Below are 72089 nucleotides of genomic sequence, written 5' to 3'. Positions count from 1 at the left end.
CCCAACCGGACTGGACGACCAGTATTCAACGGTTGCACAGTACTTCGTTTTGTGACTACACTTGGTACGGTGTAGTAAGATTTCATATTAAAGGGAATATGCGACGTGAAAATGTTAAGTATGGTTACCAAGTGCTCAACCACTTAGAATACTTTTATTAAACTGTTTATATACGAAATCTTGTGGTCTATATATATATTGCTACCGGCATTAAACCTATATCTCACCAACTTTATGTTGACCTTTTAAAACATGTCTATTCTCAGGTGATTTCTAAAGCTTCCGCTACATCATGTTGAACCTTAGCAGGATCTTGCGTACTCATATTTGTGTCAAAAATAAAACTGCATATCCGAGGAGTTGTATTGTAACTTATGGTCGAAATCGTGTTGTTATCATTATTTGTAAAGTTTGTAAGTCGAAGATTATCGCTAAACGTTAATCTTCTTTTTATTGTCTAAAGCTTGTAACAAAAATAATGGTTATGGTTTGTAATGTATAATATATGCAGTTTTCTTTCAAAAATGTCTCATATAGAGGTCAATACCTCGCAATGAAATCATACGTTATCTAACGCGTTCTTATGGTTAAGGACGGGTTATGACAATGACTGTCATCACAAATGAGAAAAATGAGCTTATTCCTACTAGGACTGTAACAGGATGGCGTGTATGTATTGATTATAGAAAATTAAATGACGCCACCAGAAAAGATCACTTTCCCTTACCTTTCATAGATCAAATGTTGGAAAGATTAGCCGGAAATAGTTACTATTGTTTTCTAGATGGATTTTCCGGATATTTTCAAATTCCAATAGCACCCGAGGACCAAGAGAAAACCACATTCACGTGCCCTTATGGTACTTTTGCTTACAAACGCATGCCATTTGGACTTTGTAACGCCCCTGCAACCTTTCAAAGGTGTATGATGGCGATTTTTCATGACATGATAGAAGAATGCATGGAAGTATTCATGGATGACTTTTCAGTCTTCGGTGATACATTTAAATCATGTCTAGTTAATCTGGAACGAATGCTAATTAGATGCGAAAAATCAAATCTAGTACTTAATTGGGAGAAATGCCATTTCATGGTTAAAGAAGGCATCGTTCTTGGACATAAAATTTCAAAAGAAGGAATTGAAGTGGATAGAGCTAAAGTAGATGTAATTGCTAAACTTCCACATCCCACCAATGTTAGAGGAGTTAGGAGTTTTCTAGGGCATGCCGGTTTTTACCGACGTTTCATAAAAGATTTTTCTAAAATTGCCACTCCTATGAATAAACTCCTAGAAAAGGATGCGCCATTCATCTTTTCAGATGAGTGTATCAAATCTTTTAATATTCTTAAAGAAAAACTCACTAATGCGCCAATCATGATAACACCAAATTGGAATCTACCATTTGAACTAATGTGCGATGCAAGTGATTTTGCAATGGGAGCCGTTTTAGGACAAAGGATTGAAAAACGATTTCAACCTATATATTATGCTAGTAAGACATTACAAGGAGCACAAACGAACTATACAACTACTGAAAAAGAACTCCTTGCTATTGTCTTTGCTTTTGAAAAATTTCGATCATATCTCGTTCTAGCAAAAACGGTGGTCTATACCGACCATTCTGCTCTTAGATACCTATTTTCAAAACAAGATGCTAAACCAAGATTAATCCGTTGGATCTTACTCTTACAAGAGTTTGATATTGAAATCCGAGATAAAAAAGGAGCAGAAAATCTCGCCGCTGATCATCTTTCTCGTCTTGAAAATCCCGAATTAGAAGTTCTGAATGAATCGGCCATACAAGACAACTTTCCTGATGAATATCTATTGAAGATAGATTTTAAAGAAATCCCATGGTTTGCAGACTATGCAAATTATTTAGTATGTGGATTCCTTGAAAAAGGATTATCATACCAAAGACGAAAGAAATTCTTCAGTGATATAAAACACTATTTCTGGGAAGATCCACATCTGTTTAAAAGTTGTCCCGATGGAATAATACGCCGATGTGTATTTGGAGATGAAGCTAGTAAAATATTAAACCATTGTCACACAGGACCAACAGGAGGGAATTATGGGCCTCAACTAACAGCAAGAAAAGTTTATGAAGCTGGATTCTATTGGCCTACAATTTACAAAGACGCACACCTTCTTTGCAAATCCTGTGATGCATGTCAAAGGGCCGGAAAAATAAGTCAACGTGATGAAATGCCACAAAATGTCATCCAAGTATGTGAAGTATTTGACATTTGGGGTATTGACTTTATGGGTCCATTTCCAAAATCTCATAATAATCTATATATACTCGTAGCCATTGATTATGTATCTAAATGGGCGGAAGCACAAGCTCTCCCAACTAACGATGCACGAGTTGTAGTCAACTTTTTGAAACGTCTTTTTGCAAGGTTTGGAACACCGAAAGCTTTAATAAGTGATCGGGGTACTCATTTCTGTAATAATCAACTTGAGAAAGTTCTTAAAAGATATGGAGTAACTCATAAAATCTCCACCGCATATCATCCACAAACAAGTGGACAAGTTGAAAATACCAACCGAGCTTTAAAACGTATTCTAGAAAAAACCGTAGGATCAAATCCGAAGGAATGGTCCATTAAATTGGAGGATGCACTCTGGGCTTTTAGAACAGCCTACAAAACTCCAATTGGAACCACACCTTTTAGACTTGTTTATGGAAAAGCATGTCATCTTCCAGTAGAAATTGAACACAAAGCATTTTGGGCTTTGAAGACATGTAATCTTGATTTACATGAAGCCGGACGTCTACGATTAAGTCAACTAAACGAATTAGAAGAATTAAGACATGAAGCATACGAAAATTCGTTAATCTATAAAGAAAGAACGAAGAAATGGCATGATAAAAGAATCAGAAGTCCAAAAGAATTCAAAGAAGGAGACAGAGTTCTTCTTTTCAATTCACGATTCAAGCTATTTCCTGGAAAATTGAAATCAAGATGGTCTGGACCATTCATAGTCAAAAGAGTTTTCCCATACGGAACGATAGAATTAATAAATTCAAATGGGATTGAATTTAAAGTTAATGGTCACAGAGTTAAACATTACATACAGGGTCCGATGGAAGTCGACAACGAAGTTAATCACAATTTCGACACCACAGCTAACTAAGTGTGGGGAGAATCAAGTCTTTAAAGGATAATATGTATTTCTGTTAGAGTTAGATTGTCTGTTTTCGTGTAGTTCTCGAAAATGGAACACGTATGGTCTTTCCCTAGCAGACCCTAAAGAACTAGTCTTCTCCCCCCATTCTGAATTTTTATTTTTTTTTAGGTTTTTACGAAATGAAGACTGCCTGTGAATTAAACCATGGTCTAATGCTACACGCTTTGATCACTAAACGTAATAATGACATACTACCGAGCGAAATAGTATCAGTAATCAGAGAAAGAATGGACGGAGTTAGAAAAGGATCCAGATGCGAAGATAATAAGTTACAATTTGGTAAAGGAAAATCAAAATCCGCAGCGAAAAGAAGAGCCGGAACCCCGCGACACTATAGGTTTAAATGTATACCATGGTGCAAAAGTTTTGAAGCGGCGAAATAACGCCGCAGTACGATACAATGGTAGACATCCACAGGTAGAGAGAAACCAGGAACAAGGTAATGTAGGAGGGGGGGAATGAGATGCAAGAAATGCATAGGTTTATAGCTTCTCAGGAATACGAAAATGCTAGACAGAGAGCATTTGAAGATTGGCAAGTTCATCAGAACCAGATCATAGCGCATTGCCAACATATAGGTAGAAACTATATTCCTACACCGAAACCCGTCTTCCCTCCTTGGTCGATAGAGATGCAGCCACCATATCCTACGTATGACCCTGCCGAAGCATTCTATAGCACTTATGGTTATGCGTGGAACCCCTATTGGTACCAATATCATCCTTAGTTTACTTATTATTTTTATTATTTTGTAATTTGTAATTATTGATACATTTAATATTTTTGTTAATATTGTAATCATTTTTATAATTATCTAACTTTTATTCTTAGATTTTAATAATTTTTGAATGTGGGGTAATAAACCAAACTTCAAAAATATGTATATATATTTGCAGTTTATCTTATGTACAAAACAGGGTAAAACAACGCATTTTCAAAGACTGGCATTAAGTTCAGCAAAAGCAACTACTTTTGACGACAAGATGCAAAATATATGTGAAATTACAACAAGACGGAATGAACAAATGATGTGCACCATTTATCATTCAGCAAACAAACGCCAATATATTTGGAAACTTTGGTAAAAATTTAATCATTTTCACACAAATCACCCTCAATAATTTAAATTGTTACTGATTTCTTGCAAATGAGGGCATTGCAAGATCTTAAGTGTGGGAAGGGATTAAATTCTTTCGGATTTTAAAATTTTTTACTTTATACACTTGGTTACCATTAAAAATACTAGTAAAGCAGTAGTTGTATTAGAATCTAGTGCTCTCTGATAAAAAAGAACAGCCCTAGTCTTATATACTGACTACCCAATTCTAGTAAAATTTTTCAATTAAATGAATTCAAATCATGTTTATACATATTTATGAACGATAAAACTAGGTTTTAACACCGAAATTATTGTTACCTCGGAAAGGACATAAATTGAGAAACAAACTAAAATGTTAAAATTCATTTAAAATGGAATAGAGGACGATAAAAAGAAAAAGAAAAAGCCAAGTGTGGGAAAATTTACCAAGTTATTTTAAACATATGTCACATATATTTGTAACAAATAACTGAAAATACTTTTGCTTTGGACTAAACTAAACTGTTTTACCCAATGAAAGAAAAGAAGAGATGGATCTACACGATGAATCAATTCCATCATTAAAAGGAAGTAAAGTCTTCCGAAAAAGAAACGCGCTTCTTGATTTAGGTCATGAAGTTGTCGTTCAGACCAGCTGTAGGTTGACGAAAAATCTAGAAAAGTCATCACTAAAATCAGCAGGAAATCCACGGACCTCAGCATTAAACAGGGTCGCCAAGTGGTCAGATTTATCCTAACCATGAGAAGGATTTATCTCGTACAATGGGGAGGCACCATGCAAATTAGCTGGATAAGACTAATGAATCAGATCCCCAGAAAGGATAATCTCCTTAAAGATTAAAAATCAGCTTTTAAGACTGATATTACTCAATCCTAGAGATTGACCTTAAAGATTGAGAATTACAAACTCATGGAATTCGATGATATCTAAACTCGAGCTTGAACGAGAAAATATTTTGATCAAAATTATAAACCGATTTGTTTTCTGAAAACCCTATTTTCAATGCGTTCATTACCATTGAACGTAAAATCCTAGGAATTCACCTGGAATTCATTAGGTCACCTGAACTAAATCGGGTGTCAACCGTAAGAACGGTGGTTGCATAGCATGGTCAAAGACAGGACCTTGTGCCAGACCGAAAAATTATAAGGGTGAGCTTTACTATTGCTCCTACCAAGGATAGTAATTGCGTCCGACACGTTATAGACCATAATCAAAAGCATGTCACGGGACATTGCCTTAACAGTTGCTTGTTCAACGCTTTCCTTTACAACCGGACGGTAGTTTGCCGAAAGGTAATATACGGAACAAGTAAACTGGACGTGTTGCTTTCCAAATACAAGGTTAGCAAGTGGGTGACACAAAACCGCAAGTTTTGAGCTAAAATTTTCAAATCTGAAACCCACCAAACCCACAAATATTTTGCAAACACCGGTAAAGGGTTATTCCGGAAAACTTATCTAGGGTAAAAACTAGATTTAATTTTCAAAAGATCAAATGTTTTCATAAAGATCCAATTTCCTTAATGGATCTAAATTTTTATAGTCATGTGGGACTGTAAACCATATCGTTACTACCATTGTTTATACCGCCGTATAGAAATCACTGATGTACAAAGTGTGAAGAATAAAGAAGTGATTCTAGTATTTCAAGACAATATTGCTTGAGGACAAGCAACGCTCAAGTGTGGGAATATTTGATAATGCTAAAAACGAACATATATTTCATAGCATTATTCCTCAAGAAAGACAAGCTTTTAGTTGCAATTGTTCTATTTACAAGTGATATTCGTTTAAAGAATAAAAGGTGAAGACAAAAGACAGATTCGACGAATTGAAGACGCAAACGACCAAAAAGCTCAAAAGTACAAAAGACAATCAAAAAGGTTCCAATTATTGATAAGAAACGTCTCGAAATCACAAGAGTACAAGATTCAAAACGCAAAGTACAAGATATTAAATTGTACGCGAGGACGTTCGAAAATCCGGAACCGGGACCAGAGTCAACTCTTAACGCTCGACGCAACGGACTAAAAATTACAAGTTAACTATGTATATAAATATAATATAATATATAATTAATTATATTAATTATATATATATTATATATATATATTAAAAACCGTCGGCAGCAAGAAACTCCAAGGGTGTGAGCTGTAAATATCTCTCCGCGACTCGCGGAGTTTTAAGGCCATTTTGCCGCGAGTCGCGGAGCCCCAATTTTCAAGTCTGGCTATAAAGCCAACCGAATTCTGATCAAATTTAATCATCTTTTTTCTCTTCCTCTTCATACGTAAATATATTTATATTTATAATTTATATTTTAATTTTAATTATAATTCTAATAATAAGGGTATGTTAGCGAATGTTGTAAGGGTGTAAGTCGAAATTCTGTCCGTGTAACGCTACGCTATTTTTAATCATTGTAAGTTATGTTCAACCTTTTTATATTAATGTCTCGTAGCTAAGTAATTATTATGCTTGTTTAAAACGAAGTAATCATGATGTTGGGCTAATTACTAAAATTGGGTAATTGGGCTTTGTACCATAATTAGGGTTTGGATAAAAGAACGACACTTGTGGAAACTAGACTATGGGCTATTAATGGGCTTTATATTTGTTTAACTAAATGAAAGTTTGTTAATGTTAATATAAAGATTTACAATTGGGCGTCCCTATAAATTACCATATACACTCGATCGGACACGATGGGCGGGGTATTTATATGTACGAATAATCGTTCATTTAACCGGACACGGGAATGGATTAATAGCCACTAGAATAATTAAAACAGGGGTGAAATTACATTCAAGGGTAATTGGTGTAATTGTTAACAAAGTAGTAAAACCTTGGTTTACACGCAGTCGATAACCTGGTGTATTCATTAAACAAAGTATTAAAACCTTGTTACAATTCGAATCCCCAATTAGTTGGAATATTTATCTTCGGGTATAATAATAATTTGACAAGGACACTTGCAATTTATATTTATGACTGATGGACTGTTATGGACAAAAACCAGACGGACATATTGAATAATCCAGGACAAAGGACAATTAACCCATGGGCATAAAACTAAAATCAACACGTCAAACATCATGATTACGGAAGTTTAAATAAGCATAATTCTTTTATTTCATATTTTATTTCCTTTATTTTATATTTAATTGCACTTCTAATTATCGCACTTTTAGTGTTATTTAATCGCACTTTTAATTATCGTACTTTTAATTATCGCAATTTAATTTTATCGCATTTTTATTATTCGCAATTTCATTATCGTTATTTACTTTACGCTTTAATTTAAAGTCTTGTATTTATTTTATATTTTACATTAGGTTTTAACTGCGACTAAAGTTTTAAAATCGACAAACCGGTCATTAAACGGTAAAAACCCCCCTTTATAATAATAATATTACTTATATATAAATTTGTATTTTTATAAAAGTAAACTAATATAGCGTTGAGCTTTGTTTAAAGATTTCCCTGTGGAACGAACCGGACTTACTAAAAACTACACTACTGTACGATTAGGTACACTGCCTATAAGTGTTGTAGCAAGGTTTAAGTATATCCATTCTATAAATAAATAAATATCTTGTGTAAAATTGTATCGTATTTAATAGTATTTTCCTAGTAAAATTATAAGCTATTTTATATACACCTCGTTCGACATCAATTTCTTATCTCCAAAAACCATCAGCGGCTCTCCAACCACATTAGTAATACGAATAGCTTTATCATAACACACAATCTCAGCATGATTCGCAGATAACCAATCCATCCCAATAACAATGTCAATACTACCAAGTTCAATCGGTACCAAATCTATCTCAAAATCCCTACCAGCCAAATAAATGTTACATTTACGATGCACAGTCTTAGTAGTAAGCACTTTACCATTAGCTATCTCAACAACATAAGTATTGTCTAAAGGAGTTAACGGTGTTTTGATTTTTGGACTTAATTTACTCGACACAAAACTCAAATCAGCCCCTGAATCAAATAGTACATAAACTGATAAATCGTTGACCGAGAACGTACCAGTAACAAGTTTAGGATCCTCCTCAGCATTCCTGGCGTTAATGTTGAACGCTCTACGACGCGCAGTCTCTGCAGTCTTCTTGTTGGGACAGGCATCACGGAAATGCCCCGGCTTCCCACACTCATAACAAACTCTCGGATTACCACCATTATTCGACTTTCCATTACCATTACCATTACCATTCCCCCCTCTATTACCAGCATTATTACCACTATTACCACCTGCAGCAGGAGTAGTAGAAACCGGCAGAAGCACCGTACAATCCTTAGCAATGTGTCCCTGTTTGGAACACCTCTTGCAAGTCATGGTACAGAAACCATCATGAGCCTTGTAACAACGAGGACACACACGCTGACTGCGGTTATTTGAACCATAAGTATCCTGCTTTTTCTGCTGACTCTGGTTTTGATTGCGGTTATTATCCCACTTTCTCTTCCCATTATCTTCTTTCTTAACAGTCTCTTCACTGGGTTCGGTTACAGCAGCCTTGCTTCTTCTCAAGATCTTATCATTCAACTTATGAGCCATACACATCGCGGCCTCAATTGTCTGGGGCTCACTAAATTCAACCTCATGCTCAATTTTCTCGGATAACCCATCAATGTAAGCTTCAATCTTAAGATTCTCATCGGCATAAACATTAGGACACAACAAAGTCAACTCAAAGAATCTCTGCTCGTAGGCATCTAATTCGGTGCTGTGACGACCCGGAAATTTCCGACCAAATTTAAACTTAACCTTTATATGTTTCTGACACGATAAGCAGAATTTGTAATGTTGAATCTCAAAAAGTTTGGAACTACATTCATGTAATCAATTACCCTTTGACCGTGTTCGACGATTCACGAACAATTATGTGTATATAGATATGTATATATAATATATAATATTAACTGAAAACATTAACAAAGTATTAGATATATGATACTTTACATGAACATATTTGTTTCGATATATTTATCGACAGAATTAAGAGATAATATCAAATAATTGAATTATCAGATACATTATGATATGATTACGGGCCTATGTTATGAGGTCCACTGTGATTTAAGAAATCTTTTCTTTTTGACAACTCAATACTTAACCAGTATGATAAAGATAACGATATTTATATTTTATTTTATTAAATATATAAAACGATTTAAATTAATATTATATATATTTTTTTATACGCGTATTATACGTACATAGTTTTATACTTTTACTATACTTTAACTTTACCTTTACTTTACTTTTACTTTACTTTAACTTTAATAATTCATACTTCACTTTAATAATTCATACTTTAATAATTCACTTTAATAATTCATACTTTAATAATTCACTTTAATAATTCATACTTTAATAATTCACTTTAATAATTCATACTTTAATAATTCACTTTAATAATTCATACTTTAATAATTCACTTTAATAATTCATACTTTAATAATTCAAAAATATATTATAAATAGAATTCAATAGGTTTCATTATTTCATAGAAATTTGAAAATATATTTCTCTAAACTCTCTCAATCGAATTACATATATATATATATATATATATATATATATATATATATATATATTTACTTAGTATTATTTCAAGATATTATTAGTATACATAAAATACTACGACGGAGTTATATTCAGACGATTTCAAAATAAGTTTTCAAATGGGATAGAGCTAAGGAAATTATGGGTTATAGCTATGAAGGTTATGGGTATTGATCGAGGGTATTGCTCGTGAGGTCAACCTAACGTTTATCATTTTCGTTGCGTCTACGTACTTTCCTGCAATATTGAATCACAATATTGATACGTGAGCATTCATATCTTATCTTTTATATATTAATAGTGTATCCCTAACTAGTGCTCGAGTATATATGATTATGCATGTTTGTATGCTTAGTTTCGTCGTTAAATAGTTTATGATAAATCACGAATTTGATACATATGCTACTGAGATAAGTTATATGATATGCATGTCGTTGAAAAGCTGAAGAAAAAAATTAATAACTTTTCATTTAGAAATCGTGTGGTTTCGATGAACGGATTAAAAGATATGGTCAACTGAATTATCATTAATTTTAATATTATTATTAAAACGATTATTATAACTGTTATCAGTTGATGTTATTGCTAAAATTATCTTTATTACTAAAAATTAATATTTTTATTGAAACTATCATTTTATTATTTTTATCATTATCATTATTATCAATATTATTTTATCAAATAAATATGCGTACAAAGATATTTTTACCACACGTAATGTAATTATATTAATAATACATACCACTATATTTTTATGATATTAAGTGAATTTTATAAATTTTATTACTTGAGATATATAAAAGTATATTTTTATCATATATGAATTTTAATATAAATTTTTATTTATTAATAAATGACTTGTATTATTTAGTATAATAAGATCTGATAAATATATTTAAATATATAAAACTACTATATATAAGTTATATAATAAACATGTATAGATTTTGGAAGTCATTTTGGGTCAAGTTGACTTTTGTTGACTTTTGCATGTCGGTCTCGAGCATTAGGATTGTGATACACTACGACTTGACCTAAATTGTTACACAGATATTGACCAACATATAAATATATATACTTAATATAGGTTCGTGAATCCGAGACAAACCCTGCACTTGTTCAGTGCCGTCATATACATAATTGCTACGAAATACAGTATTGTGAGTTTCATTACTCCCTTTTTATATATATTTTTGGGCTGAGAATACATGCGCTGTTTTATAAATGTTTTATGAAATAGGCACAAGTACAAAAACTAATTCTATGTGGGTTTAAACCAGAAATATACCCTTAGCTTGGTAACATTAAACTACTTGTCTATGTACAGTAGGCGCGAATCCTAAAGATAGATCTATTGGGCCTGACAAACCCCATCCTGACTATGGGATGCTTTAGTACTTCGAGGTTATTTTAAACACACCCGATCTGGTGTACTTCAGAGGGTAAAACATGAACGTTAAGGCTTGTTACCGGGTGCCTACAACTTATAGAATACTTTTATACACTTGCGAGTGTACGGATATTTATAGAAACTGAAATCTTGTGGTCTATTACTATTACGGAAATGATGGATTATGATAAACTAATGAACTCACCAACCTTTTGGTTGACACTTTAAAGCATGTTTATTCTCAGGTATTAAAGAAATCTTCCGCTGTGCATTAGCTCATTTTAAGGATATTACTTGGAGTCATTCAAGACATACTTTGAAAGACGTTGCATTCGAGTCGTTGAGTTCATCAAGATTAATATTAAGTCAATTATAGTTGGATGTAATATGAAATGGTATGCATGCCGTCAATTTTTGATGTAAAGAAAGTTTGTCTTTTAAAAACGAATGCAATGTTTGTAAAACGTATCATATAGAGGTCAAATACCTCGCGATGTAATCAACTATTGTGAATCGTTTATAATGTATATGAACGGGTCCTTTCAGTTGGTATCAGAGCGGTGGTCTTAGCGAACCAGGTCTTGCATTAGTGTGTCTAACTGATAGTTGTTAAGATGCATTAGTGAGTCTGGACTTCGACCGTGTCTGCATGTCAAAAGTTTTGCTTATCATTTTTAGTCGGAAATCATCTACTTACCATCCTTAGGAAATTACCTGCTTATCATTCTTAAGTCTAGACGCGTTTTTCTACATTTATTGCATAATAGTGTATAGACGAATTCTTATCTTAGAATATCTGTTACTGTGAACTTTGACTGACATCTTTCAAAGATTCCTCCGTAATTTATGGGATTTTGGTATTATATATACATATGTAAATTATGTATTGAAGAATACCAAATCTAAATTCTACAATCTATTTCATACCAAAAAAAATTTTTTTTCCCTGATCATACAAGATGGATCCCTCAACCAGTTCGAGTTCCTCGGATTCCGACAGCTATGCCGATATGGATTTCCACATGAGCTCCGAAAGCAGTGTGACCGGAATGGATCAACCAATTAGCCATCATCTATTCTGGATGAATTGGGGATGGGTTCGTAATCTACTTAACCATTGGACACAAGAAGAAGGCGATCCCTTTCATCCACCACATTGCCCTCTTGGCAATGAACCTGAAGCACTTACCGGCGAACCTGTCCGAAACACCATTTTCTCTCTCATTTCCAGAGTATCTCGTCATAATTGTATACTACACCAAATTCTAGATCTTATTTATCCGCTCGTCCGAACCGACAATCACCCCGGTGTAATAGAAGAAGTCAATGAGCTTCGCGCTCGGGTAGTGGCTTTTGAGAATATGGTGCAAAGGTTACAAACACCAGCAACAGCACCAGCAGCATAACCAGTACCACCATCAACAACATCAACAGTACCATTACCACCACCAACAACAACCGCATCGCAAACCTCAACTTCACAATCTGTCCCACGAGCATCGACGTCATACGCCATGTAGATACCAAGGAATACCACAACGATGAAGTATTGATTCATAACTTCATTGGGGAAACATTCTACGGCGATTATGTAATTTCTAAAGTTTAGAAATTATCTATCCTAGCCTTAACCATAAATCAAATGAGTTTAATTTAATATTAACTCATTAAATCAATATTACATCTGAAGAAATATACACATATATATTTCCATAAAGACTGTAATAAAATTCTTTTGTACAAAATATTAATTGTGAATTTTTTTTTAACGGGTAGGTAATACCCGAGAGATATATAAATTCACAATTAATATGTTACATTCTTCGAATCTGATTCAGCAAATCATCCATTATACTCCCTACTTTCACAACAATATACATTCTTTTATAGAAATCAAAACAACCATACTCATTCAAAATCTAATTACATATTCTGATTTTGAAATCTCAGAATTCGATTCAAGATATAACCGAAATCATCACTCTTAGATTTCTACATCTTTCAAAACTATACTTTGACTTCAAAACTGTCCTAGAACCTCATTTCTATTCATGGAACTCACAAAATATTTGTATCATTCAAAATCTTAGAACATCATATGTATATTAACAATTACAATATGTGTTCAAACACTTCAAAATTTCTAAATACATGCGAGATGATGATCCAACCACATATTACCCACTGTCATGCACCTGAAAAGCTCTCGAAACCAAAGTTATAGTTTAACACGTATCCTTGTCAGATCCTTTGATATTTATTACTAAATATAATTTTTCAATCTCTTTCCAAAATAGACAGTTTTGTCATAGCTTCAACAAATCACCTTCATTTGTTTATACGAATAAACCTTATTATAACAATTACCCCTTCATCATTGTTACCGGGGAACCTTTCATATCTCGCCACATTAGCAGTAAACTTATCAAAAACTTCATTAACCTTCGACTTAAGCCTCTCCGAAAAGCCACTATACTTATTCATTAAAACCCCATCATGTACTCACCTACATCCTGTAACAATAATTGTCACACCAACTACTGGGAATTAGCAATCAGTATTTTGAATTTCGCGACAATTTTAGGTCAAAAGTTATACATATAACGTCTATCTCCTAGACTTACATACTTCAAATGTGAATTTTCTGAAAAACATCCCAAACTATGAACTAGTTCTCCGAAATTGGAAAAATGTTGATGAAACAGCAAAAACTGTAAACGACTTTAACAGTCAAAAGTTTGATGATAAAGAATAGTATGGTGGTAAAGCTGAGAAAAAGAGAAGGTTTGAAACTGGAAAATGGATTGAGCAGACCATGAAGGAGGCTGTGGACAAATCACAAAGACTAAACCTGCCTTCAAAGGATCCAAATGATTTAGTGTCTACTGAAATCGTTAGCAAACAACTTACTTCTTATTCTAAACCTTCACAGACAAATCTTCTTCATCATCCATATTATCGTATCTTTTATTATAATATCTTCGATATTCCTGAAGATATTTTCACAACTATTCTTATCCAAAATCTTTTATCTCTTCGCAATATCTGCGTTACAACATAAAAAGAAACTTTGTTAGTTTCTAAATTCTAAAAAAAAAAAAAATTGAATTTAAAATAGGAATGTTTTTGAAGTAGTGTTGGGAATTGAAGCATGAGTTAGTATAATATAATGACACTTGATCAACGTGATTATATTACAGTAAGTCATGCTGAGTTTCTAATGGAACGTGATGATTCACAGAACATATCGTCATCATGTACTGTTTACACGACTCTTACATTCTACCCAATTTCCAAACATATTAAGAACATATCATCTTGATAGCTCTATATTTTCGGATATTCTGGTAATTTGCCAAATCAAGATCGTGCCATTAAGATTTTCTTCTTGGAACATTAACTATGTTCATCCAAAAATTCATATCTATGAATTCTGGACCATTATCCGCTTGACTTAAGGTCGGAAAGAGAAAACGAAAGCATGAAGCTCCGAAATATAATGGAGAATATAAAGCCCGATAACAATCCCGAAATTACAAACCGTGTATATCAATGCGTATAGCAATATAAAGACACGGGAGAATAAAAAACACAATAACCCCAAGGTAATGGTAGAAGAAAATAACTTCCTCCGGTGGTAGATGAAAAAGAAGAATGACAGATATGAAAGTTAAGAGTATATAAAGAATCAATACTGGATGAAGCATATTAACGAATGCTTTAAAGTATGAATTGGGGAGAAAGACTAGAAGGTGTGAGCTATGGAAATAAAGAAACGAAGGGGGTGGAATTATAGTAAAATATCAGACAGAGAAATCGAGACAGATTATCGCATTTAATCAAAGAAGATCCTGATTTCCTTAATCGCCGAAGAACCAAATCTTATTGCAAATATTTTCTTTAAATCCCATGAATTCCGAAAATCAATCATAACTACATCATCGGTTAAAACGAATATACGTTTACTCATTTCACTCTCTTGCGATAGCTTCACTTATACTCTTCGCGTAATCAAATTGTTTTATCTATATTACTCAATGATGATAAAACTCTATTTATCAACTCATATTCGTCATGAAAACATTTTTAAAGTTAGCCATGACGACCTCGATCAAATTTCGGGACGAAATTTCTTTAACGGGTAGGTACTGTGACGACCCGGAAATTTCCGACCAAATTTAAACTTAACCTTTATATGTTTCCGACACGATAAGCAGAATTTGTAATGTTGAATCTCAAAAAGTTTGGAACTACATTCATGTAATCAATTACCCTTTGACCGTGTTCGACGATTCACGAACAATTATGTGTATATAGATATGTATATATAATATATAATATTAACTGAAAACATTAACAAAGTATTAGATATATGATACTTTACATGAACATATTTGTTTCGATATATTTATCGACAGAATTAAGAGATAATATCAAATAATTGAATTATCAGATACATTATGATATGATTACGGGCCTATGTTATGAGGTCCACTGTGATTTAAGAAATCTTTTCTTTTTGACAACTCAATACTTAACCAGTATGATAAAGATAACGATATTTATATTTTATTTTATTAAATATATAAAACGATTTAAATTAATATTATATATATTTTTTTATACGCGTATTATACGTACATAGTTTTATACTTTTACTATACTTTAACTTTACCTTTACTTTACTTTTACTTTACTTTAACTTTAATAATTCATACTTCACTTTAATAATTCACACTTTAATAATTCACTTTAATAATTTATACTTTAATAATTCACTTTAATAATTCATACTTTAATAATTCACTTTAATAATTCATACTTTAATAATTCACTTTAATAATTCATACTTTAATAATTCACTTTAACAATTCAAAAATATATTATAAATAGAATTCAATAGGTTTCATTATTTCATAGAAACTTGAAAATATATTTCTCTAAACTCTCTCAATCGAATTACATATATATATATATATATATATATTTACTTAGTATTATTTCAAGATATTATTAGTATACATAAAATACTACGACGGAGTTATATTCAGGTGATTTCAAAATAAGTTTTCAAATGGGATATAGCTAAGGAAATTATGGGTTATAGCTATGAAGGTTATGGGTATTGATCGAGGGTATTGCTCGTGAGGTCAACCTAACGTTTATCATTTTCGTTGCGTCTACGTACTTTCCTGCAATATTGAATCACAATATTGATACGTGAGCATTCATATCTTATCTTTTATATATTAATAGTGTATCCCTAACTAGTGCTCGAGTATATATGATTATGCATGTTTGTATGCTTAGTTTCGTCGTTAAATAGTTTATGATAAATCACGAATTTGATACATATGCTACTGAGATAAGTTATATGATATGCATGTCGTTGAAAAGCTGAAGAAAAAAATTAATAACTTTTCATTTAGAAATCGTGTGGTTTCGATGAACGGATTAAAAGATATGGTCAACTGAATTATCATTAATTTTAATATTATTATTAAAACGATTATTATAACTGTTATCAGTTGATGTTATTGCTAAAATTATCTTTATTACTAAAAATTAATATTTTTATTGAAACTATCATTTTATTATTTTTATCATTATCATTATTATCAATATTATTTTATCAAATAAATATGCGTACAAAGATATTTTTACCACACGTAATGTAATTACAATAGTAATACATACCACTATATTTTTATGATATTAAGTGAATTTTATAAATTTTATTACTTGAGATATATAAAAGTATATTTTTATCATATATGAATTTTAATATAAATTTTTATTTATTAATAAATGACTTGTATTATTTAGTATAATAAGATCTGATAAATATATTTAAATATATAAAACTACTATATATAAGTTATATAATAAACATGTATAGATTTTGGAAGTCATTTTGGGTCAAGTTGACTTTTGTTGACTTTTGCATGTCGGTCTCGAGCATTAGGATTGTGATACACTACGACTTGACCTAAATTGTTACACAGATATTGACCAACATATAAATATATATACTTAATATAGGTTCGTGAATTCGAGACAAACCCTGCACTTGTTCAGTGCCGTCATATACATAATTGCTACGAAATACAGTATTGTGAGTTTCATTACTCCCTTTTTATATATATTTTTGGGCTGAGAATACATGCGCTGTTTTATAAATGTTTTACGAAATAGGCACAAGTATAAAAACTAATTCTATGTGGGTTTAAACCAGAAATATACCCTTAGCTTGGTAACATTAAACTACTTGTCTATGTACAGTAGGCGCGAATCCTAAAGATAGATCTATTGGGCCTGACAAACCACATCCTGACTATGGGATGCTTTAGTACTTCGAGGTTATTTTAAACACACCCGATCTGGTGTACATCAGAGGGTAAAACATGAACGTTAAGGCTTGTTACCGGGTGCCTACAACTTATAAAATACTTTTATACACTTGCGAGTGTACGGATATTTATAGAAACTGAAATCTTGTGGTCTATTACTATTACGGAAATGATGGATTATGATAAACTAATGAACTCACCAACCTTTTGGTTGACACTTTAAAGCATGTTTATTCTCAGGTATTAAAGAAATCTTTCGCTGTGCATTAGCTCATTTTAAGGATATTACTTGGAGTCATTCAAGACATACTTTGAAAGACGTTGCATTCGAGTCGTTGAGTTCATCAAGATTAATATTAAGTCAATTATAGTTGGATGTAATATGAAATGGTATGCATGCCGTCAATTTTTGATGTAAAGAAAGTTTGTCTTTTAAAAACGAATGCAATGTTTGTAAAACGTATCATATAGAGGTCAAATACCTCGCGATGTAATCAACTATTGTGAATCGTTTATAATGTATATGAACGGGTCCTTTCAGGTGCCCTTCATTTTCAAGTTCTTAAGTTTAACCTCTAACTTCTTAAGCTCACCCCTAGGACGATAGCGGGTGATCATTCTTTCCTTGAAATTATTCCAAGTTAAACCATAAGCCACATCATTTCCCAAACTATTAACCAAGTTGTTCCACCAGGTCAATGCACTATCCTTAAGAGTGCAGCTAGCAAAACTAACCTTGTCCTCCTCTCGGACTCGACTAACCCTGAAAATTGACTCGATTTTCTCGAACCAGCGGGTAAGTCCTATGGGTCCTTCTGTACCACTGAATTCCTGTGGGCGACTTGCCATGAACGTTTTGTGGGAGCATCCCACCTGATTTTTATTCGCATTAGCATTAGCATTAGTATTTGCATTTGCTGCCATAGCAGCAGCTATCCCTTCGGTGATAAGACGTTGCATACGGGCTTCGTTGGACTCTCTAGGAGGCATGATCTTTAAAACAGAATAACACAACTGTTAGTACTAAGAATAATACCAGTGTTATAAAGGAATAAATCGAACACGAAAGGATTAACCATTAAAATAATAGTCAGTAACCACTATGAGTAATAACATGACAGTTATGATTATTATAGAAATAACCACCACATGCATACATATTTTATGATAACATCATACAACATACATAGCACCTAACATACATGATCTACATTACGCATAATATAACATGCCAAGAGTTACAACATCAGAAATAAAATGTGATAATAATAATAGATGTCATAAAAATAACCATCCATACATAATGAAAAACATCCCATAACAAAACCTTAATAAAATCCTCGACAAAACGCCGTACATAACCCAAAAATGTATGTATGAAAGGACATTAAGTCTTATGAAATAAATTATCAATCATGAATCATCATATCACATCTGCTTAGAACTGGTGTGATAAGCTGGGCCGGCATGAGTCTCAGCAGGAGGCTCATACTTCCGCAACTTTCCTTTCACTTCTTCCAACTCTGCCTTCAAACCACGAACTGTGCTCTCTAGAGCCTCGAACTTAGCGTCAACTTCACGGTTACGCTTACGATTCTCGAACCCAACATTATTCTTGAAGCTAACAAACGAATCCATACTAGCTCGAATCTGGTCCATCATCTCGTTATGTGGCAAAGTACGCATACAATCACTAAGCGCGTTAATATGTGTCTTGTCGGTGTAAGCTCTGTTCATGTGAGTGAGAATGGAAAAGTAGTAGTGAACTGGGTCATCGATCAGAGGTTGATCAGCACGGCGTTCTTCAGCAGCCGAAGGAGCAGGAGCACGAACGGAGTTGTTGCTCGAAGTCGACATCTGCAAACAGTAAAACCACAAACCATATACCAAATAGGAATAAATGCTTATGATATATCTCATATGAAATGAAATGCATAATAATGCTATAGCAAAAGGGTCGGGCTGTAGACTAGACTCTAATGCACCCTAAGAACTACGGGTTGACCACATTAAGACCGCCTAGTTCTCTACAACCAGAGCTCTGATACCAACTGTGATGGCCCCGTCAATACAATTAACGGCTCCGTCACTTGGTCCCACAGCTTGATCGAACTTAAATGAATTTAGCAAACGACATTGCATTCTTTTATTTTAAAAGTTTCCCAAAAAGGAAAGAATACCAAAAATATGTAGTTTAAAAGTAACACAACATAATAATAATCCAAATTTGACACAAAACATTGTCAACAACCCACAAGTATTAATTATTCAAAAACCAAATGCAAGCCAAGGTTTCATAAATTGTTTCATTAACATCTGCCCAAATGCATGTAGTCTCTTCTAAATACAGCGGAAGCATCACATAAACTCAAGTACCTGTGAAAACATGCGAATAAACTGTCAACACAAAAGTTGAGTGAATTATAGGTTTAGATAATTGAATAAACTTTAGACCACAAGATTTAAAAATGTTAGAAAACATTAAACATTATTCCATTATCAATGAGCCACCTGGTAACAACTTAACCCTTTATTTACCCTTGCCAACACAATAATAATATACACTGGACAGTGTATCTACAACAAAATACGAAGTACTAAACATTCTGATTATAAATTGCTAGCGTGACTAGTGTGACGACCCGGGAATTTCCGACCAAATTTAAACTTAATCTTTATATGTTTCCGACACGATAAGCAAAGTCTGTAATGTTGAATTTCAAAATTTTGGAACTAAGTTCATATATTCGATTACCTTTGACTGTTTCCGACGATTCACGAACCTATAAACGCAAATAGAAATGTACATATACATATACATAATTAGAAATTGTAAAATAAATATATTAGGAAACTGATATGTGATTTAGTTATCAAGAAAGATAAATTAAAATAACTAAAACTTGTTATTAATTGATTTTGAACATAATTTGTCAATGATTAACAAAGTATAAATTGTATAATGTAATACTTTGAATTTAAATTGTTTTGATATATATAATTGATACATCTAACTAAGTAATGAATCTGGATATGTAAAATATAATTATATATAGAAATTTGAATAATATGTAATACATATATATTAAGTTTAATTGGAAGTAAAATATAAATGTTATACTAATATTAACTTCTTTATTATCATTAAATCTTAACGTTAATGTCTGTATTGTTATTATACATTATATATAATATATTGGTATAAAAATCTAAAACATGTAAATTGTTATATCTTTATTATTACTAACGTTATTATTAGATACTATGATTATCACTATTTTTCTTATTATTTATATCAATATCTATAGTATTAATGTCATTATATAAAATGGGAATATGTAACTTGTTGTATCTTAATTGTAAACTGTATTATTATTAGACTTTATTAATACATTAACAATAACAATTATTATTATTATTGTAACTATCCTTATTATTATTATTATTATTATTATTATTATTATTATTATTATTATTATTATTATTATTATTATTATTATTATTATTATATTAAGAATATTATTATAATTATAATTACTAATTAATAAGATTAATTAATAGATGGATAAATAAATATATACAGGTACATAAAAATTAGATTTATATATAATCAGATCAGATTTATATATATCGATACACAGATATATTCATGCATCAATCTCTTTCAACCCTATTTCCTTTTTGTACGATAGATTCAATTGCCTTACATAAAGAAACAAATCAGTAAAGTGGATGTATCTGTTTTAATTTTTTTTATTCCTCTGTTGAATATTGGGCGCACTACTTGTCTGCAAAAAAAGGGTTATAGGTCTATTTCACAAATCAAATAAAGTCTAAATTAACTGTTAAAGCTTGTACTAGATCACACCATATAATCTGTATCACTACAATTTCGAAAATTAAAACCAGAGAATTAAGAAAACAGCCTTCGTCCCTGTTCTTGTTACTTTTTCACAAAAACTCGAATTAGCAAACCATTTCAAAATGTGTAAATGAGGTTATGTTAGGAATCATATACACAAACTATCTGTAAGTTTTCGTTCCTTAATTCCTTCAATTGTGTATGAATTTTTAAGTCAAAGTTTTAAAATAAACAGTCAAGAAATTTGTTCATAAAGAAATTTGAACTAGTGTTTATGTTTCTGGATCAATTGATGGTTCAGGAAGTTTTTAAAAACGATTTTCTATCTAATTCATGAAGAAACATTTGTCTAAAACTTTCTTAAAATCAAGTTTAAATTTCTTTTTTAAGAACCGTAACTGCAGTAGCAGTATTTTTTTTTTATTTGTTATTTTTTTTATTTGTTTACAATCAATAAACACTTGATATTAATTGAGTATTACTATTGTGAAGTAGTTAAATCTCTGTCTTTGATGATTTGTATATTTTTAGTCGATTTAGATATTAATGTGAGAGGAAGAAGATAAACAGAAAGAGATAGATTATATAGAATTAGGATGGGTAATTTAACAGAAAAGATAAGATGGAGGGATGGTTGATCGTGTTTGCCTATAAGCGGGTGGTCATGGGTTCGAGTCCCTAATGTGGCAGTTCTTCCTTTTAAGCCGATTTTTTTGTTGAAGGTAGCTTCACTTTTCAATATTATTATTATTATTATTAGGGAATGTTATTGTTGTTATTAGTATTAATGATTATTGTTATAACTATTATTGTTATTACTAATTATCATTACTTAGTATTATTATTATTATTATTATTAATACTAATATTAATATATGAATTATTATTATTATAATTATGATCGTTATTAGTATTATTATCATTGTTATGAACATAATACAAATTATTATTATGGATATTGTTATTAGTAACATTTTACAAAACGTTAGAATTATTATTGTTAATATCGACAAAAGTATTAGTCATAACATCATTATTATTAGTATGGTTATAATTAAACTTATTATCTTAATTAACAAAAATAAATATTGTTATAACTATAATTATTATTAAATTAAGTATGATTATCAAAAATTAATATTTTCATAACCGTTATTATCAAACTATCCATCTTATTAAAAACTACTAATATTATCATAAGTATCATTACTAGTATTATGATTTAGGTTATTATTATTAGTAATATTATTAAAATCATTATTATTATAAGATTATTAACATATAACATCACTATTATTATCATACGTATTATCATTACTATTATTATCATTATGCAAATAATACAAATTACTATTATTTTCGTAAATATTAGTATTAGTATCTTTTTACAAATAATAGAATTGTTGATATTAACATAAGTATTATTATTTATAATATCACGAGTATTATAACTATGTAATTACTAAAATAAATATCATAACTATCATTAACAGAAAAATTAATATTTTTACAATTATAATTATTAATATCATTATAATTATCATTAATAGAATTAATAACATTATTATCTTATTAGTAATATTAAGTATCATAATTATTATCATTTTTACCACTATTAATACTATTTTGACTACTATTATTAATATACAAATGATATATATATATATATATATATATATATATATATATATATATATATATTAAAAATTTATTTAATACATATAACACGACAAGACTAATATTTTTATATATATTATTAATATAAAAAGGATACAATCAATAAATTTATATATATATATTTGTCCGATTACAATTATGTATATTAATAAGTATACAAATGATATAGGTTCGTGAATCCGAGGACAACCTTGCATTGTTTAATATAGTCGTATGTATTTTTACTACAAAATACATTAGGTGAGTTTCATTTGCTCCCTTTTTAAATGCTTTTGCAATATATATTTTTGGGACTGAGAATACATGCGCTGCTTTTATAACTGTTTTACGAAATAGACACAAGTAATCGAAACTACATTCTATGGATGGATTATTAAACCGAATATGCCCCTTTTTAGTCTGGTAATCTAAGAATTAGGGAATAGACACCCTAATTGACGCGAATCCTAAAGATAGATCTATCAGGCCCAACAAGCCCCATCCAAAGTACCGGATGCTTTAGTACTTCGAAATTTATATCATGTCCGAAGGAGGATCCCGGAATGATGGGGATATTCTTGTATGCATATTGTGAATGTCGGTTACCAGGTGTTCAATCAATATGAATGATATTTTTGTCTCTATGCATGGGACGTATGTTATGAGAAATGGAAATATGAAATCTTGTGGTCTATTAAAATTATGAAATGATTATTTATGTTAAACTAATGAACTCACCAACCTTTTGATTGACACTTGAAAGCATGTTTATTCTCAGGTATGCAATAAATCTTTCGCTGTGCATTTGCTCATTTTAAGAACATTACTTGGAGTCATTCATGGCATATTTCAAAAGACGTTGCATTCGAGTCGTCGAGTTCATCAAGATTATTATTAAGTCAATTATAGTTGGATATATTATAAAATGGTATGCATGTCGTCAACTTTCGTTGTAAAGAAAGATTTTTTTTTAAATCGAATGCAATATTTGTAAAATGTATCATATAGAGGTTAAGTACCTCGCGATGTAACCAACTGTTGTGAATCGTTTATAATCGATATGGACTTCGTCCGGATGGATTATGACGGGTTCTTTCAACTAGCTCGAAATGGGGTTGTCAAACCCGATAGATCTATCCGTAGGATTCGCGTTCACCGGTAGAAACCAATGATTACAGTTACCAGACTAGGAAATATTTTTGTCCAACTCACAATGAATAATTTAAATTTAATTGTCACTTGTGTCTAAATGTAAAATAAAATGCATGTAATCACATCCCAAAAATATACTTTGAAAAGTATGTAAAAACGGGACTATAACTGTAGCGACCCCGACAAATCGTCAAGTGACGGCATCGGCTACGTGGGTCCCATTACCTGATTATAAGTCTTTAAGATAACGTTTAACCAAAATATGTCGCCTTCATTTCAAAATAAAGATTGTTTCAAAGTTTACAAGAATTGTTCAACCAAAAGTTAAGTTACAACGTTATAAGTACGATTGAAATCTAGGCGACACGGTTTAAAGTAAAGTCAAAAGACGCTCCATGAAATGCATGTATACTCGACATCCAATGCAAGTATCAATTAATGAGCGGAAGCATGTATCAAGTAGCCAAGTATGAACCTGAGAAAACATGTAGAAAACTGTCAACGAAAAACGTTGGTGAGATCATAAATGTATTTGTAAAAGTATATTTTGAATCACAAGGTTTAGTATCAAGGCGCATACATCTCTAAAGATGTGTTTGTAAACCATAAGATTTAATATAAAGTGAATTTCAAGCGTATACATCCCAAAAGATGTTATCTGTATCACGAGCACCCAATTACCAAAACTTAACTGAATCTTCCCTCTGAATTTTGAATATAGTGTTAGAACATACACTATGCACGTTGGAATTATATTTCATCCACTAACGGTAGCGAACCGTCTGAATGAGGGTTCGTTAAACCCGTATGGCCACACAACATAATTACTCGCTTACACTTACACCCTGCAAGTGGAACTAATGATAATTGGATTGAGGACTTTTGTTCTAACTCGTCTGTATCTTTGTATTCGTATTTGTGTTCAAAGTATAAAAGTATGAAAAGTATATATACATGTGAAATGTATATAAATATGTAATGTATATGTTTCTCAGCCCACGATTTAAAAGAATAAAAGTTTTTGAAAAGGTGGGACTATGATCTCACCTTGAATGCACGGGTAGTAAAGTACTTCAACAAGTAAATGTGTGCAAGAACAATGCTAGTCTTGACCTAAACAAATAGGTTGTATCAATAACGGTAAACACGATAGGTCAAAGATGTTCAATTAGTCCTATGGCTCGATACGACTCGATTAATATAGCATGTGAAGCAAATTGTCAAGTTTCATGCAAGATACAAGTATAAAAGCATGTTAGGAAGATTGCATAATTAATTGGTTAAGTTTGACAAAAAGTCAAACTTTGGTCGGTCAAAGTCAACGAAAGTCAACACGTTCGGGTCGGGTTCCGAACTATTTTTCTAATCTTAGAAATCATATATGAGCATGTTGGCCAAGTTACATGTTAATCGGAGGTGCGTAGCATGCCAAACATTATTCAAAAATTGACCAAGTTGGACAGAATTCTGGCCAGGCCATTTGGCGCGCCGCGCGGGGTAGGGGCGCGCCGCGCCACCCTCTGTGCAGGGATTTCTGGTCAGTTTTCAAAGTATGCACGAACCAAAACACAAACAATCACATTTTATGATCCGCAAACAATTAGAACATGTATTTTATATCATCGGAAAGCTATTTCGACAAGGAATACAACTAACCACATTTCATCAATCAAAAACATCATTTACAATAAACGAAAAACTCGTCAATTGATCGAGAAAGGTTTATTTTCAAGTTTCAAGTTCGTAAAACGTATTTTATGATTCGGGAATCCAATTTACACATACGATATGCCGTTTTGAAGGTAATGAAGCATACATTACTACTAGACACTAACAATTAACATTCCATGGCATTTAAGCATCCAAAAGTTCATGTCAAGAACTATCAAACCCTAGTCAAACATCACAAAATCATTAATCGGGTTTTTGAAGTTTCCTTAATCAACCTACACATCCAAATGTGGCTAATGATACTAGTAACACATTTAAAACATGCACTTTAACAATCTAACAACATTAACTCATCCAAAATCAAGGATTAAGCATCCACTTTTCATTTTCAAGCTAGTTACACCAAAACATCAAGATCGAGCATACAAATCATATAATCATGCTAGACACGAGCCATAGACACTAACTAACAACATTTCAAGTCAAAAACACGAATTTAAAGAAATCTAGAGTTTTAGAAATGTTACCCAAAATCGGTGTAGTTAGTATCAAATCGTAGAGGATGAAGAGAGGATCACGAAAATGTAATTTGTTTTGTTGTAAGCCTCATAGATCGAATTTAGATGATGATTTAGTGAAGTTGGGAGAAATGGGGTTCTTGAGCTAGAGAGAAAAGGGAGAGAGATGGAGGGATTGAATGGATGAGAATGGTGGGTTGACTAGTTGACCTAGTCAACTAGTTTGCCCACTTGACAACTTCGGTCCCTCAAGTTTCAAAGCGGGTGCGGGAATTAACCAACGAAATATTTTAAAAACGCTCGAGTAACCGAGTGATGTTATAATTAAATAGCGGAAATATAATGAACGTTACTCACGGAAACTATTACTTTAAATACGAAAGATTATGTTTTTAAAAAAAAAGACGGTGTTAAAATTAAATTTAACGGAAAAACGCGGGATGTTACATTATCCACACCTCAAAAGAAATTTCGTCCCGAAATTTAGTTGGAAGTAGTAGTCGATATCTCTTATTCGAGACTTTACGTTGTCCATGCTATGAATAAGTGAAGGTACGTCCTTGAGTGTTCTCACGAATTTAGATAGTTAGGGTTTTACGTTGCATTAAGGTTTGGTTTTACGATCCCCGGTTTTAACCGGTTTTCCCATGAAGAGAAATTGGTCATTAATAGTTGGTGTATCAGGCAGGATTGCACGTTCCTGTTCCGCAGGACACGTTTCCAAGTTTGTTACACGAAATGTAGGGTAATCGGAAGCTTAATTGAGTCGAAAGTTCTAAGCGGTAGGAAGCGGTTCCAATACGCCCCAAGGTTTCAAAAGGTTTGATATTGCGGCTAGCCTTTCTCGATTTCCCCAAAATGGATTACACCTTTCCAAGGTGCGGTTTCTCAATATTACGCGGTTACACACTGGAATTTATGAGGTTTTCATCTAAGTTTGGTATAACTCCTTTGACGACTACGGGCCGCCTCGAGCCCTTCCCGGACTTGAATGATCTCAATTGTTGTTTCTTGGATGAGTTAAGATTCGGTGTTTTGTTTGCCACATGCTTTGGTCCAACGAATAGGGGTATGACATTAGCGGTCATATAGGGTTTCGGAAAGTGCGTGTGAACACACGAGTGGTAACTACTGTTGTAAGAGGGATCTACTAAAAGCGACCATGCAAGTTTGAAACATGTCTTTTGAAGACGTAAATCGTTCGTTTGTTCGGTTCGTCTGTTTGTGGGTGGTACGCGGTACTCATGTCTAAGCAGGTTCCCAAGGTTTCTTGTAAAACTAGAAGTGAAACAAGTATTTCGATACAGGATAAATGACGAAGATACACCGTGTTGGAATAGAATCTCTTAAGATATGTTTGAACAAGTCAGTTAGGGGTCGAAAATGTTCGTTAGGACTATTCACCCTCGTGGCGAATACTAATGTAATATGAGGAGTTTATCTATCCATGGAGAAATGTTACCAGGAGTTTCCTTAAACGGAAATGCGAGCGATGAGGATGGGAGTGAAATGAGGACTTTGAATAGGGTGAGCTTACATCTCGAGGTTGCCATAACGTGCCTCTAGTTGTCAAAAGTTGAAGTCTGAAAGAGAAACGAGATAGTACACGTAGTTGTATAGTTCGGGGTTGCATAATAGTTGGCCGGTTATCAGAAACACAAGGGCGTTAAGTCAAAGAAGAGTGAAGTATCGTTGGATTGTGTGTTATCTTAAATTCCAGTAATATCAGATGGAAAATGGTGAAATATCAGGGGTATGTAGTGTGGTACGTGATGACGAGAAAATTGATCGGATCCACAATTTAGTATTCGACTTCTCCGTGCAAGATAACGAATTTAACTAGAAATGTTGGTGTGAAGAATCACGCTCAAGATTCGGGCACGTAGAGGTTTATAGTTTTTCCTTAGTGAGTTAACGAGTTTAAAAGTCGTGTAACACAAGAAAAGTCAGAAATGAATCTTCGGTGATAACAGGCGAGATCTAAGATTTTACGAATACAAGTCTGAGTGGGGAGAGTTTCCTGATTACATGTGGCTTGATTTCGAGATTGATTGTAATGCCTTGACCATTAACATTATGGTATAGAAAATTGGACTTCTTTCAACAGAAATTCTCACTTGGAGAATTTGGTATAGAGTTGCTCTTTTCTCAAAAGTTCGAGCGTAAGATGGTGATGTTGTTCGTTTTCCTTCTTTACTTGAATAAGTTAAGATGTCATCTATAAATACGATAACAGATTTGTCTAGATAAGTTTGCATACGTGGTTTAGGAGGTTTATGGATACGGACGAGCTTTGGATAAATCGTATGGTACTAAGAGAGATTTATAACTAACGTTGCGAGTTCGGAAAAGACTCAGGAGACATCGTCTCACTTAACCCCCAATTGATGATAACCGGAACGGAGGTCGTTTTGGAATACACACGGGATTCATGCAAGAAATCATGAGGTCATGGATGCGAGGGAGAGGGTATCGGTTTTCCAACCGAAAATTACTCGGTTCACAATAATCTATACAAGACGATGGGGAAACAAATTTTTTTTTTTTTTTTTTTTTTTTTTTTTTTTTTTTTTTTAAACGAATATGTTCCGAGCTCCCTAGCTCTATAGGTGTCAAGTCAAAAGTCTTAATGTATATCCTCCAATAAAATTTATAGGCACACAATATTTTTCCGTTGGTCACTTAAATCGTCTAAGTAGTATCTAGGGGAAAAAGTGAAATGTAAAGAGCACGAGTCAAAGACTTGTTCATAAAACGTCTAACGGTAACCGAATCGAATAAACATGAAACGTGAGAATTTCGAGAAGAAACATACCCGTGACCAGTCCATCGTCGTCTCGGGCATCCTAGGCGTTGATGTTGAAAGTTTAACGGCGTGCGTTGGGGTTGATTTTCTTATTTGGGCAGGCACTCCTAAAATGACCCGGTTGGCCACACTCAAAACAAACACCCGTCTTGGGTGCATTGGGCTCCTTTTGAGCGACGGGAGCGGTATTCCTACAATCGTGGGCTACATGGCCACTTCTTTGACACTTCAAGCAAAATGGTTTGCCACATTCACCTAAATGATGTTTGTAGCACTCGTTACAATACGGTAGGTGTCCGGTATAACCCCTCTTGCCGTCGGAGGTGTAAGGCTTCTTAGCAAAGTTGTTGTTGCTTGATTGGGAGGGTTCCCACTTTCTTTTGTTGCCGCCCGATTTATCCTCGGCCTTAGGTGCCGGAACTACGATTTCGTCAACCGTTTCAATTAGTTGGCGAGCCATGTTCATAGCGGCTTGATGAGTAGTGGGTTTGGATGACATCACCCCTTGTTTGATGCTTTTTGGAAGACCGAGCATGTAGAGCTCAATCCTTTGAGATTCGGGGTTAACAAGATTAGGACACATCAAGGATAGTTCGGCGAAGCGTTGATTATAAGCTTTAAGATCGTTTCCGACCGCTTTCAAAGCTCTTAGTTCTTCCTCAAGCTTTCGGGTTTCTTCGCGCGGAAAATATTCAACAATCATCTTTTCCTTTAGATCGGCCCAAGAGAGGGCATGAGCTTCATCGGTACCCACCGATTGAACATAGGTGTTCCACCATGTTAGAGCAATTCCGGAGAAAGTGTGAGTGGAGTATTTGACCTTGTCTTGGTCCCGACAACCGCTTATGCTAAAGACGGCTTCCGTTTGCTCAAACCATCGGGTGAGCACGACCGGTCCCCCGGTTCCATCAAAAGTGTGAGGTTTGCACCCCATGAAAGCTTTATAGGAGCATCCCTCGTTTGAGTTTCCGGCTCCATTGTTGTTGTTGTTGTTGTTGTTGTGGTTGTTATTATTATTGTTGTTGGATGAGTGACCGGCCATGGCCGCATCTACGGCGGTAGCTATCATCCGTTCGAGAGCTTGTTCGGGAGTTTCATTGCGGCGTACACGACGAGGAGCCATTGTTCCTTCAAGACACAAGAATATCGTTGGTTAGTATTTTCAACAATACTAACCGGAGTATGGAATAAGGATAGAGAGAAAATTTTCCTTGACTCGCCCTAAATTCTTTATGTCATAATGTCGGAACGTCCATGTGAATCACCGTAATATAATCCCGGAAATTATATTACCCTGATTCTCATGTGCATTTAACATTACTTCATAAAGTCAAGGTGGCGCACCAACAAAATTTATCAACGTAAGATCAAGATCGAATACGAGTTAGATATGATAGAAGAGTTCAAGTATAAATGCACAATTAGTCAAATAATTCCTACTTCAGTCTATATGCCGGTTGTAGTCTAGATTCACCTATGTACCCTATGACTCGGGGTGAACACAAATGAACTCTAAATCCCTACAACCAAGGCTCTGATACCAACTGTAGCGACCCCGACAAATCGTCAAGTGACGGCATCGGCTACGTGGGTCCCATTACCTGATTATAAGTCTTTAAGATAACGTTTAACCAAAATATGTCGCCTTCATTTCAAAATAAAGATTGTTTCAAAGTTTACAAGAATTGTTCAACCAAAAGTTAAGTTACAACGTTATAAGTACGATTGAAATCTAGGCGACACGGTTTAAAGTAAAGTCAAAAGACGCTCCATGAAATGCATGTATACTCGACATCCAATGCAAGTATCAATTAATGAGCGGAAGCATGTATCAAGTAGCCAAGTATGAACCTGAGAAAACATGTAGAAAACTGTCAACGAAAAACGTTGGTGAGATCATAAATGTATTTGTAAAAGTATATTTTGAATCACAAGGTTTAGTATCAAGGCGCATACATCTCTAAAGATGTGTTTGTAAACCATAAGATTTAATATAAAGTGAATTTCAAGCGTATACATCCCAAAAGATGTTATCTGTATCACGAGCACCCAATTACCAAAACTTAACTGAATCTTCCCTCTGAATTTTGAATATAGTGTTAGAACATACACTATGCACGTTGGAATTATATTTCATCCACTAACGGTAGCGAACCGTCTGAATGAGGGTTCGTTAAACCCGTATGGCCACACAACATAATTACTCGCTTACACTTACACCCTGCAAGTGGAACTAATGATAATTGGATTGAGGACTTTTGTTCTAACTCGTCTGTATCTTTGTATTCGTATTTGTGTTCAAAGTATAAAAGTATGAAAAGTATATATACATGTGAAATGTATATAAATATGTAATGTATATGTTTCTCAGCCCACGATTTAAAAGAATAAAAGTTTTTGAAAAGGTGGGACTATGATCTCACCTTGAATGCACGGGTAGTAAAGTACTTCAACAAGTAAATGTGTGCAAGAACAATGCTAGTCTTGACCTAAACAAATAGGTTGTATCAATAACGGTAAACACGATAGGTCAAAGATGTTCAATTAGTCCTATGGCTCGATACGACTCGATTAATATAGCATGTGAAGCAAATTGTCAAGTTTCATGCAAGATACAAGTATAAAAGCATGTTAGGAAGATTGCATAATTAATTGGTTAAGTTTGACAAAAAGTCAAACTTTGGTCGGTCAAAGTCAACGAAAGTCAACACGTTCGGGTCGGGTTCCGAACTATTTTTCTAATCTTAGAAATCATATATGAGCATGTTGGCCAAGTTACATGTTAATCGGAGGTGCGTAGCATGCCAAACATTATTCAAAAATTGACCAAGTTGGACAGAATTCTGGCCAGGCCATTTGGCGCGCCGCGCGGGGTAGGGGCGCTCCGCGCCACCCTCTGTGCAGGGATTTCTGGTCAGTTTTCAAAGTATGCACGAACCAAAACACAAACAATCACATTTTATGATCCGCAAACAATTAGAACATGTATTTTATATCATCGGAAAGCTATTTCGACAAGGAATACAACTAACCACATTTCATCAATCAAAAACATCATTTACAATAAACGAAAAACTCGTCAATTGATCGAGAAAGGTTTATTTTCAAGTTTCAAGTTCGTAAAACGTATTTTATGATTCGGGAATCCAATTTACACATACGATATGCCGTTTTGAAGGTAATGAAGCATACATTACTACTAGACACTAACAATTAACATTCCATGGCATTTAAGCATCCAAAAGTTCATGTCAAGAACTATCAAACCCTAGTCAAACATCACAAAATCATTAATCGGGTTTTTGAAGTTTCCTTAATCAACCTACACATCCAAATGTGGCTAATGATACTAGTAACACATTTAAAACATGCACTTTAACAATCTAACAACATTAACTCATCCAAAATCAAGGATTAAGCATCCACTTTTCATTTTCAAGCTAGTTACACCAAAACATCAAGATCGAGCATACAAATCATATAATCATGCTAGACACGAGCCATAGACACTAACTAACAACATTTCAAGTCAAAAACACGAATTTAAAGAAATCTAGAGTTTTAGAAATGTTACCCAAAATCGGTGTAGTTAGTATCAAATCGTAGAGGATGAAGAGAGGATCACGAAAATGTAATTTGTTTTGTTGTAAGCCTCATAGATCGAATTTAGATGATGATTTAGTGAAGTTGGGAGAAATGGGGTTCTTGAGCTAGAGAGAAAAGGGAGAGAGATGGAGGGATTGAATGGATGAGAATGGTGGGTTGACTAGTTGACCTAGTCAACTAGTTTGCCCACTTGACAACTTCGGTCCCTCAAGTTTCAAAGCGGGTGCGGGAATTAACCAACGAAATATTTTAAAAACGCTCGAGTAACCGAGTGATGTTATAATTAAATAGCGGAAATATAATGAACGTTACTCACGGAAACTATTACTTTAAATACGAAAGATTATGTTTTTAAAAAAAAAGACGGTGTTAAAATTAAATTTAACGGAAAAACGCGGGATGTTACAATAACTCACCTTAATAGTAACGAAGTAATCAACATAATTAAGCGAACAGCAAATGAGTACAGTGATCAGGAATGATCACAACCCCGACCTATAAATAAAGCAGGTCGATATAAATAACTAACTTAAGTCAAGTCTTAGTATGATAGCTATTGTACATGTTACAAGTAGTCATAGAACAATACTCAATATGCATCGGTTTGATCGGAACAGCTTACGGACACACACTTTCTATTTTTAGTAGGTTTCCATTTTTGAAAAGTTCCTATTTTTGGAAAGTTTTCAAATTTAGAAAGTTACTATTTTAGGAAAGTTTATAAGTTAGGAAAGTTTCCTTAATTAGAAAGTCAACAAAAGTCAACTGAAAGTCAAAGTCAACCAAAAGCCAACTCAAAATTCAACCTAGGTCAAACATGGTCAACGTTAATTTTAAAAGTGTAAGTTGTAATAATAATTTAAGTTATAATGTTTATTAAATTTAAATATGTCCAATTATGTCATAACATAAGTTTAATTAAATTAAAATGAATTATTAAAATTAATATAAGTTTAAATGATATAATTAATATAACATAAGTATTTAATTAATTAATTAAATATTAGTCATAATATAATTATTATTAATTAATAATAAATTTTAAATCATATCATAAGTTTCTAATTATAATTATTAAACCATAAGTATTTAATAATTAAATAATAATTAAATAATAACTAAGCCTTATAATAATTAAATAATTAATTAATCCTTATTATAAGTCTTATAATAATAATCTTATAATATAAGTTTAATACTTATCATAAGTATTTTCCATTAATAATAAAAGTATTATTAATCATAAGTTTAATTAAAATGTTAATTAAATCATAAGTAATAATTAAATGATATAAAAAATATATATCATAAGTCTTAAATTATAATAATTACTTTTTATATCATAAGTAATAAAATGATAATGAAATTCATTATTTATATCATAAGTTTAATAATTAATCATAAGTTTAAAATCAAAAGTTCATCGGGTCGTATCCTGAGCCTCGGGTATTGGTTTTCGGCGAGCCTTACATATATCTCCGCCTAATCAAACCACCCGACACTTCGGTACACTCAAGAACACACCAAGAACAGCCCACAAGTCGTGGTGATCAGCCATGACACCACTTGAAACTTTAATTCAATCAAAATCGTGTTTTAGACGTAACGGGTGATTCGTGGCTCGGATTTAGATGACCCGAACATGAAAGTTCGTCCCACCATTAATCCTAACACACTAACACACCCTAAAGTCACCAAATATGGTCACACAGTCGGACCAAACCTGGTTCATACCAAAATCACATTTCAATCTTAACAAAATACCACTTTGATCATATCTAGGGCTCCGAGAATCGAAACGACATGAATCCGGAGTCTAAAATTAATGTATTGATGAGAGGAACTCATCTAGATACTTTATTTTAACTTTTATAACAGTCACAATATCAGAAATACACGAAATAGCTTATGTCCCAATTTTATCAAACCGAAAACATGTGTTTATGAGTAATTCTATGCATACAAACACCATTACAACAACAAGTAATCATCATCATCATACTATTAAAATATAATCAAAATACAGAAAAATAAAGAAAAATCAAAAGTTCTAGGGTTAGGGTTTATACCCTAATCAATAATCAACAAGTATAATCGTGTAGAGAACGAAATGAGGAACGCGCTGATGTATAACAATGGATGATCCAAGCTATGATTTGATGAAGGATGATGATGATGGTGGTGGTGTGCCGTCGCCAAAAGAAAGAGGGAGGAGGAAGGAGAGCAAAATAAAAGCAAGGTTTTAGGGAAATATTGGTGAAATACAAAATAATCACAAAAAAAGAAATCAAGGGAGTATTACTCCCTCCCTCCCTCCCTCCATTCAGCCGATCCTAGGGTGGGGTGGGCCCTAATTGGCCCATCTCACTTAATTGTTAATGTACTTGTGGCCCGAAAACCCGAACGAAACCCGAAACGCGAAGACACGCTTACGCGATTAAAAATTCGGAGAGATAATAAACGCGCGACGAAAAATAAATATAAATACTATATATAATAATATGATCTTAAAATATCATATTTAAAATAATTAGGATTTAAATATCCCAAAAACTCGACCGTTGGTTTGAAAATCGAAAAGATTCGCCGGATAGAAATCCGCGACACGTAGAAACGTATAATTCAAAATATGAATACAAATATTCACATAACACATAATAATTAATATATTATTATTAAAATAATAATATAGGTCATAGAAATGACATAGCACAATTAACAGTTAACGGTCATTAAATAATTAACGGTATAAGATAACGGAAAAAGTAGGGTCGTGACAGGTCGTTAGTCAATTCATGCATCAACCCCAACATCATCATATGGAAGTTGTATGGCGGATAATCAAATATCTAAAGGAAACCGCAGGAGATGGGGTTTTATTCAGCAAAAACAATCACCTAGAAACACAAATATACACATATGCCGGGTACGGGGGAGAGAAAGGAGATAGAAAATCAACATCCGGGTATTTTTCTCTCGTCGGAGGTAACTTGGTCACATGAAAAAGCAAGAAACAAAAGGTTGTAGCCCTATCAAGTGCCGAGGCAGAATTTAGGGGGATTGCTAGAGATGTAACTGAAGCTTTATGGATTAGGAAACTCTTAGCAGAAATCGGGTTTCCTCCTAAGGCTCCTATCAAGATTATGTGTGACAATGAAGCTGCAATAGCTATCTCCGAAAATCCAGTTCAACACGATCGAACCAAACATATAGAGATTGACCGACACTTCATCAAAGAAAAGCTCGAAGCCGAAATAATATCTCTACCATCAGTTCGATCCGAAGACCAACTAGCCGATATTTTAACCCAAGTCAGTTAATGGGAGACTCTTCAAAGATATACTCTCCAAGTTGAATATTAGGAACCCCACGATTCAACTTGCGAGGGAGTGTTAGAAATCAAAATTAGTGTAAATATTGTAAACTTTGGGGATCAGAAAATTATCATCATTTCCCTCAAATGACAGCAAGGATACAGCAACGTATGGATCAATACAGCCAGCCTTCCAAAGATAGAAAATTTCTTTCCATTCTTGTAGGCATATAGCCGTTGGTCTCCTTTGTATATATAGGATCCATTGTAAATGATAAAAGCACCAATTCAAGTTTTATCAATTCAAAGCAATCAATAAAACGATCAACACTTTTCTCATTGTTTTATCAATTCAAACAAGGGTGGGTGTCATCAATCAGTTTTAGTTTGGTTTGTAATGGTTATGTTGCTTTAGTGTTGTTTTTAAGTTGTATTCATGCAGGTTGATCGTAGAATTATCCCACGTAACAATGATGGTGTCTAATACAATTATATTCTTTGCGACCCCTTGGGTCGCTTCAATTTTATTTTATGTTTTTCACCCATTAAAAGACTTAACTGAATTTTGCTAACAGTCGTTAGTGTGAGGGACCATTCGCATAAATAGCAAAAATCACTACAAGAAAAATGCTCATTTGTGACGATCTTTTAGTGACGATTCAATATTTGGTCACTAATAATGATATTTAGTTACCATTAAAAAAGTGGTCACTAAACGATATTAGTGACCAAACAAATGGTCACTATAGTGACCAATTTTGGTATTTTGGTCTCTAAAAATATTTTGTGACGGATCTATAGTGACGAGAAGTGACCAACATATTTTGGTCACTAACTTCATTTAGTGACCATTTTAGTATTATTAGTGACCAATAACCTTCGTCACTAAAACTCATTTTTTTGTAGTGAATTACGAGATCAATAACAATGGGAAAAAATATGAGTGGTTATCATACAATATGAGAATTTAAGATAAGCATGATAAGTGTCAATGTTGCTCTTATATTCAAGGTCAGTTTAAATAAATTTTTTAAGATATGAGTGATTAAAGGTAATAAATTAAGGAGTTTATATATGGATAAATAGCAGAGGCGTCTTCGAACATATGCAAGATAGGCAACCGCCTAGGACCCAAAAAGTTTGAAGGGTCCAAAATTTTGAATATGTATATTTTTCACAAAATATTCTATTTGATTGAATAAAAAATTGTCAACTAAAGTTGTTATGTTGTAATTTTAAATAGTTAAATACATTGTAAGTATATAAATTAATAAATTTAAATATTATTTTTTTATATGTTTTAAAAAAATTAAATGTGTATTAGGGCTCACTTTTATTTTTGACTATGACCTTTGAATTGTTGAGACGACCTTGATAAATAGTATGACGAACACTTATTTTGAGATTGGTGGAATAATACTATTCTTTTTAAGAAATACGAAGTATATATTTACTTGTAACAATTTAAAACGATGAAGCGCCTCTATCTCTGCATGTATGTTAAGGTCTTAACTTTTGACACAAGAAATCGCCAACATATTTGAGTTTTTTTTTTTTTTTTTTTTTTTTTTATGGTAACCTAAGAATCCAACTTTATTTTATAACTGACTAATCCCAGGACGACCACCCGCTTTGCGAGCAGCTCGGAGTCATTGTAGGTGAACCTCCGTGGCCATGAGGAAGAATAACTTTGTGGGTGCCTGGAATCGAACCCTTGACCTCCACATTGGAAGGTAAAGGTCTTACCATGCCACTACCACATATTGGAGTTGAAAATTGAATGGTCGGGCCTCGGGCTAACTTACCAACTATAGTAGTTTAATTACTTAAAGTTTATCTATTTCTATATTAAGACTTGAATTAAACGAGATTGATTCGTCAACCCAAAAGTCAACACATTAAAAAGTATGGACATGCCAACTGAGATTAACTTGTTTAATCCGTTCAACTAACAAGATCTGGAAGAGAATTGCAAAGGAAAAAACAACTCTGGAAGTTATCCCCCATCGGTCATGGACAAAAACAAATGTATGCATATAAGATTAAGGGCAAATCCCTCTATCATCAATTAATTTTAGAAAAAGATGAACTCTTAGACTTATGTGTCGTACATTGTTTAAAAGTTAATCGTTCCAATGATTAATTAAATGACCTCACTACAGGTAAGTTGAAGATTCGCAATTTCGAACACTTTGTGAAAGACATTCGACCACTGCAAATTAAACTAGTTGGTAAGTTGGCCCATTCACTAATTTTTCGACTCTAACATGACCCAAATATTTACAGATCGGCAGTTAAGAATTAATGATTGATTTGTTTATTTTCATATTGTCATTAAATTAATTGAGAGCCTAATTTTTTGAATCACATGATAAGATATACGAACGCGCAAATATATATATAATAAAATAATTATACTTATATATGATAGTAATATATTTATTTGGTTTAAGTCGACATTAAATCTTTGAACATGTTCTAGAGACTAGACGTGGACATCAGTACCCAACAACCCCTCGAATCTTTATAGTCAAGTTTCCAAAAAAACTTTATCAAGTTAATTATAACCACTCTTTAATTCTCTAACAGGGTCCACGTTCCTTGTACGTATTGTAATAGACATTTTTTACAATTACAATATAATTGAGTTTCAAATTTATATATGGATAAACAAACATGCAAGTATTTTCTAAGAGATAAGAATGACTTTTCAGCTTCAACTTTTATTCTTCTCCGGCGCTCTACTATCATTTTTAACAAATTCTGCATCACTAGATACGTTAGTTGTTGATCAAGAAATCAGAGACAATGAGACGATTGTTTCATCAAATGAAATGTACGAAATGGGCTTTTTTAGCCCCGGTAACTCCAAGTATCAATACGTGGGGATATGGTACAATAAAATATCTCCACAGACAGTCGTATGGGTTGCTAACAGAGAGACCCCTGTTACCAGTTCTTCTAGTGTGTTCAGTGTCAATAGCAACGGAACGCTGTTAATTCTTAACGGTAATAACAACTCTTTAATTTGGTCATCCAACTATTCGTTATCTGTTAGTAATGTAAATATTGTTGCCAAACTTCTTGATTCTGGAAACTTTGTCGTGAAAGATAACAGTGATGAAGATTTCATTTGGCAGAGTTTTGATTACCCAGGTGATACGTTCTTAGCCGGAATGAAAGTCGGGAAGGACTTGGTTACAGGGAGATATTGGTCTGTGAGATCTTGGAAGAGTCTAGATGATCCTTCTCCGGGTCTATATGAATTCAAGATTGATACAAATGGGTATCCGCAATATTATATACGCCGAGGTTCGGTGGTGGAAATAAGGTTTGGTCCATGGAATGGTGTTAGATTTATAGGTTATCCAAGTAAGACAAATTCTTTGTACACGTATGAATTTGTTTTTAATCAGGAGGAGGTATATGGTAAATATGAACTTCTTAACAGCTCTTTTATAACAAGGTTATATTTGAGTCCAGAAGGCAATGGAATGCGCTTGAACTGGAATCCGAACCAAGGTTGGATTCCATATTTAGGCATAACGATAGATATGTGTACCCAATATGGATTCTGTGGTGCATTTGGAAGTTGTAATGTATTCAACTCCCCTGCATGTAGTTGTATGTATGGGTTCGAACCGAGACAGCCAGATGAATGGAAGGCAGGTAATTGGTCAGGCGGTTGTCAACGTAAAGAGGCATTAAAGTGTGGGAATGAGGACGGTTTTCGGAAACTTTCAGGTGTGAAACTGCCGGATACACAGCATTCATGGTACAATGTAAACATGAGCCTTGTGGAATGCGAAGAGCAATGCAAGAAAAATTGTTCATGTACTGCTTATGCAAATTTGGATATAAGAAAAGGTGGAAGTGGATGTTTGCTATGGCTTGATGATCTGATAGATATTAGAGAAAACGATGTAAATCAAGATCTTTTTGTTAGAATAGCAAACTCTGAATCATCAGGTACTAAAAATATATCTCTCATTGATTATATTTAGTATCTTGGTACATTGGACAAGAGTTTGCAAGCGGTGATTGCGCAGTTTTGGTACCTAACCTGTCCCGTTTCGTCTAGAAACGTCTAGTTAATCGGTCAATGCTAAGAAGTCATGTCAAAGTCGTTCAAAAGTCAACATTTTGTCTGGCCTTGTGTTGGATCGATATAGCCCAAACAACATGCCCTGCAATATAGGCCCAAGAGTCCCTCTTTTTTTTTTTTAAACCAATTGGTAGTAGGAGTTTCCCTCAGACTTATATACATATATTTGTTTTGTTTTGTCACGTGACCGATGTGGAACTTTAGTTTGCACTTCAACAAACCTCCCCTCAAACCTAAGTCCCTCTTAGGCCTCCCCTCGAATGATAGCTGGGGTCCACTCATCGTTGTGCATCACCGAGGGGTGCGCCACGTCGCTGTGTGCGCTCAGGAGTGCGCCCACTGCGCTGTCCATCACATCCGGGCTATAGCCTGGCTCTGATACCACTTGTTGGATCGATATAGCCCAAACAACATGTCCTGCAATATAGGCCCGAGTCCCTCTTTTTCTAAAACCAGTTGGTAGTAGATAGAGTTTCCCCTTAGACTTATATACATACATTTGTTTTGTCCCGTGACCGATGTGGGACTTTGGTTTGCACCCCAACACCTTGTTCTAGTGTAAACGAAATCCCAAGCCCATTCAAAATTAGCTGGAAAAAAAGTTGGGAAAAGTCGGTTAAAAGTCAACGTTTTATCTAGCCTTGTTCTAGTGTAAACTAAATCCCAAGCCCATTCAAAATTAGCTGGGAAAAAAAAGTTGGGAATAGTCGGTCGAAAGTCAATATTTTGTCCGGCCTTGTTTTAGTATAAACGAAATCCCAAACTCATTTAAATTTAAGCTGGGAAAAACACCTACCTACTTACCTACTTAGTATTCCTTAAAGATAAATTAATAAATACACTACACATTATTTATATAAAACATTATAAAAAACCTATGTGGAGTACAAGATTTGAACAAACACCGAATCATCTTTTTGTAAATTATTTACTTTTTAAATATTCATGTTTCAAATATTTATGTTTGAAATTTTAATGTTTAATATATATTTTTATATTTTAAGTCAATGTTAGGTTAACGACTCAACATTGGTCTCGATCCCGTATCGATAGACTCGACATTTCATGGTCATGACCGACTCTTCTCCAACTCATGTCTTTTTCAACCTTGTTGACCTCGAACTTCAATCAGCACATGAATGTTAACTATTATGACCATCATATATTTTTATTTATCACGCAGATTAATACATTCACTAGCATATTGGTTCCACTGGAACAAGATCGCTTTGTTTTTGTAGTAATCTTTAAATGTAACTTGCCTTTGCTTATTGGCATGGCATATATATCATTGATAATGTAATTAGCATCCTGTTTTCCTCTGAGAGAACATATCAGTTTGTTATGTTGTGATTTTCAAAAGGGGCTGCTGGTTTGGATGGTACATATATTAAATTATTGAATGTACTGTAAATTAGATAGGCTTCATTGATTCGGTAACGATATTTTGTTGTGGTTAATGATTCTTATTGTAACATTTTAGTCATGCCATCTTCGTTTCATGATAGTTACATCCAAGGAATCTGGCTTCAAAAAGAAAAAAGTTTTCAAAGTGGTCCTTGCACCGATAATTTGTATGGTTTTGGTAGGACTAGCACTGGCAGTGTATGGTTGGAAGAAGAAACGGTCTCGTACACAAAGACAAAGTAATCACAATTCTGTTATATTTTATCACGTGAAATGGTCTCGTGCATCATTTTTTAGTAGTATTATGATATATCCCATTTCAGGTAATTTGTTGAATTCTCTATCGGAAGATCATCCTGGCGGGGTCAGGAATAAAGATGCCGAGTTGCCATTTTTCAGCTTTTCAGATATATCTAAGTTGACAAATAACTTCTCAGTAGACAATAAACTAGGACAAGGTGGCTTTGGTCCAGTTTACAAGGTAACACATTACTCATGGTTGCAAACGGCAATTTGGTGACTACCCGTACCGATTCGAAGAAAAATGTTTAATTGGTCAAACTCGAATTTTAAACTTGACCTGTTTAGGTCTAATCGAAAATTCCAAACCCATTTAAAAATTGGCTGGAAAAACACCGACTTACATGGTATCCTTAAAGATAAATTAATATATTAATAAATACATTATAAGACATTATAAAAAAAAACAAAAAACTTATATAATCCTCGTATTTAACTAACACCACCTCATCTTATTTGTAAATCATTTATTTTTAGAATATATTTATAAAATTTATGTTTGAAATATTTATATTTAATATATTTGTATTTAAAAATCAAAATAGGTTAATGTCCGTCTCGACTGATTCGGCCTTTCAAACTCCTGACCGACTCGTTTCCGCCTTGCGTCCTTTTCAACATTGACATTACTGCACCTGTCTTATACTCCGTATAACTTACCATATATATTTTTTTCCCTAAAATTAGCAACTATAATATTATAAGTACAAAATTGTTTGCACTAATGTTTCTCTTCCTAATGTTTAGGGAGTAATGGACAATGGACGAGAGATAGCTGTGAAGCGACTATCAGACCATTCTGCACAAGGGCTTGATGAGTTTAAGAACGAGGTTAGATGTATTCATAAACTTCAGCATCGAAATCTTGTCAAGATTTTGGGGTTTTGTGATGAAAAAAATGAAGTCATGTTGATTTATGAATACATGCCAAACAGAAGCTTAGATACAATTATATTTGGTAAGACCCGCTAATAAGATTAATATGTTAGTAAAGGTTTACCTCCTTTAATAAACTTTGACATATAAGTTATATAAAAGGTTGATTCAATATAATTTGGTGGTCTGTTCCGTGCAGACGAGAGCAAAAGTTCAGTCCTTGATTGGAGTCACCGATTAGGCATCGTCAATGGAATTGCACGAGGGCTTCTTTATCTGCATCAAGATTCCCATCTTCGTATAATTCACAGAGATTTAAAAGCTGCTAATATTTTGTTGGACAGTGACATGAACCCAAAGATATCAGATTTTGGGCTTGCTAGAATATTTGAAGGATGTGAGACGGGGGCCAATACAAAGAATGTGGTTGGAACTTAGTAAGAATCTAAACTTCAAATTTGATCCACTTGTCTACATTTAAAATATCATACTATTTAATTCTATCAAATTACTTATAGTGGTTACATCCCTCCGGAATACGCTCTTCATGGGGTTTTCTCTGTAAAATCGGACGTGTTTAGCTTTGGTGTTTTGGTACTGGAAATAATAAGTGGGAAGAGGAACCAACTAATTTTCTCTCAACAACATACTGACAACCTTCTTGGACATGTAAGTTTAGATCAAGTTATTAATCTTGTTGAGTACATATACATTGTTAAACTACATGAATATTGTGTTTGGCCTTTAGTCTCCCTTTTTTTCCCTAGTATGTATGTATGGTATGCATTTATAACAAATCACTAGATAAATGAGTAAGATGTATATAGTTTAATAGTAAATACAATTTAATCTATCTGATATATGTCAGGCGTGGAGGCTCTTTAAAGATGACAAGAGTCTTCAACTGGTTGCTGCATCGTCATGCGACTCATGCATCAGCTCAGAGGTACTCCGATCAATACACATTGGTCTGTTATGTGTGCAAAATCACGCAGAAGATAGGCCAACAATGTCATCGGTGGTACTTATGTTAGGTAATGATGGCATATTGCCACAACCTAAACCGCCTGCATTTTTCACTGAAGGTGATCTCGACCCATGTACATCCTCTACCACTACCACAATGTCTGTCAATGATGTGACCATGTCATTAACAGGTCGATAGAATGACTTCTTATTTCCATCAACATCTTCCTCTTGCAGATTTACTCAAATATATTTTCGGTACCTTTATTATAGAATAAGAAAATTTGGAAAAAATGAGTTGTGTTGCTGTTATTTGAATCGTTATTCACTGAACTGTACGTTATCGACAACTTAATTGGTTATTTTTACGAACAGATGCTATGCGTATATATACTAGGGATTAAGTATCGGGAGGTCACCCAAGTTTATCGTTTTGTTTTTGTAGGCCACCCAAAATTGAAAATGATTTTGTAGGCACCCAAGTTTATCACTCGTATTTATAGGCCACCTAAATTTGAAAATATTTTTGAAGACCATTCAAATTCATATGTTTTTTTTCGTATGTATCGGATCTGGCTAAAATCTCATTAGAAAAATGTAAAAAATAACAAAAATAACCAAGATTTCTTAATTAGCATTATTTATGTAATGACCAGTTGTTACCAAATACGCTAGTATTTGAGTTTTTTTATACTTTTTCAAATAGTTTTTAGTCGGATTTGGTTATATATGTAACAATATACGAATGTGGATGGTCAATAAAATCATTTTAAAATTTATGTGACCTATAAACCCGAATGATATAATTGGGTGGCCTACAAAATCATTTTCAAATATGGGTGGCCTAAAAACACAAAACAATAAACTTGGTTGGCCTCCCACTATATAATCCCTTTATACTACTATACAACGGTTATGAGACTATAAAAAAGGCAATGAGCCTTTCTAAATAAGGAAACTATATGATTTTGGATTAACAATGGAAATATATGTTAACATTGAAATGTTTTGCAGTGTTCTTATTGTACGCTTTGCTGTGAATTCTCCTTAGGGAAATAATGTGATCCTTCTTGTTTGTTTCTTCTTTTTCTTTCAAACACTCTCTCTCAAGTTGAATAGTGGAATTTTCAATATTCAACTTAACTAATATTTCATTGAAAATGCTTTCGTTGACTGATTTGGTAGGATGTCCGCAAGCTAGTCTTCTGATCTGACAAAAGGTAGTCAGATGATTTTTGCTTCTAACTTCTCCTTGATGAGGTGTTTGTCCATTTCAATATGCTTTGTTCGATCATATTGGAATGGTTCTCAGAATTCTTGATAGCTGCTTGGTTGTCTCACATGATTATACAAGAATCTTCTGGTGTAAATCCGATATCTGTTAGAAGTTTTCGGATCCATAAGGCATCTTGTACACTTCGAGCTATTTCTCAGAATTCTGCTTCGGCACTTGATTGAGACAACTTTTTGCTTTTCCGTGTAACAAGGTTTTCGCCGATTAAAGTGAAATAACCTAATGTAGATTTTCCATCACCCTTTTCACCTCCCCAGCTTGCGTCTGTATATACTTGAGTTTTGAGGTGAGAGTTGTTCTTGAATACAACTCCATGTCAAGCTGCTCCTTTGAGGTATATGATAATTCTCCAAACAACTTCCATGTGAAGTACTTGAGGTTTATGCATAAATTGGCTGATCGACTACTTCTACTGCATATGCTATATCAGGTTGAGTATGAGCGAGGTAGATCAGCTTTCCAACGATCCTTTGATATTACGTATCGATCTACAAGTTCGAATCTTCATCCATAACCAGCTTCTGATTCTGGATCAAAGGTCCTGGCTAGTTTTCATTCGATCATCCATGTTTCAGCAAGTAAATCAACAACATATTTCTTGTGAGACATATTAAGATTCCTTATTGAAATAATAAAACTTCAATCCCCAAGAAATATTTGACCCTACCTAAGTCGGATAAGGCCAGTCTCATGTAAAGGTCCCGGCTTTCGTCAATATTTCGAACATCAACTAAATCGTCGAATCACATCAAACATCCATTTCCGCTCATAATATCACTATTCATATACGCTGTACACTTGCAATTCCTCCTGCAAGCCGCTGCACATTCATCTAGTTCATGCTTCTATTGTACACCGAACAACGAGTGTGACATTTTAACGTTTTTAGACACCAGAAAAACTATCCCCATTTGGACACTTTGATGGCGTTTTACGACAACACTTACCTGACCACACGGACAGATTCCACGTTTTGTGGCTAAAAACCTTCCATACAACTACAAAAAACTGGTAAACAAACCGGATGAATCCGTTATTGGTGTCTCCCTATTAGCAAGCCACACCACGGTTTGTGGGGATATGTTTTTATACCATATCCCCAAATAACGGTTTGTAGAGCTTCAGGGACTAAAAAATCTGAGCTCGTACGATTCATCTTCGAAGACAAGAGTATCGCCATATCGGATGGTTTGATCAATAATCATGGAGACTTGTACAGTCGTAGTTGCCAAAATGGAAAACAAAAAAAACCAAGAGTAAAAACTAGAGAAAGTTAGTCCATTAATGTCTTATTGCTTGTAATATAAAATGCATATATGGAATATGGAATTTATGTAGTCCTTTCAAATCAAGTTGTGGGGTTTGGAGTAGAAGAATTTAAGGGCTGCTAGCTCCAAAACGTTCTTAGGAAGCTATGATGATGCAGACACACATTTCGTTGACCGGACCAGCATCACCACCTTACTTAGGCCCTGTGCCAATAAGAATGTTAACCATACAATATTTAAAAATCAGAACCTACGTTGATTCTAAATAACCATTTCCTTTTTATTGATCAATGCATGTTATACTATAAGATAAGATAATATATTATTTGGAAAGAAGAATAAATGCAATATGTAGAATAGATAAAGTTAATACGAAATATGTTATATGAGGACTTTTAACAGACATGTTATGTGCAATGCGTTACAATACTGATCAAATGTAATTTAATATTATTACACTTAAAATATTATTACAGCGATTCACCTAAAAACAAAGGACGTACATTAATATTTGAAAGACATCATCAGATGAACACTTTGACTACTATGTGATTTTCAGTTTTGATTTTTATTACTGTATTATTTTGAGCTCTTAACTTGCATTAGGCTCAAAAACAACAAACACTTATGATCACCAAATGGACCTTAACTGACATGCAAAAAATTACACATCTTATCGAGGTTCTAACGCTGTCATGGTGATATCATTGATGGATACCGGATTGACAATAGGCAGACCACCTAACACAAAAAAATGCAGGTTGTTAAGGTCGAGGTAATGCACCATTTTGATCGAACATCAAAACCACAGACGACACTGTGGGGCGATCTTTTGCGTGATGTTGAACACATAAGAGACCGATATGTATTGTTCGAAGTACTTGAGATTCTACACATGAATCTTGCATATGTGCACTAAGCAAATCACGAGCCTTGCCTTCTTCGTAGAGTCTCCATGCCTAAATATAATTCATGAATCAACAAAAAAAATCTTTTTAAATGGGTGAAAAGTTGTAATATTTATGTTCAACTTAAGTTTTAAACCGTTTAATTCAAAAGCTGAAAACCAAACGATCTATGCTTCAAAGTTGTACGAAGTTTGTTTTACAGTTACAGAACTTACATGTGCAAGAAGGTTGTTACTTTCATTTTCTCGAGTGAATCCTCTATTTTTTTCCACATACAATTTCCAAAACAAGAACTCTGAAACTATACACATCTGATTTTTCTGAAAAAGTCCCATCTACGGCATACTCTGGCGATATGTATCCCCTGCAGCAAGGTAATGAAGATTAAATTAAATATATGAAAAGAAGTGCGACAAATATATAATGAGTGTAAAAAAAACATTCTTGCTAGACCAAAGTTCAGGTTGAATTCTTACAAAGTTCCAACCACATTGCTCGTATTGGCTTCGTTCTCATTGTAACGACCCAACCCGTTATCCAACCGTAAACAGAAATTTTTTTTTTTTTTTTTTTTTTTTTTTTTTTTACAACGGTGGGGTGCGCGGCGCGCACAAGGCCTGACAGCCTCTGTCCGGATTTTCCAATTTTTGCTTAAAGATCTCCCACTTCCCGACACTTATAGACGAAACGATTTTCACAACACATTATAATAAGTAAAACTAACACGTTTCAATAATAAAACAAGTTTTATGACACCGGGCCCACATCGTCCCGAACTAAGAGTTTCGTACAAAATATAAGTTTCGACCAAATTAGTTTAAATTCCAAACGACACTAGAGCATGATGTTTGGGGGGGTTAAACTACCCAAATCTTGGTCAAAATTCAAAAAGCTATACTCCCAAAAGCTTCTCCTATCATAACAAAGCGGGATCACTAGTCCAAACGAATACCCTTTTCCTTGTCCACGCCAGAGCCTATAAAAAGGTAAACAACGAGAAGGTAAGTAAAACGCTTAGTGAATGCAATAATTATACACATACATATATAATATACCTACTTGCATACACTTACACACACCGTATAATCGCTAGCAATAACAATTAGCATACAAACTCCAAGTATAAGCTAATCACCTCCAAATACCGCAACTAGCATAACCAATAGCATACTCACCAAAATAATATATTATGCTATACAACAACTCATACACAAACTATATGGTTAACCATACTCGCGTCATGGTGCTACCGGCTCCGTGGTTCACACCATATGTAATGCTATGACGCTACCGGCTCCGTGGTTCACACTTTGGTGTTACCGGCTCCGTGGTTCACACCTCATTTTATAGTGCTACCGGCTCCGTGGTTCACACTTTAACGACTCGTGCTATAGTGCTACCGGCTCCATGGTTCACACTACAACACATGTACCGTGATGCTACCGGCTCCGTGGTTCACATCATAGCACACTCGCACATACTATGGCACTACCGGCTCCGTGGTTCATGCCATAGCATACAAATAAATACACTATATACATACATGCATAATTATTCCACTCACCTTAACGCCAAGGTGATGATTATAATCCGCAAGCTTCAAGCGAAGTACCTAATACATTAAGTACTCACATCAACATACAAACTTGTAGAACTAACCACCAATACTTAACTTTTGAGCATTTAATGACCCAAATGCATTAAATGATCCATTTATACCAAAACCGTCCATTTAAGGTCAAGACCATCATAAATCACTAAAAGCTAGTGATTAAGGTCTAACAACACTAACTAACATAAAATTGAGGTATTTCATACCCATCTTTCCCAATTAGGTCAATCATTACCCATTTGACCATATTAAAGTCAACACACCCATTTCGGGTCATCCACTAACCCAACTAACACCCATTTACTTAATATCTAGGTGTGCTAGTAATTAACTAACCAATTAAGACTCATAAACACCAATTAACACTTTGAAACTCTAGGTTAGTTATTATTGAGTCTTCATGACTCAATATTACCCAAGAACCCTCAAAATCACCAATTATGGGTTTTATGTTCATCACTAACCCAAAACCCTAACCCTTAAACAAATTAAAATAAGGAAATCAAGATTAGAGCTTACCACCACAGCCAAAATGTAGCTAGTGGCTAGATGAACAACTTTAATACACGCGATTTTGCCCGAAATCAACTTCTTCCTCCTTGATTTGAGCTCTCTCTCTCTCTTAATGGGTTTGACAACTCTAAAATAGAATGGGAGAGAAGATGATGTTGGTGGTTGTGTTGAATGTGTTTCAACCACCACAAAACTGGCCAATACTGACCTAAACCCGGCCTCATGTGAAAGGACAAGAATGCCCCTCATTTAACTTTAATTTAAAAAGCAGGAATCTGCCAACAACGACAGTGCGCCACGCGCACCCTTAAGTGTGCGCTGAGCGCACCATGGCCTGGACAGTCTCTGACCTCTGTTTAATTACACAATTCTTCCCACACTTTATGTACCCTATATACTCTTCTGTACAATAATTATTCGGGTCTTACAACTCTCCCCCACTTGAATCGAAGCGCGTCCTCGCGATCCAAGCCACATGACAAGCGGGAAGATATACCAACACAAATTCTTCAGGCTCCCAAGTAAACTCGGAACCTTTACTACGACGTCATTGAACTTTAAAAGTTCTCACCTCTTTAGTTCTCAACATTTTCACTTTTTCATCGAGTATTGCAATCGGCTACTCAACATACTCTAACTTATTATTTAGCTCAATCTCGTCTAATGACACCCATGATGAATCATCCACAAGACACTTACGAAGATAAGAAACATGAAATGTATTATGGATCCCCGCAAGCTCTTCGGGTAATTCCAAACGATACACAACTTCTCCAACACGAGCTAAAATTTTAAAAGGCCCAATAAATCGAGGAGCTAACTTTCCCGGCTTTCGAAACGGAATAATACCCTTCCATGGCGAAACCTTAAGCAACACCATGTCACCTTCTTGGAACTCAATCGGTCGCCTTCGTTTATCGGCATACGACCTTTGTCTATCTTGAGCTGCTTTCAAACGTGTCCGAATCATCTCAATCTTGTTATTCTTTTCTAAAACCAAATCGGTACTCCCGAATTCCCTTTGGCCCACTTCACCCCAACAAATAGGAGTTCGACACCTTCGCCCATAAAGCATCTCATACGGTGGCATTCCAATACTAGCATGATAACTATTGTTGTACGAGAATTCCACCAAAGGCAAGTGCTCATCCCAACTACCACCGAAATCAATAATACACGCCGGTAACATATCCTTCAATATTTGGTTCGTACGTTTGGTTTGACTGTCCGTTTGAGGATGGTACACCGTGCTCATTCTCAATTGTGTACCCATATCTTCATGAAACTTATTCCAAAACCGAGACGTGAAACGAGAGTCTCGATTCGAAATAATAGATATAGGAACCCCATGTCTCGATATCACCTCCTTGATAAACAACTTTGACAAAGTCTCCGACGATATCGTTTCCCGAATGGGAAGAAACAAAGCACTCTTCGTCAATCGATCAACTATCACCCAAATCGTATCAAATTGGGTTCTCACCGTCTTTGGTAACTTTGTAATGAAATCCATGGTAATGTGCTCCCATTTCCATTTAGGAACTTCCAACGGTTGTAACTTACCATACGGCTTTTGGTGTTCGGCCTTAACTTGCAAACACGTGACGCATTATTCAACATACTTTACAACATCACGTTTCATGCCCGGCCACCAATACTCTTTCTTTAAATCAAGATACATCTTCGTTGCGCCCGGATGAATGGAATACTTTGACTTATGTGCTTCATCAAGTAGCACTTGTCAGTAATCTCCCATTTTAGGCACCCACACTCTTCCTTGAAAAGACAACAAACCATGCGGGCCTAAGGTAATGGACTCCGTTTGCCCCACGATTCATTCTTCATGCTTGTTGTTAACAAAAGCTTTAATTTGAATCTCTCCAAGCTTTACAAGAAATTCGTTAGTAATAATCATGCGTAACGATCCTACTCATATCGCCGGATGTTGACTCTTTTGACTTAACGCATCCGCAACCACGTTCGCCTTACCCGGATGATAAAGTATTGTCATAACCCGTTCGAATCCATAAGGACGAACACAATAACATATGATTTCATCGCGAGGTATTTGACCTCTATATGATACATTTTACAAACATTGAATTCGTTTTTAAAAGATAAACTTTCATTACATCGAAAGTTGACAGGCATGCATACCATTTCATAATATCCAAACTATAAATGACTTAATAATAATCCTGTTGAACTCAATGACTCGAATGCAACATCTTTTGAAATATGCCATGAATGACTCCAAGTAATATTTTTAAAATGAGCAAATGCACAGCGGAAGATTTCTTTCATACCTGAGAATAAACATGCTTAAAAGTGTCAACCAAAAGGTTGGTGAGTTCATTAGTTTATCATAATCCATCATTTTCATATTTTTAATAGACCACAAGATTTCATTTTTCATAAATAACATTACACTCGCAAGTGTATAAAAATCATTCGTATGATGAACACCTCGTAATCGACATTAACATAATGCATATAGAATATCCCCGCATACTCGCAAGTATGCTATATATTGGCAATCGCAATCACCATTTAAATCGAAGTACTAAAGCATCCCAAATTCCAGAATGGGGTTTGTTAGGCCCATAGATCTATCAATAGGATTCGCGTCAATTAGGGGCCATTTCCCTAATTCTTAGGTTACCAGACTTGAAGGGGCGATATTCGATTTCGATAATCCAACCATAGAATGTATTTTCAATTACTTGTGTCTATTTCGTCAAACATTTATAAAAACAGCGCATGTATTCTCAGTCCCAAAAATATATATTGCAAAAGCATTTAAAAAGGGAGCAAATGAAACTCACAATATTGTATTTTGTAGTAAAAATACATATAACGACATTGAACAATGCATGGTTGGCCTCGGATTCACGAACATATATCATTTATGTATATATTAACACATATAATAACATTTAAACAAGTTTTATATATTAATATTAATATACTTTATAATTTGTATGTTATATTAATAAATAGTTTAATTATAACTATTTTATATATTTTAGATAATTATATATATGATTATATTAAAATGTATTTATCTATTATTTATAACTTAATTAATATTTTATAATAATAACATTTTAGTTATATCAATATGTAATATTAGTATAGTTAGGATATATGTAAAAATATATTTTTATATAAATACCATTTTTTATTATAATATTACGAAAATAATGATAATAATAATGATAATGATAAAATAATGATAATTCTAACTCTAATGATAATAATGATAATAATAATAACGCTACTTAATGATATTACTAGTAATGATAATAATATTAGTAATAATAATAATAATATAATAATAATAATAATGATAATTATAATTGTAATTATAATCATGACAATAATAATAAATGATAACTAATACTTATATTAGTAATAATAATAATAATAATAATAATAATAATAATAATAATAGTAATAATAATAATAATAATAATAATAATAATAATAATAATAATAATAATAATGGTAGTAGAAATAATAAAGTACAACCTTTGAAGACAAGCTTTTTAAAAACAAAACGCCCCTGCCCGGGCTCGAACCCGCGACCTCTCGCTAACCCAACAACACCTTAAACCATTCCTCCATTCTCATTTTTCTGTTAAAATTCGTAACCCGTATATTTACCTATTATCTGTTACGTCCCAATTTAATTATGGCCCAACAATAAATAACCATAATCGGCCCAAGTGAAATGAAATCTAGGCCCAACAGGATTTCTAATCTTTATCTCAATACAATGATAGGTTTAAGGAAGCCCAACAAACAACCAAAGACTCTCGGCCCAAATGCAAAAACAGATACGGCCTAGTAACAGGAATAGAACACGGCCCAAATTGCAATCACCAGCCCAAGTTGCAATCACAAGCCCAAAAATCTATAAAGGAGCAAACCTAGCTGGTTTTGGATCGGTTTTAAAAAAAAAACAATAGCAGCGGCCAACAATCTCACAATCCCTAATATGTACGTGTCTTCCTTATGTCGGCCACTTTCTCTTTTCTTTATTAATTTGCCGAACCCACATCTCATTATCATCACAATAAACATGTCTGTCTTCCTCACCCATCTCGTTACTGTTATAGAAAGAAAAAGAAAAAGAAAACAGCGGCAGTAGCGAGTTAAAGAAGTTAATTCGATGGGGTTTGGGTCTCGGTTACAACAGGAATTTTAACAGCAAAAGTTGTGGGTTTGGGTTTAACTTTGAACACAATAAGCAGGCTGTGGTAATGGCAGCATGTGGTGTTGATTTGATGTTCAATCGAAGTAGTAAACAGAAAACATATAACTAGTGATGATTTGGGTTGGTGATGGTGAAATAAGGAGCAGCAACCGTAACTTGCAGGTGGTGATTTTCAGTTATAATAAACCCGTAATAACAGTAACGACGCCCGCAGTAGATAGTTTTGTGTTTCGTCTTGAGCTCGAGAAAAAAAAATATCAAATAACAAACATGAGGTGGGGATCTAAACAAGAAGCAACATAGTAACTTGGTAGTTCGTTGTGGATATATGGTGGTTTGAGATGGTGATATTTGATAATGTTTTTAGTGTTCCATTAGTAGAAGCATAACAAGATGATTGGTTGATGGTTTAATCGATTATAAGTAAGTCGTAGTAGTTTTGTTCATCATGGTGATGATGTTGGTTTGATGGAAGTCATGAGGGTTGTGACTGTTCGAACGGATACAAGAAGAAGTAGTTTGGAGATCGAAGGTGTTATGTTGGGTTTATTGTATCGTTGTGGTTAAACAGAAATATACTAGTAGTATTTAGGTGATCGAATGGGTTATAGGGTGGTGAGGGTTGTGGTGGTTCTGTTTGTAAATAGCAGAGATAAACAAAAGCTATGATCGATAAAAGGAAAAGAAATAGCATAAACAAGTGACGATTTATAGTTGGTGTTGTGGTGTTTTGATGATGAATGGTACGTACCATAACAGAAAAGAAAAAGTAGCTGCAGCAGACAAGCATAATAACTGTTGCAGTCTGTATCATCGAATAGCAAGCATTAGTAGTGACTTGTTTTCGTTTGAGTGGTATTAACGGTTAAACAGAAACATGTTGCAGCCACAATAGCTACTTTTGAACAGCAGTAGTATCGACAGAAGCTGCAACAATAAGGGTGTTCAGTTGTTTTGAGTAATAACAATTCAAGTGGGTTTCTTCAGCTCAAAACAGATTATGACAACAAAGGGTGTTCATTTTGGGTTTATGGATTTATAAGGAAAATCGATGGTTTTAGGATAGTGGTGATCGACCAAATAATAGTAGGAACAAAATGGGTCAATTGTGTTATAAGTAAGAGTGATTGAAGAAGAAGAAACAATTACAAAGTGTTGTGGATCTCCATCTTTGTGTTATGTATAAGTATATATATGGAGCTAGATAGATGGATATATCTCTGTAAAATAATACTCTCGGATAGTAACAAGTAACAGAAAGTTGGAAAAAAAAGTTGATGTGAGTCACGAAAAGAAAATAGAAATATAAGTGGTAGTGGGTGTTGATGTTTAATTTGGGAGACAAAACAAAAAGAAAAAGAAATCAAAAGTAGGGGATAAATTAGCAGTGAATATTGATGAAATGCTTGATGTAGCAGTTAAAAATTGATCCTAATTGATTTGTGAAACCGACTGGTAACAACATTTAGACAGAAACAAAAATCAAATAAAGTATGATAATGAGATTAAACAGATTCGTACCATTTTCTCTTTTTATAATTTATATAATTAATATTAATAATTAATAAATATATTAGTAATAATAATTATATCAATAATAATCATAAATAATAATGATAATAATAATTTGTAATGTTTTCAAAAATAAATAAATAATAATAATGCTAGAAATGATAGTAGTAATAATATCTAATTAATATTATAACAATTTACATGTATCTATTTACAATTAGTCGTTCGTGAATCGTCGGGAGCAGTCGTAGGGTAAATGAATACATGAACACAGTTCAAAGTTTTTGAGATTTCAATATTACAGACTTTGCTTATCGTGTCGAAAACATATAAAGATTAAGTTTAAATTTAGTCGGAAATTTCTGGGTTGTCATAGAAAGAAATTTCGTCCCCAAAATTTGATCGAGGTCGTCATGGAAAACAATAAGAATGTTTTCATGACGTATATGAGTTGTAAAATAGAGTTTTATCATCATCGAGTAATAAAGACAAAATAATTTGATTTTTGTGAGGAGTACGAGTGAAGTTATCATAAAAGTGTGAAATGAATAAATGCAGATTCGTCATATCTTTTGACTTAGATAGGATTGATTTCCGGAGTTCAAGGGATTTAGAGAAAATCTTCGTAATAAGATTTGATTCTTCGATAATTAAGGAAATTAGAATCCTCTTTGGTTAAATGTGATGATCTGTTTCGATTGCTCTGTCTGATATTTCTCTATAAATCCCCCCTCTTCGTTTCCTTATTTCCATAGCTCATACCTTCTATTCTTTCTCCCTCAATTCATACTTTGAAGCATTCGTCAATATGCTCCATCCCGTTCTGATCCTTGATATACTCCTAACTTTCGTATCTGTCATTCTTCTCTTTCATGTATCACCGGAGGATTTTATTTACTTTTACTATTACCTTAGGGTTATAGTGTTTTTAATTCTCCCGTGTCTTTATGTTACAATACGTATTGATATACATGGTTTGTAAATTATATGTTGCTGTCGGGCTTTATATTTTTCCCTTTTTTTTGGAAGTCCCTGCTTCTGTCTTTCTATAATTATTGACATCTACAGTTAATGATCTTTTCTGTTTGCTGCGATTTATACTCCCTTTCTATTTCGGAGCTTCATTCTTTTGTTTTCTCTTCTTGTCATTAAGCACCGTATGTAATGGTCCAGAATTCGTAGATATGAATTTCAGAATGAACATAGTTAACATTCTAAGAAGGAAATTGTAATGGCACGATCTTGATTTGTCAAATTACCAGAATACCTCGAAAAAGGCCGAATCATCAAGAAAATATTTTCGTGATATTTTTAGAGGTTAAATAGAATATTAGAGTCGTGTAACATGGCACATGATGACGGTATGGTCTGCGAATCGTCATGTTCCATTAGAAACTCAGCATGACTTACTGTAATATAATCACGTTGATCAAGTGTCATTATATTATACTAACTAATGCTTCAATTCTCAACACTACTTCAAAACATTCATATTTTAAATTCGAATTTTTCAGAATATAGAAACTCTTATAGTTTCCTTTCTGATGTAACACTGATATCACGAAGAGATAAATGATTTCAGATAAGCATAGTTATGAAAATATCTTCAGAAATATCGAGGATATTTATAATGAAAGATACGATGATATCTTAGCATTTCTAATATCAGAGGATGATGATCAATATTGTTCACAGGGGTTTAGAGTCAGGAGCAAGGTATTCGTTAATGACTTCAGCAGATACTGAATCTTTTGGATTCTTTGAAGGCAGGTTTAATCTTTGTGATTTGTCCACAGCCTCCTTCATACTTTGCTCAATCCGTTTTCCAGTTCCAAACCTTCTATTTTTCTGTGCTTTGTCAACACACTATTCTTTATCATCAAACTTTTTACTGTTAAGGTCGTTTACAGTTTTTGCTGCTTCATCAGCATTTTTCAAAATTTCGAGAACTAGTTCGCAATTTAGGGTGTTTTTCAGAAACTTCACATTCGAAGTATGTAAGTCCAGGAGATAGACGTTACATGTACACATATAACTGTTGGCGTAGGCATGCTGTGAGATTTCAAAATACTGATTGCTTATTCCCGATGATTCGTATGGCAATTCTCGTTACAAAATGCAGATGAGTAAATGATGGGGTTTTGATAAATATAATGATTTTTCTGAAAATCCTAGATCATTACGATTGCTGATAAGTTTACTAGCTAATGTGGTGGAATATAAACGGTTCCCCGGTAACGATAATGAAGGGGTAATCTTTATAATAAGGTTTATTCGAATGAAAAATTGAAGCTGATTTGCTGAAGCTGTGACAAAATTGGCTATTTTGACAAAGAATTTCAATGTTATTTTCGGTAATAGCATTGCCAAAGGAGTTAGCACAGATACGTGTTAAACGTTTACTCAGGTTCTGGGAGTTTTCAGGTGCATAACTATATGCATAAATCTTTTCTTACGTAGATGAAGTGCGGTTGGTTCATCCTCTCGATTGAGGTGTTTTCAAGAATCATGAAGGGTTTGTACGCAGATTGTAATCGTCAAGATACAAATGAGGTTTAAAATGAAATCAAATGGCAAACTTGAAGAAATGTTTAGTTTCATATGTTATAATCAATATTTTAATTCATTTTAATTGTCCAATGTTAGTAGTCCACAGTTAGTAATTTAATAATTCATATATAGTTTAATATATAATATTCAAATTAATTAATGCGTATCGTGACCCATTCTATACATGTCTCAGACTCGATCACAACTCAAAGTATATATATTATTTTAGAATCAACCTCAACCCTGTATAGCTAACTCGAGCATTACTGCATATAGAGTGTCTATGGTTATTCCAAATAATATATATAGATGACGTCGATATGATATGTCAAAACATTGTATATGTGTCCCGATTTATACGACGATATGTAAAGTGCGTAAAATAAATAACAGAAATTTAATAACGATAAATAAAATTGTGAAAATTAAAATTGCGACAAATAAATTGCGATAATTAAATTGCGATAATTAAAATTGCGATAATGTAATAGGGAATTAACTGTTAGCTAGGAACAGTTAGCTAGGATTTTGTTAGCGTGGTTTCTTAACAAAATTTCTCATAGTTAATTTGTTTGTTTCTGACAAATTTTATTTTGTCAAATGTTTTCTTCATTATGCCACTTGTTGGATTCTGATAAGTCAAAATCCAAATATGAAATTGAATGAAAATGGTTATTCTGTGGTGAACGGATTCATATATCTGTGGATGTAAGTAGGATAGTAAATGGCTGTTGAATCAGATTCGGAGAATGTACAGTGTAACTTATTAATGTGAAATCTAAATATTCCTCGGGTATTACCTACCCGTTAAAATATTTTCACCATTAAAAGTTTGTATAAAAGAATTTTTAATTACAATCTTTATGAAAACATATGTACATATATAATTTCTTCAGATGTAATCATAGATTTATGAGTTAATATGATATTAATCTCATTTGCTTTTCGGTTTGAGCTAGAATAAATAATCTCTAAGACTTTAGAGATTACATAATAGCCGCCTAATAGTTTTCCAATGAAGTTATGAATCAATACTTCATCATTTATTGTTGTTGGTATTCCTTGGTATCTACAGAGCATATGACATTGGTGCTTGTGGGACATATTGTAAAATTTGAGGTTTACGAAGCGGTTGGGGTTGGTAGTGGTATTGGTACTGTTGGCGTTGATGATGGTGGTACTACTGATGTCGGTGATGCTGCTGGTGCTTGTAACCTTTGCACCATATTTTCCAAAGCCACTACTCGTGCGTGAAGCTCGTTGACTTCTTCTATTACACCGGGATGATTGTCGGTTCGAACGAGCGGATGAATAAGATCTAGAATCTGAGATAGTATATAATCGTGATGAGATACTCTGGAAATGAGAGAGAAAATGGTGTCTCGAACAGGTTCGCCGGTAAGTGCTTCAGGTTCATCGCCAATAGTGAATTTGGTTGGTGGAAAGGATCACCTTCTTCGCGTATCCATTGATTAAGTCGACTACGAACCCATCCCCAATTCATCCAGAATTGATGATAGCTAATTGGTTGATCCATTCCAGTCACACTGCTTTCGGAGCTCAAGTGCAACTCCATATCGGAATCCGAGGGACTTGAACTAGTGGCGAGTTCCATTTCATACGATTGAATAAAGAATTTTTTGATATGAAGTGATTTTCGACTATTGGATGATATTCTAACTACATAAAATATCTATATATATATATATAGAACAAAAGATTTCATAAATTACGGATGAATTTACGATATATGTCAGGCAAAGTTTACAGTAACAGATACGCTAAGATATGAATTAGCAGATACGCTAAGATATGAATTTTGTCTATACACTATTCATGCATTCAATGCAGTAAGATGTGTCTAGACTAAGAATGATAAGCAGGTAATTTCCGACAAGAAATGATAAGCAAAACTTTTTGACATGCAGACACGGTCGAAGTCCAGATTCACTAATGCATCTAAACAACTATCAGTTAGACACACTAATGCAAGACCTGGTTCACTAAGACCACTGCTCTGATACCACATGTCATAACCCATCCTAATCCATAAGGACGAATACAATAACATATGATTTCATCGCGAGGTATTTGACCTCTATATGATACATTTTACAAACATTGCATTCGTTTTTAAAAGACAAACTTTCATTACATCGAAAGTTGACAGGCATGTATACCATTTCATAATATCCAAACTATAAATGACTTAATAATAATCCTGTTGAACTCAATGACTCGGATGCAACGTCTTTTGAAATATGCCATGAATGACTCCAAGTAATATCTTTAAAATGAGCAAATGCACAGCGGAAGATTTCTTTCATACCTAAGAATAAACATACTTAAAAGTGTCAACCAAAAGATTGGTGAGTTCATTAGTTTATCATAATCCATCATTTCTATATTTTTAATAGACCACAAGATTTCATTTTTCATAAATAACATTACACTCGCAAGTGTATAAAAATCATTCGTATGATGAACACCTGGTAACCAACATTAACATAATGCATATAGAATATCCCCGCATACTCGCAAGTATGCTATATATTGGCAATCGTAATCACCATTTAAATCGAAGTACTAAAGCATTCCAAATTCCAGAATGGGGTTTGTTAGGCCCATAGATCTATCTTTAGGATTCGCGTCAATTATGGGCCATTTCCCTAATTCTTAGGTTACCAGACTTGAAGGGGCGATATTTGATTTCGATAATCCAACCATAGAATGTATTTTCAATTACTTGTGTCTATTTCGTCAAACATTTATAAAAACAGCGCATGTATTATTAGTCCCAAAAATATATATTGCAAAAGCATTAAATGAAACTCACAATATTTTATTTTGTAGTAAAAAATACATATAACGACATTGAACAATGCAGGGTTGGCCTCGGATTCACGAACCTATATCATTATATATATATATATATATATATATATATATATATATATATATATATATATATATATATATATATATATATATTAACACATATAATAACATTTAAACAAGTTTTGTATATTAATATTAATATACTTTATAATTTATATGTTATATTAATAAATAGTTTAATTATAACTATTTTATATATTTTAGATAATTATATATATGATTATATTAAAATGAATTTATCTATTATTTATAACTTAATTAATATTTTATAATAATAACATTTTAGTTAAATCAATATGTAATATTAGTATAGTTAGGATATATGTAAAAATATATTTTTATATAAATACAATTTGTTTATTATAATATTACTAAAATAATGATAATAATAATAATAATGATAAAATAATGTTAATTCTAACTCTAATGATATTAATGATAATAATAATAACGCTACTTAATGATATTACTAGTAATGATAATAATATTAGTAGTAATAATAATAATAATAATAATAATAATAATAATAATAATAATAATAATAATAATAATAATAATAATAATAATAATAATTGTAATTATAATCATGACAATAATAATAAATGATAACTAATACTTATATTAGTAATAATAATAATAATAATAATAATAATAATAATAATAATAATAATAATAATAATAATGGTAGTAGAAATAATAAAGTACAACCTTTGAAGAAAAGCTTTTTAAAAACAAAACGCCACTGCCCGAGCTCGAACCCGCGACCTCTCGCTAACCCAACAACACCTTAAACCATTCCACCATTCTCACTTTTCTGTTAAAATTCGTAACCCGTATATTTACCTATTATCTGTCTCGTCCCAATTTAATTATGGCCCAACAACAAATAACCATAATCGGCCCAAGTGAAATGAAATCTCGGCCCAACAGGATTTCTAATCTTCGGCTCAATACAATGATGGGTTTAAGGAAGCCCAGCAAACAACCAAAGACTCTCGGCCCAAATGCAAAAATAGATACGGCCTAGTAACAAGAATAGAACACGGCCCAAGTTGCAATCACAAGCCCAAAAATGTATAAAGGAGCAAACCCAGCTGGTTTTGGATCAGTTTTAAAAAAAACAATAGCAGCGACTAACAATCTCACAATCCCTAATATGTACGTGTCTTCCTTATCAAATGTCGGCCACTTTCTCTTTTCTTTTTTAATTGGCCGAACCCACATCTCATTATCATCACAATAAACATGTCTGTCTTCCTCACCCATCTCGTTACTGTTACAGAAAGAAAAAGAAAAATAAAACAGCGGCTGTAGCGAGTTACAGAAGTTAATTCGATGGGGTTTGGGTCTCGGTTACAACAGGAATTTTAACAGCAAAAGTTGTGGGTTTGGGTTTAACTTTGAACACAATAAGCAGGCTGTGGTGGTGGCGGTATCTGGTGCTGATTTGATGTTCAATCAAAGTAGTAAACAGAAAACATATAACTAGTGATGATTTGGGTTGGTGATGGTGAAACAAGGAGCAGCAACCGTAACTTGCAGGTGGTGATTTTCAGTTATAATAAACCCGTAATAATAGTAACGACACCCGCAGTAGATTGTTTTGTGTTTCTTCTTGAGCTCGAGAAAAAAAAAATTAATATCAAATAACAAACATGAGGTGGGGATCGAAACAAAAAGCAACATAGTAACTTGGTAGTTCGTTGTGGATATATGGTGGTTTGAGATGGTGATATTTGATAATGTTTTTAGTGTTCCATTAGTAGAAGCATAACAAGATGATTGGTGATGGTTTAATCGATTATAAGTAAGTCGTAGTAGTTTTGTTCATCATGGTGATGATGTTGGTTTGATGGAAGTCATGAGGGTTATGACTGTTCAAACGGAAACAAGAAGAAGTAGTTTGGAGATCGAAGGTGTTATGTTGGGTTTATTGTGTCGTTGTGGTTAAACAGAAATATACTAGTAGTATTTAGGTGATCGAATGGGTTATAGGGTGGTGAGGGTTGTGGTGGTTCTCTTTGTAAACAGCAGAGATAAGCAAAAGTTGTGATCGATAAAAGGAGAAGAAATAGCATAAACAAGTGACTATTTATAGTTGGTGTTGTGGTATTTTGATGATGAATGGTACGTACCATAACAGAAAAGAAAAGGTAGCTGCAGCAGACAAGCATAATAACTGTTGCAGTTTGTATCATCGAATAGCAAGCAGTAGTAGTGACTTGTTTTCATTTGAGTGGTTTTAACGGTTCAACAGAAACATGTTGCAGCCACAACAGCTACTTTTGAACAGCAGTAGTATCGACAGAAGCTACAACAATAAGGGTGTTCGGTTGTTTTGAGTAATAACAATTCAAGTGGGTTTCTTCAGCTCAAAACAGATTATGACAACAAAGGGTGTTCATTTTGGGTTTATGGATTTATAAGGAAAATCGATGGTTTTAGGATAGTGGTGATCGACCAAATAATAGTAGGAACAAAATGGGTCAATTGTGTTATAAGTAAGAGTGATTGAAGAAGAAGAAACGATAACAAAGTGTTGTGGATCTCCATCTTTGTGTTATGTATAAGTATATATATGGAGGTTAGATAGATGGATATATCTCTGTAAAATAATACTCTCAGATAGTAACAAGTAACAGAAAGTTGGAAAAAAAAGTTGATGTGAGTCACGAAAAGAAAATAGAAATGTAAGTGGTAGTGGGTGTTGATGTTTAATTTGGGAGACAAAACAAAAAGAAAAATAAATCAAAAGTAGGGGATAAATTAGCAGTGAATATTGATGAAATGCTTGATGTAGCAGTTAAAAATTGATCCTAATTAATTTGTGAAACCGACTGGTAACAACATTTAGACAGAAACAAAAAACAAATAAAGTATGATAATGAGATTAAACAGATTCGTAACATTTTCTCTTTTTTTAATTTATATAATTAATATTAATAATTAATAAATATGTTAGTAATAATAATTATATCAATAATAATCATAAATAATAATGATATTAATAATTTGTATTGTTTTCAAAATAATAATAATAATAATAATAATAATAATAATAATAATAATAATAATAATAATAATAATAATAATAATAATAATAGTAATAATAATAATGCTAGAAATGATAGTAGTAATAATATCTAGATAGTAGTAATAATATCTAATTAATATAATAACAATTTACATGTATCTATTTACAATTAGTCGTTCGTGAATCGTCGGAAGCAGTCGAAAGGTAAATGAATTCATGAACACAGTTCAAAGTTTTTGAGATTTCAATATTACAGACTTTGCTTATTGTGTTAGAAACATATAAAGATTAAGTTTAAATTTAGTCGAAAATTTCCGGGTTGTCACAAGTATCTCACAATCATAGTCCTTTACCACATCCATCCACATGTTGACGATAATTCAAATCTCGTTGATCAAAAAGATGTTTTAAGCTCTTGTGATTCGAATAAATCGTACACTTGACACCGTACAAGTAATGGCGCCAAATTTTCAACGCATGAACCACCGCTTCCAATTCAAGATCATGAGTTGGATATCTCCTTTCGTGTTCCTTTAATTGTCGAGAGGCGTAAGCGATGACTTTACCCCGTTGCATTAGAACACACCCGAGCCCATTTAAAGAAGCATCACAATAAACCGTCATGTCCTCTACCCCTTTCGGCAACACTAACACCGGAGCTTGACAAAACTTCTCTTTTAATAATTGAAAAGCAATTTCTTGCTCGTTTTCCCAATTAAATCTCGCGTTCTTCCTCGCCAACTTCGTCAATGGAGAAGCGATCTTAGAAAAGTCTTGGATGAACCAACGATAATAACCGGCCAATCCAAGAAAACTTCGAATTTCCGTAGGTGTAGTCGGTTGTCCCCAACTCTTCACCGTCTCTATCTTCCCCGGATCTACTTGAATACCTTCTTTGTTCACAATATGACCAAGGAATTGAACTTCCCTTAGCCAAAATTCACATTTGGAGAATTTAGCATATAACTTCTCCTTCCGCAACGTCTTCAATACTTCACGCAAATGACGTTCATGTTCTTTCATACTTTTCGAATAGACAAGTATGTCATCAATGAACACAATTACCGACTTGTCCAACATAGGTTGGCATACTCGGTTCATAAGATCCATGAATGCCGCCGGTGCATTCGTAAGACCGAAAGGCATAACTACAAATTCAAAATGCCCGTAACGCATTCAAAATGCCGTTTTCTCAATATCTTCCTCACAGACCCGCATTTGGTGATAGCCGGACCGTAAGTCAATTTTAGAAAAATACGTCGCGCCTTGGAGTTGGTCAAACAAATCATCAATTCGAGGTAAAGGATAACGATTCTTGATCATCACTTTATTCAACTCCCGATAATCGATACACATCCGCATACTACCATCCTTCTTCTTCACGAATAAAACCGGAGCGCCCCATGGCGAAGCACTCGGTCGGATAAAACCCTTCTCAAGCAACTCTTGGGTTTGATTTAACAACTCTTGCATTTCCGTTGGTGCTAAACGATAAGGAGTTTTAGCAATGGGTGTAGCCCCCGGAACCAACTCAATGCGAAATTCAACTTGTCTTTCCGCTGGAACACCCGATAATTCATCCAGAAAAACGTCTTCGAATTCACCAACCACTGGAATCTCACGAATGGATGGTGGCTCTTCGCGAGTATCAACTACATGGGTAAGAAAAGCCGTGCCACCACCACTAAGAAAACGACGTGCCCGTGCATAAGTTCATAATGGCACAAGTCTTCTACGTTTCTCGCCATGAATAATTAACTCTCCCCCACTTGGGGTCTTTACACGAATAGACTTTTCATGGCATGCTATATCGGCTCTATAACGATCGAGCCAATCCATACCAATGACAATATCAAACTCACCCTAGGTCATCGGGATGAGATCAATTTAGTTTCGGCACTAAACACGACATTACAATCATTACACACATCAACCACTAGCACCGTCTTACCATCCGCTATTTCAACTTCTACCAGATGACTTAACTTAGCTAGCAATTTGTTAAGCTTAGGCACAAATCGAGGCAACACAAATTGTAGAAACCCGTCCTAATTCATCTGGACAAAGTCATCAACATTTGGTCCCATTGCGAGGTACTGTCCTAAATATGCCATGAACGACTCCATGTAATATCCTTAAAATGAGCAAATGCACAGAGGAAGATTTCTTTCATACCTGAGAATAATTATGCTTTAAAGTGTTAACCAAAAGGTTGGTGAGTTCATAGGTTTATCGTAATTAATCATTTCCATAATTTTAATAGACCACAAGATTTCATATTTTCATTTCTCATAAACATCATGCATGCATATAGTCATCTGCATAAAAATCATTCATATGGATTGAACACCTGGTAACCGACATTAACCATAATGCATAGAATATCCCCACAGACATCGACATTTGTATAATACAAATATCAAAGTACTAAAGCCATCCATAGACATGAATGGGGGTTGTTAGGCCCAATAGATCTATCTTTAGGATTCACGTCAATTAGGGGTCATTTCCCTAATTCTTAGGTTACCAGACTTGAAGGGCAATATTCGATTTCGATAATCCAACCATATAATGTAGTTTTCGATTACTTGTGTCTATTTCGTCAAACATTTATAAAAGCGCATGTATTCTCAGTCCCAAAAATATTTATTGCAAAAGCATTTAAAAAGGGAGAAAATGAAACTCAATACGATATTTTGTAGTAAAAATATTCGTACGATGGAACTGAACAATGCAGGGTTGGCCTCGGATTCACGAACCTATATTATTTATTTACATATTAACACATATAATTGTAATCGAATAATTATATATATATATATATATATATATATATATATATATATATATATATATATATATATATATATATATATATATATATATATATATATATATTAGTGATATAAATGTTATCTTAAATTATGTGTTTCATTAATAACCAAATTAATTACCTTTATTTTGTATACCTTAAATAAATAATTATAATATAGTTTTATTAAGTATGTTTTTATACGATTAATTTTTGTTGTAATAACAACAATGATAATAATAATATATTAAAAATAATGATACTTATAATAATGATAATACTAGTATTAAAAATAATGATGATAATAATAATAATAATAATAATAATAATAATAATAATAATAATAATATTAACTATAATAATAAAATCATGTTTAATGATAATAATAACTGTAATAATAATAATAATAATAGTAATACTAATAATAATTTTTATAAAAATAATATTAACAATAAAAATGATAATAATAATGATAACAATTATGTCAATTCTAATAATAATAATAATAAATGATAATTTTTATAAATAATGTTATTTTTAATAAAAAAATATAGTTTTAATAATAATAGTAATTCTAACGATAATGATAATAATAATAGAAGTAAGATTTATACCATCTCGATTATCAACCGAATCACGTCATTTTCATTTTCATACTCATCATAATCATAATCAATACTTCATCACCATGTAATTTCATTATCAAAACCATAACAACATCATACTTTTCATCATCGTCATTAAGCGTCTAATAATCACGATCACGAAAGTCATAAATATATCATGATCACGAAAGCATCACCTTAATCATAAATTTATCATCGACTTAATCATCATTGTATCATCATCATCTTATGACATCATAAATTAAGGAAGAGTTTTGATTTTTGTTTATGGGTCGATAGAAACATATGAGGCATAATTTTCGTACAGTCTACATGGATCACGGCCCAACAGGAACATAAGGCCCAACTGTAATTTAAAAGCCCAACTGGATAGTTCAACAAGGAAACTTATCGGCCCAACATGAAGATAGAAAAATCTCGGCCCATCTGAGAATATGTGAATCTCGGCCCAAAAGTGTGTACACGGCCCAAAAGAAACTTGTAGCCCAACACAAAAAGAAAATAACGGCTCAAATTGTATCACATTTTTAACTGATGGTGATATTGTCCCAAAAAAAAAAATAACAGATAGAACCAAATCGGTTCCTTAACTAAATTGATCTTAGGATTCTTTCCACAAACATACCCCACAATTCTCCCGCTAACACCACTTAATCGACAAGCTCCATTCTCTATCACCTATCATTATTAATATGATACCCTACATCATCCTAGTCGCCATTTATAGGGGCATGGGAGCCTGTCATGTTTCCATCCTCATCAAATCATAATTATCATCATTCCTAGATATCATATACATAAAAGGAATAAGGGAAACAAGCTGCAGCGAAACAGTAACAATTGAAGGTTTTCTCTTCATTTGAGGCTCGACAGAAAAAAGATGTATATAGCAGTCGAACAGAAGAAGTACAGTGACAATTGCAATTTTTCATTTGAGATACAGAAGTGGGTTTCGTTGGACATGGTGAGTGTTTGTGGGTTTCGCGATAGTTTGCAAAGGTGATCAGAAAAGAAACAAAAATAACGAAGAAGGGTGTTGGTTTAGTGAAAAAGGTGATGGTGTTTACTGATGGTAACTTGTGGCAGTTTTGTGGTGTGGGTTATGATGATATTCACATGAGAAGAGGAGAGAGAGAAATTTGCTACGGTGGAATAGAAAAGAAACATAATGCAGCAGCGGTGGCTCACGGTGATGGTGTTAGTGGTGGTGATTACACTGGGGTGGTTATGGAGTTTAATGGGTTCACGATGGTGAGGGTTTCACGAGGAAGGAAACCAAAAAAAAATATGGTGGCCGTGGTCAACTGTAACCGTAAACATAAGCATCCATATAGCTGCAGTTTTAGAAACAGAAGAGAATAAGTAGCAAGATTCAATGGTGGGTGTTTTCGGTTTGTTGAGGTTCTCGGTTAGAAAACAGAAGGGAATCGAATATTTGTTGGAGATGAGTCCCGATGGTGTTGTTTGTGGTGGAAACAGAAAAACATAAGTAATAGCAGCAGTGTGATTCGAAAGTAGTAGGTTTTGTGGGTTGTTTGGTTTTCGTTTAACTGTAGTGACGAGCAGGTATGCAGGTTTAATAGTTACAGGTTATGAGGCTGCAATTATGCAGGTTTTGCTTGTTTTAACGCGAACAGAAAAACAGAAGTAATAACAGGATGCAGGCTTGATGGTATTACAGTGGTTCTTGGTGATGATCTGAAACAGAAAACCAAAAAAGCAGTGATAGTAACAATCTGTCGATCATGGTGGTCTATAGTGACGGTTTTACAGCAGCAATAAGGGATGGCTGTGTAAGAAGAGGTGATTTTTAATTAGGATGAAGGTGGTGATATATTGGGTTGATCGGAAACATGGTTTGGGTTTTGATATAAAATGGTGATGGTAATCGGGTTGTAGTTATGGTGGTGATCATGCGGTGTTGGGTTGTTCGAATAGAAACAATAAAGAGTAACAACAAAGATGGTTAATGCGACGATCTAGAAATTTCCGATCAAATTTAAACTTTATCTTTATATTATTCTGACACGATAAGCAAAGTTGTTAAGTTAAATCTCAAGAATTTTAAAACTGTGTTTGTATATTCAATTTGACCTTCGACCATTCTCGACGATTCACGAACAATTAAATGTAAATAGATATGTGTGCATATAAAAATAGATAATAATTTGAAATATAATTTGAAATATAATTTGAAGTATTATATGTTGTTCTTATTAGAATTTATTATGTAAAATGAAATAAAATAATATTATAATTAATATTTAAAATAAATCAATATATATATAATTGATGTATGTAAAATATATATATGGGATTTCGAATTTTTTTAGTAAACAACGAGATCTGAAATAATACCCGATCTATAAGCTTTGGCAGTATAATAGTTATATGCATCCATGAATGTAAATTAATATCATGTTATATTATGCCATATTTGAATTGTAAATTATAGTGTGTTGTTTGTTGTCATTTTCCACTAACTAAATCACATAGATTATATATATAGATGATTGGTACGGATATATGAGAATTAATTACAACCAACATGTGTTTTAACTTTTGTATCAATTAATCACCTACTTTACAACTAAATTGTATATGTACACATGTGGTCGCACATCACCAACTCATCTAAATTATAATTTACTGCTCTATACAAACCAAATCACTGTAAAATAAATGAAGATGATTAATGATTGCTACATGTAACAAACTGGGACCAGAATACTTGTTTTCTTTCTTTTTCCTATTCGATCACGAGATTTATATTGTTGATGCTTTTGGTTAATTCCATACACTAACATACATAATAAATATATACATGATAGGTTAAGAACACCCACTTTCACTCTCTGTATTATTTTCTTTCTTCAAGCATTCTCAAACACCTCACATCCCTCTCTTCTATTCTGAACTCACCATAACCCACTTTGCTCGATCACCCTGCAAACACCCAACAAAAACAACCTGCAACTATATTTTGTGGTCGTGTACTGCTGTTTTACTCGAGGTTGCTGTTCGATCAGCTCAGCCCAAAAACAACACCACGGAAACCATTTAAATCTTCTTCTACAAAGTTGATTCTATTTAGTTCTTTCAAACTCCACAAAACTCACTCGTAAGTGTTACTGTACTCAGCTCGTCATCTTGTTCTTTCTATTTTTCTGACACAAACTGTCATCTTGAACCCCATTGATAACCACCAACTAAATTATATTTCTGGTTCACTGTTTCAGTCTAAATGATTAAACCAGACACTTCATAATCACCACTCATCATCATGTTATTGATCCAGCTGCTTGGTTACTTTCAAGTGCAACTCATAAACACCACATCACCAACGATCACCTGTTACTCTCCCTTTCCTGCAACCGGTACCAAAAACAAAACCACAACTTCCCTCATTAAACCACTACTTCTACTCGAATTTTTCTGTTCGTTTGCTGTTAGGAATCAAACCCAAAACCTCTCTTGATCTTTATAAGCATACATATATGTACATGTATCTAAGCTATATGAATAGCAAAGGAGATTCATCAAACCTTCATCACCACCATTACCATATTCAACCTCAACAACTATCTTCTTGTTCCTGCCTTTGTTCGGACGCAACCCAGAAACCAAACCCACATCACCTTTGTTTCTTCATTTTTGTTACCAGGACCAAAAACCTGAACAACATCATGTTGATACCACAGCTGCTACTTTTACTCCTGCTTTTCATTCTATGTCTTCTGTTTTATAACTAAAAAGAGATGGATGATGCTCTAAGATGATGAAGAAATCGTGAAAATGGTGATAATTGATCAAACTATTGAATGCCTTTTTAATTTATTTATACTACAACTTGATCAAACATTTAATATTAGAAGTGGTTAGTGAGGTGCTGTACACATGCTGCCACTTTTATATTATGGCCGACAATTGCAAACCCCGCCCATTATTATTTATCGATCAAATAATTTTGCAAGAGATAGACGTTATAGCGAATAAGTTTGGATAACTTGGTGGGCTGCTAAACTCAATTATAGATCCATAGTTCTAATTATGTTGGGCCTGTTCTTAATATTGGGCCTGTAACATATACCACGAATAATTAAACCTGCAAACTCTTTCTATGCCTGCTCCCTTCGGGATTATGTGACATAAACGAAATGATAATGATATTATAATAATAAGAATCACGATTAGAGGATAAGGGGGTATGATGATGAATGATGTTAAGATAATATTTGATTATGATAATATTGATAATGATGAGGATAGATGGATACGAGTATCATGATCATGAGATCATGATGATAATGATGGTTAGGTTAGACGATGATGAAGATGGATCTGTGATGCTTTGTTTTTATTTTTCGAGAAGATGATAATAGTGAGAAGATGATGATCGTGATGATTCACGATGATGATAAGGGTTAACATAGTAAAGAATGATGATACATGTATGACGATATATGTATGATAATACATAAAGAACAATGATGGTAATAATGATGATAATGTCGCGAATAATGATGATAGTGTTGATGACGTTTGGGATAAATTAGGATGATGTTTAGGATGATACAATGGGTATGATGAGGCGATGATAGTATAAGTTAAAAGAATTACACGAATTAATTAATTCAAAAAACTAAGTAGCAGTGGAAGGGATAAGGGTGTTGGCGGGAAACGAGAGGTCTCGGATTCGAGCCCGGCTCGGGGCATTTTTTTAAGAAAGCTTTTGGAGGTAGTTTCCTAAACCAAAAATGATTATTATTATTATTATTATTATTATTATTATTATTATTATTATTATTATTATTATTATTATTAGTAGTAGTAGTATTGTTATTATGATTATTATTATTGTTATTATTACACTTATCATTATTAGAATTATTATTATTATTATTATTAGGTATTATGAATATTAGTTATTAGTATTATTAATTACTAATATAAGTATTATGATAAAATTTTCATGTATTATGAT

General features: G+C 33.4%; 1 protein-coding gene across 3 annotated transcripts; it reads left to right on the top strand.

The window, feature by feature from the left end:
• Positions 1 to 38892: 38892 nt before the first annotated feature.
• LOC139862472 (G-type lectin S-receptor-like serine/threonine-protein kinase At4g27290) lies at positions 38893 to 44233 on the top strand. 3 transcript variants are annotated; one of them, XM_071851083.1, is made up of 8 exons: positions 39079 to 39214; positions 39346 to 40174; positions 41819 to 41956; positions 42041 to 42198; positions 42765 to 42975; positions 43093 to 43330; positions 43412 to 43562; positions 43762 to 44233. In XM_071851083.1, exons 2-8 carry the CDS (start codon positions 39382 to 39384, stop codon positions 44056 to 44058), a joined length of 1986 nt encoding a protein of 661 aa, XP_071707184.1. In that variant the 5' UTR covers positions 39079 to 39214; positions 39346 to 39381; the 3' UTR covers positions 44059 to 44233. The 3 variants fall into 3 exon arrangements, with proteins under 3 accessions (XP_071707183.1, XP_071707182.1, XP_071707184.1); XM_071851082.1 differs by having other exon boundaries at positions 38893 to 40174; positions 43475 to 43562; XM_071851081.1 differs by having other exon boundaries at positions 38893 to 40174.
• The last annotated feature ends 27856 nt before the right edge of the window (positions 44234 to 72089 follow it).

This window comes from Rutidosis leptorrhynchoides, chromosome 8 (genome assembly GCF_046630445.1).
Source record: "Rutidosis leptorrhynchoides isolate AG116_Rl617_1_P2 chromosome 8, CSIRO_AGI_Rlap_v1, whole genome shotgun sequence".
In the NCBI taxonomy this organism is placed as follows: domain Eukaryota; kingdom Viridiplantae; phylum Streptophyta; class Magnoliopsida; order Asterales; family Asteraceae; genus Rutidosis; species Rutidosis leptorrhynchoides.
This window is presented reverse-complemented; position numbering and strand designations above follow the sequence as displayed.

What these genes read in the sequence shown, in the direction of transcription:
- LOC139862472 (XM_071851081.1), top strand. Translation starts at nt 38,908, where the DNA reads ATGACTTTTCAGCTTCAACTTTTATTCTTCTCCGGCGCTCTACTATCA. An exon ending in AGCAAACTCTGAATCATCAG is followed by an intron (nt 40,175 to 41,818) that starts GTACTAAAAATA and finishes GTTTCATGATAG; the next exon opens with TTACATCCAAGGAATCTGGC. An exon ending in CTGACAACCTTCTTGGACAT is followed by an intron (nt 43,563 to 43,761) that starts GTAAGTTTAGAT and finishes GATATATGTCAG; the next exon opens with GCGTGGAGGCTCTTTAAAGA.